At 50.1% G+C, this 70,636-nt stretch overlaps 1 protein-coding gene across 2 annotated transcripts; it reads right to left on the reverse strand.

Annotated features, from left to right (window-relative positions):
* Positions 1 to 17,246: 17,246 nt before the first annotated feature.
* On the reverse strand, positions 17,247 to 36,458 carry CSF1 (colony stimulating factor 1). Of its 2 annotated transcripts, none has more exons than XM_037826444.1 (9): positions 36,068 to 36,458; positions 32,737 to 32,859; positions 31,473 to 31,535; positions 29,750 to 29,926; positions 26,305 to 26,452; positions 24,082 to 24,212; positions 23,469 to 23,521; positions 23,124 to 23,182; positions 17,247 to 19,452 (listed from the first exon to the last, which is right to left on the reverse strand). In XM_037826444.1, exons 1-8 carry the CDS (start codon positions 36,104 to 36,106, stop codon positions 23,137 to 23,139), a joined length of 780 nt encoding a protein of 259 aa, XP_037682372.1. In that variant the 5' UTR covers positions 36,107 to 36,458; the 3' UTR covers positions 17,247 to 19,452; positions 23,124 to 23,136. The 2 variants fall into 2 exon arrangements, with proteins under 2 accessions (XP_037682372.1, XP_037682371.1); XM_037826443.1 differs by having other exon boundaries at positions 24,082 to 25,097; positions 36,068 to 36,450.
* Positions 36,459 to 70,636: the final 34,178 nt, after the last annotated feature.

The raw sequence follows: 70,636 nt of genomic DNA on the forward strand, positions 1-70,636 counted from the left end.
CTTTGGGATTAGAATTCGAATATATAGAACAATGTACTCTTCAGGATTCAGAGTGACGCAGAGTTATGTGAACTTAACAGATGGAAAAGTCTAAGAAGCTCCCTAGAGACGTTTGAGGCTGGAAGTTAGGATTTCACTTAGCCTCCAAGGGGCAGTTTACTCACGGGCACACTGGCCCTGAAAGAAGTAAAAACTTCCTGGAAAGAAAGAGGAGGGTTGGGCAGGCAGGAATGAAATGTCCAGGGTCTGAGCCCATCCCCACCAGAGCCTTGGGCCTGCTGAGCAGGAAGTGATAAAGAGGCCCCATGCTCCCGGAAACAAGAGCCGTGGGCCCAGGTGGTGCCCTCAGAGGTTACAGTGTGGTGGACCTTGGAGGTGGGCAAGGGTAAAGGTCCAACAACAGGGAATTACATGTGGCCCCAGAGCCCTCTGTGTTTGAGGCAGGCTTCCTGAAAGCCTGAGAAAGAACACTTCACAAAGTGGAGAGCAGCTGCAATTTATATTTAACTCGTAAGTTAGGAAAACAGAAGAATGAGATGTTTTTCCCTAGTATATGTCCAATTGTCTGGATTTTAGTTCTGACTCCACCACTTATTAACTGTGTGACCGCTGGCCACTCATTTATGCTCATTGTGACTCAGTTTCCTCTTGGGTAAAATGTGGTATAATAAAAGCACCTACTTCACAGGGTTTCTGTAAGAATTAGATGCAATAAAGCAGAAAAATCCCCTACATTGGAATGCTCATTAACATTTCACTCTTGTTATTATTATGCAGTTGGGGTCTCTTAACCCATGCAGCAAAGTACCAGAAAAGGATCAGGTCAGAGCATCAGGACTTTATAGCTGAACCAACTTAGATTTCACCCAGACACATCTGGCTGAGGTGCTAACTTGGGAGGAGAAAGAAGGAAGGCCTTCAAGACGGACCTCAGAGGAGTTCACACTGGAGATGGCTGGTGGGCCTGGGGGTATTGGTCAGCCCCGAGCCTCCAGACCAGGGGGCCACCAGGCAGGCTTCTCCCCTCACCAGAAGCCACCTCCGAGCCATCCCCGGTGGGGGAGGGGTGGAAGCTGGAGGCAATCCCCCTTGAGTTGCTTCTAGTGAGCCAGGGCTGGTCTCAAATGGAGTCATGGAACTGACTGTTGGGCACTAATCCATGGGTGCTTCACAGACCCCGGTGTGTGTGGGCACATCTAGCAACACACTCAAGAGTTTAAGAAGTAGATAGTGCTTTCTTCCCCCTTCCTGGGGAGGAGGATGGGGCTGGGAGTGGGAAAGGACCATGGACGCCATGAGTGTATGGTGCACCATTTTCTTTTTTTTGCAGTGGACCATAAAGATTTCATTCGATGGAAAATGTTGAGAACAGAACTTTTAAATTATGAGCATTTAACAACTCCTCTCTCCCTCTACTTTCTAAAAAAATAAAAAATTTAAAAAAAAGATGCTTTTGTTTGCTGCCTGGGGCAGTGGACAGGCAGGCAAGTGGAGAGACAGAGTGAAGAGACCTGGAGGAGAGGAAGGAAAGTCTCAGCACATTTTTGGGATGCTTTACTGTGTAATGCACTGTGTAATTGCTCCTCTATGTCCTCAGGAGAAGGCTTTTTGGAGTTAGATTTAGATTTCTTTTGGAATGAGACATTTGTCTACGATGGTCCTTAAGCCAGAAGAAATAGGAATCTATGTGCATGGAATTATTTATTCATATAATAAATATTTGTTAAGCACTTACTGTATGTGAGGCACTGTGGTAGCTTGGAGCTATGTACCCCAGGAAAACATGATCTTGATTAATCCATTTCTGTTGGTGCGAACCAGTTGTAAGTAGGACCTTTTGATGAGGTTACTTCAGTTAAGGTGTGACCCAACAGAATCAGGGTGGGTCTCAGTCCTATTACTGGAGTCCTTTATAAGCAGAACCAAATTCAGACACAGATAAAGAAAGCCACGGGGAGCAATAAGCTGAAATTCAGTGGAACCCTGAAGAAAGCAGAGAGGCCAGGAGAGGCCACCATGTGTATTGCTATGTGATAGCGGAGCCAAAGACCAGCGATTGCTGGCAGCCAGCCCCCAAATGCCACAGTCTTCTGGGAGAAAGCATTACCTTGAGGACGCCTTGATTTTGGACTTTTCCTAGCCTCAAAACTGTGAGCCAATAAATTCCCATTTTTACGCCTGTCCATTGTATGGTATTTGTTTTAGCAGCCAGGAAACTAAAACAGGCCATTAGGAGATGGGAATAGAGAGGTAAAAAAGATATCGTTCTTGCCTTCAGGTTGCTCATAGTCTACTAGAGTGACAGGAAATATGCAATAAAAAGTTGAATTGTAAGTGTGATGGTAATTGTGGTTGACTCAGTAATGCTCCCCAAAGATATCCAGATCCTGATCCCTGGAATCTGGGAATGCTACCTTAATGGCAAAAGGGATTTTGCAGATGTGATTAAGTGAAGGATCTTGACATGGGGAGATTATCTTGTATTATACAGATGTGCCCTAAATATACTCACATGTTTTTATGAAGGGTAAGAAGAGGGAGATTTGATGATAGAGGCAGAGAAAGAGATGTGATGGCAGAAGAAGAGCAGAATGATGTGCTTTTAAGATGGAGGAAGGGGCCACAAACCAAGGAATTTAGGCAGCCTGTAGATGCTGAAAAAGAAAAGGAAGTGGATTCCCTCTGCAGAGCCTCCAGAAGAAACCAGCCCTCCTAACACCTGGACTTTAACCCAGTGAAACTGATTTAGGACTTCTGACTTCCAGAACTGTGAGAGAATAAATTACTGTTGTTTTATGTTAATAAGTTTGTGGTAGTTACAGCATCAAGTCAACGAATCCAATAATGATAAGTGAGCTAAGGGGCACAGAATAGAATAGATGCCCTGTCACCCTTTTGACATGCAGTGCAGAGAGGTGTCAGAAGAGAATAAAAGAGGTGATGCCACTGACTTTTTCTATTTGAGAGGGACCCTTGATCATGCCTAGCACTTGAAGTGCAAGACGTGAAGGGACTTGTCCAAGGTCATGCATGCCCATTCATTGAGCAAACATTTAATGAGCCTCTGCTCTGAGCCAGGTCCTGTGCTGGATTTGATGGGGATATGAAGGTGAGTAAGGCAGAGTTCTTGCCTCTTGGAGCTTACAGCCCAGCAGGGGAGAATTTGGCATAAAAGCCCTAGGTTGTTATTACGTTGGACCAGTTATTTAACTTCTTTGGACTTCAGTTTCTTCCTATGTAACTCATAAAAAGAGCTACTTTGCCCAGATGCTGGGAAGGTCAAGTGCTAAGATATATGCAAAAGTTATTTGCAACCTATAAAGCATTTTAAAAGTAAAAGGTATTATTGGTAATAGGCATAAGAAAAATAAGACAAGCACCCAAATAGCTTCAAGGCATATGAGAAAGAGATAAATGGCATTAAAAAGACTCAGATGGAGTGGGGATCAGGAAAACTTCCTAGAAGGGTGGCATTTTAGCAGTCTGTGGTGGGACAGGAAGTAGACATCTTAAGTGGAGGAGAGAGCCTAAAGAAAGGCAAGGAGAAACAAGACGTGATACGGACATGAGTGGCTGGAGATGAGGTTAAATGGTAGAGTGGGTCCTACATGTGAAGGAATTATCTGCCTCCTTTGTAGGTGACCTTAAGCCTCTGGATGGTGGGGAATGAAAATGGTGCAGAGGATGGTATTTGCACAGGGCCAAATCCCAGACTTTCTGTAGACCCTTCTTAATTCTCAGATTATTCTTTTGGCTTCCCCACGACTCCCACCTTCACCTTTAGAGAGTCGGCCCAGCTCCTCATTCAGGTGCCCAGACTTGAACCCAGGTTTTGTGACTCGAATCAGTGCTCATTTCACCACCAGTGTTATTTCAACACTGGGCGAACAGGTAGAGGCTGATCTTTGTTATTCTTTTTTTTTTTTAATGAGAAACTTGCTTGTTGTAAAACCATGTGAAGATGAAGAGAATAGTGAGCCAATAAGGCAAATGCTGATTAAAGTATGTTCTATCTGGATCTCTGCTGACATCCCACATCAAATTACACTGTGTTGAAAAGTTGGTGGAGAATGTTTGCACTGGAACAAAAGTCCCGGTTAGAGTTTGTTTCCTCTTTTAAAAAAAATAAAGAGAGAAATAGTTGGTCTGGAAGTTTTATTTGTCTTCTCTTCCTGTTTTGCTTCTCTCAGCTTTGCAGAGGTGAGCTGAGGGTTTTCTCTGTGCCCAGTTCTGCTCCGGTTGGTGAGCAGGCCCTGTGGACAGAGTTCTCAGGATGGTGGGGGGTGGGGGGTCGGTATCAGGCACAGTTCCTCAACCTCAGTATTTCAACTTTTAAATCAAAGGGTTATGATATTTATGGAAGACTCTAAACTCTATTTGAAATCCCTCCTCCTCTGTATTTTTCCCTGATCCAGAAGGACTTTCTCATTCTCCCCCTACCCCAACCCATTCCTTCTCCCTCTCCCCATCTCCTTCCTCTAGGTGGGGATGGACTTTTATTCTGTATCTCCCAAGATAGTTCACATTTCACACATTTTGCCCCACCATCCCTACCTTAGAATGTGCTAGAAATGCAAACATTTTGAGAACTAAGCAACAGCTTCTGAAATACCTCTGTGTCCCCCAAATAATAGTAACAGTGAACACTTACATAGTGCTATTTCCCAGGACAGTTTAAAGGTAGGTATTATCACCTCCAATTTACAGATGAGGAAACTGAGGCACAGAGAGGTAAAATGACTTGTCCAAGGTCACCTTGAACAGGTCTTACAGTCTAATGTTTGTCTCAGAAAATGTGGTCCCCACAATCACCCATCCTTTCTCTTCCATTCTTCAATCACTCATGGTTTCTTTCCTACCTGGCCTTGTCTGAAAGCTTTATACCTGTATGTCTTTCATTTCCTCATAGCTAGACATGTTGTTATGTTCGTATACCTTTGAGTGCTCTACAGTATCTGTCTTGTACATAAGAGAAGCTCAACAAATATTTTTGGATTGGTTAATCAGCTCAGAAAAACATAGATGATAAAAGAATAAAAGGTTATCTACAAAAAATTGTAATGATATAGGGAAGTGGTCTTGATATGATGTTAAGTGAAAAATTAATATAAAAACTGCATGCACATTATGATAATAACTATGTAAAAATATATACCTATCAAAAATACTGGAAAGAAATACAACATAGCATTGGCAGTAGTTATCTCTGATTGGTGGGGTTAAGAGTGCTTTTTTATTTTATTTATGCTTTTCTTTATTTTCCCATTTACCTGTAATCAACTTGTTTTAACTTTATAAACAGAAAAGTCCTATAAAAGTTTTCAAATAAATCATCTACTTAAAAGAAAGCAAGAACAACATAGCAGAGACCTTTGATTGAAGGGTCACCTGAGTGATTTGTGGTCTTACCCTGGCGTTGAGGTACGTGAGTGGAATTTGGGTTGTGGCGCGGATCACACAGCATTTCTCTGAATAGGTAGCATCTGTGTTTCAATCCGATTGTGAATATGTGAGGACATGTGTTTGAATGGTTACTTATGAATGAGGAAACAAAACATCTCTCACTTTAATATAGTTCCAATAACCCGTGGACTTTGGAGAACAACTGGTTCCAGAAAAGACTCGAGTGTCAGAGCTGCAAAGGGGCCTCAGAGATCCTGAAATCTATTCTCCTTTACTTATCGATCAATATCTGATGCCTATTCTGTTCAGGGCACTGATCTAGGTTAACATAGACCCGGAAGGAGAAGAAGGTTGAAATCAGAAACAGAACTTTCACTTCTTCCTCTGTCCGGGGCAAACCTGCCATCTGGCCCTGTTGTCCTCCCAGGGTGGATGCTGCTTGTGTCTTCCCCTGCTAATTGCCCGAATCATCCTGGCCGCTGGAGGGATCGCAACCCCGGAGCTGCATGTGTGAGGTGTTGTGATGAATGTGTGGGGTGGAGCACAGGGCGGTGGGTGGGACTGGGCTTTCAGAAGACCCAAGCCCACCTCCAGGCCAGCTGAGCCTTTCTGATGAACTGCTCTCTGCTCCCTCTAGGCCCGTGTGACCTAGAATGGTCGTTGTGACCAAAACGACCAGTCAGAGGCATCAAACAACCAGCGACTTGCCAGCCCACTGACCAGAAATTTGTTCACATGGTCAAACTGCTTTGTAGGTTTAGATCTTGCCTCTGGAGGTAACATTTTATGGGTCCTGTGGATGACTTCAGAAAACTCACAATTTTCCATGTAGTAGGGGGAGTTTTTAACAAAATATTTTTTTAAATGCTTCTGATTATAAAAGTAGTATAAAACTTATTGTTAAAAATCAGAAAATACAGAAAGAAGAAAGAAAATAAATTGCCCACAATTCTAACCCTAGGTAATAACATCTAGTTACATAAATGCTCTTCTTTCTTATTAGTAGTTCCTTTCGATGTTTTTTCTATGTGCAGTTATGTGACGCACTATATATTTTTAATTCCTGCTTTTTTGACATCATAAAATAAGCATTTCCACACATCACTCAATAGTTTTCAAAAACTAGGGTTGGAAATGACAGCATAAAATTCCATTGTAGTGATGTGCCACCATCATTATATAATTATTCTCCTAACTTTAGACATTTAAGCTGTTTCCAAATTTTACAACTATAAATGTCATGAGGAATAAAAGACAAGTCCTCTGTACTGCTTCATCAAAATACACAACACCACCAATGAAGTATTCTTTTTAAAAAAATCGAATCTGAATCTGATCAAAACTTTAGATCCATCTTTCAATTTATAGAAAATAGGGGTGACAGAAGAACATGCTAATGACACTACAGGGCTGAAATCAGCAAAATCAAGATTGTGGGAAACTGTAGGATTAATGAATCCACTTTTTCAGCAGATAATTGCTGTGGAGAGAGTTGAGGGGAAGTTTATGGATGAAAAGATGCTGAAGAGACAACTATTTGCGATGTATGAATGATATTTGGGTCCATATTCAAATAATCTCTAAAAAACTAAAACAATTAGGGAAATTGAAGCACTGTCAGATATTTGATGATACTAAGGACTTATTTTTTTCAGAAGTAATAACAATATTATGGGTATGTTTTAAGAAAATGAATCCCTCTCTTTAAAAGATACATACAAAAATGTTTATGTTTGAAAGGTGATATTTGGGATTTGCTTCAAAATACTTGTGAAAAGAGAGGGGCTAGTGTATGAGGCTACAGACAGATTAAGAATGGCCAGGAGTTGATAACTGCTGATGCTGGGTGATGGGTATGTGGGGGGTCATTTTGCTATCTCTTTACTTTTGTACATGCTTGTCATTTTCCATAATTAAAAGTTAGGAAAAGGAACAAAAGAAAAGGAACAGCTCAATCAAGTTTCCTTGGAGATGGATGAATGGGAACCCTTCTTGGCTTTGGAAAAGTGAGACAGGAAAGCTCAGGCCAGCAAGAATGCCAGGGTCAAGGTCAAAAGTATGCAGTAAAAATTAAAGCTCCCCCCTCTTGAAGGCCATGTGAGTTCAGCCCTGCAGGTTCACAATGAGCAATTGCACATGTCAACCCTCAGACATCCTTGGTGGTCTTGGAGCATGCCCACCACTGCCCCTCTGTGTTTCCATGCCTCCGAGGGCTGGTGGGTGAGGGCTTTGGGCAAGGAGGCCTGCAGGTCCTGTGTGAGCAGTGGTGTGGCCAGAAGCAAACTTCAGGGTCCTCAGTATGGGAATGAGCGCCTAAAGCTCACTGGCTTCTTGGAAGTTTTCTTCCAGATATTGGGGCTGGGGCAATAGGATGGTGTGGGGTGGGTGGCATGGGGATGGGACGGAAGCAGAGGCAGGAGAAAACTGTGTCTAGAGAAATCCAGCTTTCACCACTGCCACCCTGACCCCAGAAGAAAATTACATCTCTAATGGTCTCCCTTCAAGAATCCAAACCCCAGAGAAGCTGGTGACAGCTAAAGGGCAGGGAACCTACTGCTCCTGCCTAGTTTTGTGGGGAAAACATGGCCCTTCATCATCCCCATTCACAGAAATCTAGAGGCCTTCCTCCTGCCAGCTATCTCATTGAACACTGTAAATACAAATTCCCTATTTTCCTGGAAGATGGATGACATGTGTTTTTGAGCCCTATTTAGCTCTAAAAGCTAGGATTCTATAATCCATGCATTTCAAGAACTGGGCAGATGTTGGACTTGTTTCTCCTCTTGAGGGGCACCATGAACAAGGAACCACTGGAATGAACCCCAGGAAGGAAGAGCCGCTCCCAATTTCTTCTCAGGGTCAGGCTTAAAGTAGCTCAGCAAGGGGGTGAGAATGTGAGTTTTACATATTGACAGACCAGGGTTGCCATCCCAGGTCCACCACTTATTAGCTGTGTGACTTTGGGTAAGTCACGAAACTTCACTGAGTTTCCCTCGGTCTTATCTGTAAAATGGGAATAAGAGTAGGAGCTACTTGCTAGGATTTTTGTGAAGAATAAATGAGATGATGTATGCAAAACACTAAACCAGGTGCTACCCAAGAGCAGTCATTAAATGCTACCTATTAAGTGTGTTCAATTCCTTCCTGTCTTACTCTCCTTGTGTTTACCTGCCACTGTCAAGGTGGGAGGACGTCATGCTCTGAAGGAGTGTAAGCTGAGCAGGGGGTAAGCGAATCCCTGTTCCAGCCCAAACACTAGCTAAACCTTGCCCCTTCCCTGGACCATACCTCAGACCACTCTATTCCCAGACGTGGGAAGTTTGAGATAAACACCAGCATCTCCGACGGACAGGTGTTTAACTGAGCTCTGGAGGAAAGAGCCCTGTACCTGAGCAAAGCAGCCCTCATTTTAGCCCCAGCTCTCATACTTACTAGCTGTGTGTCTTTGGGCTGCTCACCTAACCTCTCTGGGCCTCAGAGTCCTCACTTATAAAAGTGATATTATAAAGCCTATCTCATAGAGTTATTGAGAGGAGGAAATGTGTTCCTATCTGGAAAAGTGCCTGGTAAGCTAAGGAGTAAGTAGGGCATGGAGTCCTGGTGAAGGCTCCCCATTTTCCACTGGAGCTTCCGAGTGAGGCTTTCATAGAGAAATACTCTGGTGTTTCGGTTCAATTCCCTTGTCATTTCTTTTACTATATATTTTGTAGTTATTTTCTTAGTGGTTGCCCTGGAGATTATCGTTAATATCTTAATTTATGACAATATAGTTTGGATCAGTGCCAACCTAATTTCAATATTGCTCTGTTCCTCCAACTGTTTTATGCTGTTATCATCACAAATTACATCTTTGTATTTTTTGTGCTCATCAACATATATTTATAATTATTGCTTCATGCAGTTGTCTGTTATAGCAGATAGAAAAACGTAACTAAAAACACACACAAAAAATACATTTTTACTGTCTTTTTTTTATTTATCCATGTAGCTACCTTTACTGGTATTCTTTATTTCTTCATGTAGATTTGAGTTTCTATCTTGCATCCTTTCATTTCTGCCTGAAGAATTCCCTTTAGTATCTCTTGTAGGCCAGGTCTACTAGCAGCAAACTCTCTCAGTTTTTGTTAACTGGGGACATCTTAATTTGTCCTTCATTTAAAAAATAAATTTTAGTTTAGAACAGTTTTAGGTTTACAGAGAAATTAACCAAAAGAACAGAGTTCTCATATGCCTCTGCCCCTGCAAGTTTCCCCTATTATTAATATTTCACATTAGTGTGGTATATTTGTTACAATTGATGAAACAATATTAATATATTATTATTAGCTAAACCCATAGTTTACATTAGGGGGTCACTCTTTGTGTTGTACAGTTCTACAGGTTTTGACAAATGCATAATGTCAGGTATCTACTATTACAGCATCATACAGGATAGTTTCACGTTCCTAAAAATGCCCTGTTCCACCTATTAGTCCCTTACTCCCTCCCCGCTGAACCCTTAGTAGCCACTGATCTTTCTTTATAGTTTTTCCTTTTCCAGAATGTCATGGAGTTGGAATCATACAAGGATGCAACCATTTTAGAGTGAATTCTTTCACTTAGCAATTTGCATTTAAGGTTCTTCCATGACTTTGTATGGCTTGAGAACTCATTTATTTTTATCACTGAATAATACTCCACTGAGTATACCACAGGGTTTCTTTTTTCTCTTCCCCATTCACCTACTGAGGGACATCTTGGTTGTTTCAAATTTTTGGCAATTATGAATAAAACTGCTGTGAATATGTGTGTGCAGGTTTGGGTGTGTGTGTGTGTGTTTTACTTTTGATTAAACTTATATTTATTAACAGCATGCCTTACTCTGCAAAGCTAATATGAAGTCAGATTATCCTAACTCTCAAGGGAAGCGTGCTCGGAGAACCGTTGCCTGCAGTCTTTCTGAACTCCATCTGTGCGTGTATCTTGGTGATGTCTTTGCACCTGCCTTCAAGGGGCTGGTAATTAGGGACGGGTGGTGTGTAATCTGGCCCTTCCTTTGCAAGGCGGAACAGGCTGGGATCCTGCTTGATGGCCTCTGCGTGGAGGCAAAGGTTTTCAACACATTTGGGTAAACACCTAGGAGAGTAATTGCTGGATCATATGGTGTGCCGGTTTGGATGTATTATGTCCCCCAAAATGCCATGTTTGTAATACAATCTTGTGGGGGCAGACGTATTACTGTTTATTAGGATGGAATCCTTTGATTGTTTTCATGTAGATATGACTCAATCAACTTTGGGTGAAATGTTTGATTAAATTATTTCCATGAAGATATGGACCCCACCCATTCAGGGTGGGTCTTGATTAAATCACTGGAGTCCTATAAAAGAGTTCACAAACAGAAGGACCTCAGAGCAGCTGAGAATGACATTTTGGAGAACAGCTGAGAGAGACATTTTGGAGATGGCTGCTGAAAGCAGACTTTTGCTGACACTTAGGAGACGCTAGCCCAGTGTTTGCTCTGGAGAAGCTAAGACAGGACAAAACACCCCAAGAGCAACATTTTGAAGAATGCACAGGAGCTGAGAGAGGAGCTGGAACACAACCCAGGATCAGCGGACGCCAGCCAGATGCCTTCCCGGCTAACAGAGATTTTCTGGACGTCATTGGCTTTCCTTTGGTGAAGATACACTCATGGTGATACCTTAATATGGACATTTTCATGGCCTTCAGACTGTAAATTTGTAACCAAATATACCACCTTTATAAAAGCCAATCCATTTCTGGTATTTTGCATAATGGCAGCATTAGCAAACTGGAACATATGGTAAGCCCATGTTTAGCTTTGTAAGAAACTGCCAGACTGTGTTCCAAAGTGGCCAGACCATTTTGCATTCCCGCCAGCAATGAATGAGAGTTCCCATTGCTTCATATCCCAGAGCATTTGGTGTTGTCAGTATTTTGGATTTTAACCATTCTAATAGGTGTGTAGTGGTATCTCATTGTTTAAATTCACAATTCCCTATGATATATATATATGATGTGGAGCTTCTTTCTATGCTTATTCACTCTCTGTATGTCTTCTTTGATGAAGTGTCTGTTTTGAAGGATAGTTTTGCTGAGGATAGATTCTTAGCTAATAGTTCTTTCTTTCAGCACTTTGAATATGTCATCTTACTGTCTTCTGACCTCCATGTTTTCTGATGAGAAATCAGCCACTAGTCTTATTGAGGATCACTTGTACTTGATGAGTCTCACTGCTTTCAAGAGTCTCTATCTCTTGAGAGTTTGATTATGATATATTGAGGTGTGGTTCTTTTTGAGTGTGTCCTACTCAGAGTTTGTTGAGCTTCTTGGATGTGTAGATTAATGTTTTTCATCAAATTTGGGAAATTTTCAGGCATTCTTTCTTCAAATATTTTTTCTGTTCCTTTATCTCTCTCTGTGCCTTCTTGGACTCTTTGTGCATATGTTGGCATGCTTGGTGATGTCCTGCAGGTATCTGAGGCTCTGTTTATTTTTCTTTGTCTTCTTCATTCTTTTGATTCCTCAGACTGGATAATCTCGTTGACTTATTTTCAAGTTCACTGATTCTTCCTTCTTCCTGTTCAAATATACTGTTGAGACACTTTACTGAAATTCTAATTTCAGTTACTGTACTTTTCAACTCCAGAATTTCTATTTGGTTCCTTTTTGTAATTTCTATCTCTTTATTGGTATTCTGTATTTGGTGACAAAATGTTCTCATGCTTTCCTTTAGTTCTTTAGACATGGTTTCTTTTAGTCTTTGAATATATTTAAAATACCTGATTTAAAGTCTTATCTTATAAGTCCAATGTCTTGGTTTCCTCAGGAACATTTCTAATGACTGATTTCCTTTCCTTATGTATGGGAAAAGTTTCTTGTTTCTTAATATGCCTTGCAATTTTTTTGTTGAAAACTGGATATTTTATATAGCATAATACAGTAACTCTGGAAATCAGATTCTTTCCCTCTCCAGGGTTTTTTGTTGTTGCTGCCAATGCCTGTTACCAGCTGGAATGGCCAGTGCCCAGATGTTACCTGGGCCAAGGAGGTGCCTGAAGGGAGGGCAGGGAGAGAACCCATGGATCACAAGGAATCCAGGAAAAAGGAAACCAGAGGGAGGGGCAGTCAAAACAAGTCTTTCCCAGTTGCCCCTACAGTGAGTACACTGCTCAAGAGTCTTCCTTCCTACTTTCCTGGTGGGTTTAGGGTTAGCAGCAGGGATGAGAGAACACAGGTCTGTCATAGGCAACCCTTTCCCTGTGTCAGATAGCACATTCTCCTAAGGGAAGAAGGAGGAGAATGCTAAGGCCTTGGGGAACTTCAAAACCCACTGGGGCTCTCACAAGCCCTTCATCTGTACAATAAGCATCTGTTAAAAACATGCTAGAGTGTGCTACTGAGGTAAGACTGTGGCCTTTGAAAACTGTCAGGCCTGGATTCAAATCCAGATTCTGCTATTCACCACCTGCTGTGAATTTGGCCAAGTAATTAAGTTTCTGTTAACCTTAGTTTCTGTATCTAGGAGAGGATATTAGCACCTACCTCACAGGGCTGTTGTAGAGTGGAATGAGATTGTGTATTCATAAAGTGTCTCACATATACTGGGTAATTAGTAAATGAAAGCTATTAAATGTTCTTGGTGGCATTGGATAAAGGGAGGAAAAGACCATGCCTCACTGCTTTGAGCCCTTCCTAAGACTTCCTGATGCCTTTAATCCTCTGGCAAGGCTCTGTATCTCTTATCCAAGTCCCCTATTACAAGCTCTCACAGCACCTGTATCTTCCTACCTCTATTCACATTTTGTGATCACATATTTATTTGTGTGGTAGTTTGACTAACATCTGTCTCCCCCACTGACTGCTCTGCTGTTCATGTTATACTCAGTGTCTAGCGATAAATGGGGAGATCATTTATCACTAGACACTGAGCGGCAAATGAAGATGAGGCTCCTGCCTTCACAGATCTCACTAGGTGTACACACTCAGAAAGAGACTAAACAGCAGAGCTGCTGGAGGCAGGTGTGCAGGACCTCAGAGCAGGGGTGGGGCCTGTGGGCTGGAGCAGCTAGGCAAAGCTTCTTGGGGGAGGATGAGAAAGTGATTCAATAATAGGTGCAAGCAGCTTAGGAGTCAAACTTGGGGTTCTCACCCAACCCTCTTCCAGTAATTTATCCAAGTTCCCTGAGCCAGCCTCCTCCAACCACCCCTGAACCCATAATCTCTTTTATCTCACAGAAATCCAGTCCTTGTGCTGAGTCAGTGTGGACTCTAGACAGAGAGCCATGGGGATCAACCTGTGGGTTTGCCTGTGATCCCAGAGCAGGGATGGGGCCACCGCAGCCATACCCCCTGCAGGGCCTCAGGAGCGAAACTTTTTGTGGTTTGGCCACTTTGCCATGGGGCTTTCCGGGATGGCACAGTCCACCTTGCTCCCTCAGCAGTCCCAGCAGTCAGGGTAACAGAGCCTGGTCATTTCCCCTTCCCAGAAGAAGGAGAGGGGGCAAAAGTGCTGTTCTGGCAGTGTGGGGGCCTTTGCCGGTGTGGGGGTGAGTGGGGGGCGGGGGGAGGTTCTGGCCAGAAAGTTGGACCTCCAGAAGCTCTGCTGTTCTGGGCCTTGGACTGCATGGTAACTGCCCACCCCCTAAGGACTTTAGCAACTTCCTCAAGGGGTCTTTGGGCGCCCACCCAGGCCCTACCCAGACCCTAGGTCCCCACCAATTCCCTCCCTGCCATGGCCCACAGTCTGCCGGAGGTTAACCTCAGGCTTCTTCCTGGTTGATTCTGATTCACTTTCCTGCCTCATCCTGGATAGTGGTTTGAGGTTTGGCCGGTCCTTTCTGGTTGCAGACTGGAAGCCAGAGTTCCCAACCCTGCCTACCAAATAGCATCTCCTGCTCCCCAGAGCCACTTTCCCCTCCAGTCTCCTATCTGCCCCCTCCCTCCAGCCAGAAGTCTTTGAGTTATAAGGTACCTGAGTCCCCAGCCCTGCAGGGAGCAGCCAGCTCTGCCAGCTTCTGCTGAGAACAGCCCAGGCCCTGGCGATATCCTAGCTCTCCAGTGCCCACCCAGAGAGGAGACATTTGGGTTGGGCACTATGGGATTGCCTGGCAGGGGCAGCACCAGGACATGCTTTGTTTGGCAGCAGCCCTTTGGAGTCCAAAGGTGCTTTTGAATTTGTCACCTCACTTGAACGTCAGACCAGGTATAATTGGCTTGTACTCTTAAACTAGTTCTACAAATGAGGAGAAACCTGCACTCAGAGAGTTTAAATACCTGCCCAAGGTCACAGAGCTAGGCAGTAAAAGATCCAAGCCAAGGACCTACGTCCTCTTACTCTAAATCCAAAGTGAATATTGCTCCATAGGTATGATGCTTCTCAGCACCCCACCCCAGCCCCACCTGACCCCAGAGGCTCTTGAAGCTCAGAGGAAGGCCTGCTGAGGCTCTCTGGCCTTTCTGGATACTCGTGGGGCTTCTGAGAGACCCTCAGGGTTTTGTTTGTTCGTTTGGTTTGGTTTTGGCTAATCCTTGCTTAAAGGCCTTGAAATAGACTTTCCATCCACAGCCTAGTGAGCAGGTGGTATTCTAACCTGGCTCCAACTCCATCAAAAGCCAGGGATACGTCTCTGCTGAAAATACCTCCCCTGCTTGGCTGTTGAATTGTAGTTATTACTTATTACCAGTAAAACCCTCAGAAAAGGCCACTGTGCCAGTTTGAGCGTATTATGTCCCCCAAAACGCCATTATCTTTGATGCAATCTTGTGTGGGCAGGTGTATTAGTATTGATTAGATTGTAATTCTTTGAGTGTTTCCATGGAGATGTGACCCACCCAACTGTAGGTGATAACTCTGGATGATTTCCATGGAGGTGTGGCCCCACCTTCAGCATGGGCCTTGATTAGTTTCCTAGAGCACTATACAAGCTCAGACAGAAGGAGCGAGCTTGCTACAGCCAAGAGGGACACTTTGAAGAATGCACAGGAGCTAAGAGAGTTGCTGCAGATGAGAGACAGTTTGAAGATGGCCGTTGAAAGCAGTCTTGCTCTGGAGAAGCTAAGAGAAGACAAATGTCCCAGGAGCAACTGAGAGTGACATTTTGAAGAGGAGCTGTGGCCTAGAGAGGAACGTCCTGGGAGAAAGCCAGTTTGAAACCAGAAGTTGGAGCAGACGCCAGCCACCTACCTTCCCAGCTAACAGAGGTTTTCTGGATGCCATTGGCCATGTTCCAGTGAAGTTACCCAATTGTTGATGTATTATCTTGGACGCTTTGTGGCCTTAAGACTGTAACTGTGTATCCAAATAAACCCCCTTTATAAAAGCCAATCCATTTCTGGTGTTTTGCATTCTGGCAGCATTAGCAAACCAGAACAGCCACCCATTAAATCTGGTGAGTATTTGCATTACCATGACTTTTTTCATGCATTAATTATCTTTTTGGCACACATTTATTGAGTACCTACTGTGTGCCAGATATTCTTAGATACTGGGATTCAAGGAGGGATATGGCACAGCTCCTACCACAGTTTATGGCCTGGTGAGACAGACAAACAAATAAATATGCTCTCAGCCTGTGGGGTCGTGGAGAAGGGAGGAGCTAATGAAGTCTGTGTCAGGCTGGGAAGGCTTCTTAGAGGAGGTGACTTTTGAGTTGGGTCTCAAAGAAGAAGTAAGTTTATTCAAAAATCTTTTCTGAAGAGCTTTTGACAGAAAAGAAGAGCTACCTCAAGGGAAATGATGAAGGTCAGGGTGGGGGTTAAGGGCACAGAAAGGGGTGCATGGGTTACCAAGTTTGCCAGTCCTAGCCCTATAAGTTTGGCCCCCTAAGTCTAACACCCAAGTTTTTGTATAGCACTGGCCAATAAAAGTTCTGCAGTGATACAGATTTTGTATTTCTGGGCTGTCCAATTTGGCTATTGAGCACTTAAAATATGGCTAGTGTGATTGAGGAACTGAATATTTACCTTAATTTTAATATCCACCATATCAGACAGTGCAGCTTATATGCATCTTGTCCCTGATCACTTTTGAAACCCTTGAGATGTCTTTTAAAATCTCTGAGGCCTGGTACATGAGCCTCGGCCCAGAGATTTTGATTTTGTTGCTCTAGGGTGGGGCTTGGGAACCAGTATCTGTTTTAAATTCCCCAGGTGATCCCTAAGGTGCGCCAGGGTTGGGAAGAACTGATTCAGAACTTTGTCACCCACTCTCTCAGGGGTGGGGAAGCCCCTTTTGTCACAGTTCTGTCCAAGGTGTGTGTTTGGGCTATGCTGGACCTTCAGTTGCTCTGGCCCTTCCCCAACCCCCCTCCCCTTGGAAGCCCCATCCTTGGTCAGTCTCCTCTCCGTTCCCTTCCCTACGGCCCCTCATGCAGGCTGCTGGTTCTTTCCCCCTGCAGGCTCCCCTACTTCCCAGGCCCAGAGACTGCACTCATTCACCCCGGAGCCCTGCTTGGAGCCGACCAGCTCCCTCTGTCCTGGACAGCAGGGCTCAGTGGGCAAGCAGCCTTGTCCTTGCAGGCCCCTCGGGCCCTTGGACAGAGCCCAACCAGCCATTTTCCCAGGCTGGGCTAGGCTGGGCTGGAGCAGGGACCGAAGCCAGGTCTGTGGTTTGCTGATTCCTGCCTGCTTGCCTATTAAACAGATATGCAGATGAATGTGTTTAGAGCAGCAATAACGCAGGAAGTTTTGGTAACAAGACTGAAACCTGGAGAGAACCTTCCTTCTCTGCGGATCCTGGAAAAAGTTTTCTGAGCTGGGGCTTGCCCAATAGCGGCTGCCCGCCTGCCCCCAATTTTTGCCCCCACACCCCAAGAACAACTTTTCCCGTGACTCACACGTGGCAGCTTGTGTGCTCCTTTTATTATTAAATATATAAGCAGCTTCCTATTTTTTAAATAGATATTTAAATGACTTTATATAAAATAATTCACCACTTCCAAGTATAAAAACGAAATCTCACAGTGCGTGAGCCAATGTTCCTTCTCGGCTTTCTCAGAGAAAAGGAGGGGTTATGTGAGGCAGCGGGAGGCGGGAGACACCCAGAAAGACGCTCTGGGGCCCCTCCTGCTCCTCCTGTGTCACCAATTGCTTGCTGCAATGGGTTGGATTTGCTTTGCTGACTTTTAAAATACTGTATGCATAAGGGGGTAAATACCTTTTTTTCTGTCTTTTTTTTGTCCCCCTTCCAAGCTTCCATTTTTAAATACATATTTTCTAGCATCAAATATAGAGTCTATGACTAGAAGAATGAGTCCCCAGTGAAAGTTCTCCGCTGCCCTGTCCTTAGCCGTCACCATCGGGGCAGGGAGGCGGGTGCCAGCGGACCATCACTTTCTGGGGTGGCAAGGGAAGGCCCTGGGCCCCAGTTCAGTAGTGGGGCAAAACAGGGTCTCTCAGTAGGGGGCAGCAGCAGAGCAGGGACACAGCAGCACAAAAGGACCAAGGGGCAGTCAACAGCCCTGTCACCTGGGGCCCCCGGTCTCAGAGCCTCAGCCATGGGCTGGGTCCAGGGGGCTGAGGCCTTCAGAGGCAGTGATGGAAGTAGGTGCTTACCCTGATGTCATGCATGCCCCAATGCTGTGCTGGTCAGAGAGGAGGTGGTAGTGGGAGGGGTGTGTGAAAGCTGGAGGGTGTCCACTGCCTACTGGGGTCAGGAAGAAAGGTGAGAAGAGGATGGGAGCAGCTGCCAAGGCAGCTGGGGGACAGCCCTGCCCCAGGGTTACTGACAGAGACCACTTGCTCAGCCCCAGGTGCTTGCCAGCAGCAGCTTTAGGGCTGTGATTGGGGCAGAAGCCGGGTGCAGGGGCAGGAGATTGGCCTGGGGGTCGGGGGCACAGACACCTCCCCCTAACCTTAGGGGTGAGTCCATATTTTCAAAGACCCATTTTGAGTCAGTGCTCCACCCTGCAGCCCCTCTCTCCATCTCTCTGCCCCTCCCTCCCTTTCCCGCTCCCACTAGTCACTTCCCTCTTGGGAATGTCAAAGTGCAAGATGCAGAAACCTGGGCGAACAAACGCAGCCTAAAGACCAGCTCTGGCTGGTGGCCTGGGCAAGTTCTCCCACCCAGCTCCACCCTAGGGCGTCATCGGCCGGGCCAGGGGAAGGTCAGGGCTCCAGGGACTCCCTCAGTCGACAGGCAAGGCCGGCTCAGGCACTCAGTGCAGGAAACTGGGGAGAGGCTGGAGGGGAGGGAGGACGGACAGACGTTTGCACACGGGGACAGATGGGGCAGGCTGTACAGCAGGCAGGTTCAGTGTTCACAGTGCAATGGTTTCCTTCATGAGGGCAGCCTCTGCACAGCCTCCCGGAGAAGCTCTGGCCGGTGCTGGGGGTGGGGTGGGGGACAAGGGGGCTGGGGCCAGAGCTTGGTCCTCCCCTCGGCCTCAGAGCCAGGCCGGGTAGTTCCTGAGGGCAGGGTTGGCCTCCCCTCCCCGCCTGGCCTGGGGCGAGTGGAGGGTGTAACTGCTCCGTGCACACGGTGCACACGAGGCCTCCTCTTCCAGTCTCTGGGCTACGTGCCTTTACGGGAAATGCAGCCGACGCTGTCCTGCCCTGCCAATATCGTAATCCTCGCTCCGGGGACAAGTCCCTGCTTGTCAATGTTGGGATCCCTCAGCACCAGGCAGGTCCTCTGTGCACCAGGGCTCTTCCATTCCTCGGCACCCCCGCCCTGCTCTTCCACATCCCACAGGCCTCTGGGTTCTTGGCCCAGGAGTCAGCTTGGAGGGGAGTGTGGGGAGGGTACAGCCCTGAGGGGTAGAAGGTCCTGAGCCGGGCTTGCCAACCTTCCTCCAGTGGATGGGAGCCTCCAGGGCCTACAATAAATATCGGTAGCTTGGGAAGCATCCTCTGGCCCTCTCTCGGTTGGTCAAAGGCTAGAGGGTGGCAGGCAAAGGGACCCAGCCTGGCTGCCCTGTTCCAGTCCCGGCAGGCAGGTGCTGTCGTGGTGGGCCGGCCACCGTCCCAGGAGAATGGCCAGGGAGGGGTGGTGGTGGACGCCCCGATAACTTCTCCTCCCGTGGAGGGACTGTCCTGTGCGCCCAGCTGTAGGGGAGAGAAAGGAAAGCTGGTCAGCTGAGTGGGCGTGGAGGGAGGGGTCACTGAGGACACGGGTGGGGGAGGCGCGGCGTTCCTGTGGGCTGTTGGTGATGCTACAGGCAAGACTTCCTCCTGTCTTTCCCCCACTGCCTCGCCACCCCAGACACCACAGAGGGACCAGGCGGACTTCCCTGGCAATAGCCCAAGCCTCTGGCCAGACTGGCTTCACCTCCTCCATCCTTCGGGGAACCAGGAATCACAGGGGGGCAGTAACGGAGCCTGGTAGAGGTTTGAGCCAGGGCCAGGGAAGGAGGGGTCAGTGCTCAAGCAGAAGGGTCCGACAGGGAGGGAAGGGGATACCCAGAGGTCCTTTGAGCCCTCCTCAGGCAAGACCATTTCACTGCCCTGGGTCCAGTGAACCCAAGGGTGATTCCTGCTAACTCTAGTAAAGAAGAGGAACTTGATCATTTCTTCCTCCAAGCTGTTCATTAGAGATGGTCATCACAGATGATAATTGAGACAATAGGGCAGAGGTAACCAAAGAGGAAGAACTTGGGCCAGAGCGGAGAAGTTTAGAGGCAGGACAGGGACAAAGAAACTCCCACCATGCCACTTGGCACGCTAACCCCTAAGCACCCCAGCCTCCTCCAGGATGGGCCTCCCCCATCATCCCTGGGAGTCAGGGCCCTGGCCTCCCCTGACCCTACCCCCATCTTGTCCCCTTGCCCAGCTTCCTCAGAACGCTTTGTTCCCAGAGTAGAAATCCCCTGGACTCCAGCCAACAGCTTGACTTTTGACCCCGTGTGGAGCCGCCCTCCCTGACCATCCATAGGCCTTACTGGCCAAGCCCATGATGGTTAAGGAGGAAAGACGGGACCAGAGCCTGTGGCCTCCAGCCCATTCCCATGCTCTGGAGAGGGGAGGAGGAGAACCATAATCTGGACATGAGCCAGGCAGGGGACCCGCAGGCCACAGGCCCTGCTGGGGGCCCAGGAGGAAAGCAAGACCAGTGGGGCAAGCTCAGGCCTGCTTCCCCATCTCCCGGTTCCCTGTGGTTGTGGTGCTTGTGTTGGCGTTTTCTTGCTGTGGTTCAGGGTCCCTCTGTCTTTCTGCCTCTGTGTGTCTCTCTCTCATCTCTCTCATTATAGCTGTCAGTCTGGGGCTGGCATTGAATCTCCCTGAGGCTCCTGGGAGCAGTCAGTTTGGAGACTGTCTGGAGACAGGACCTACTGGTCTAGACAGGGGTCTGGAGGTGGCCCCTGCCCTGGGGTCCCTCTCTAACTGAAATTTTGAGGACAGAAAAGGGAAAGCTTGTGAAAGGCCTGAGAATAGGCGGTGGTGGGGAGTAAGGAGAGTGGGGATGTAGGGGGGATGGGGCAGAGGGCCAAGTCCAAGGGGGATGCTGGTGGCCAGTGGACACGGTGGCATAGTTCTGAACCATGACATCCCAGGGATCTTTGTCCACCCTCTGCTCACCAGGCCTGAGGGGGCCTGAGTCGTTCTCACAGCCTTGCCAGTGACCCAGCTGACTCCCTTAGCCCACCCTACTGACAAGGTGCATCCCAGGATTCCAAATGTGTTATTTCTTGTTCTTTTCTAAATAGGCTCCCCTGGTTTTAAGCATTTGCCAGATCCCCTGTCTCTCCAGGAGTGGCCCAGGCCTGTTGCTGTACAGACGGGAAGGCTTGCATTTGGCACAGAGTGTGATTGGAAACTTGAATGGGTCACCCCAGCTAGTCAGCCAGCCAGCCACTCAGCTGATCAGCTCACCCACCAACAAGCTAGTCAAGTAGGCAGTTACCAGCTGGTCAGTTGGTTAGTCAGAGTCATCTAGCCAGTAGTCAATTAGTCAGAATCAGTTAGCTGATTAGTTGGTCAGCCAGAAGGCTGCTCAGTTGGAGTTGGAAAGGGTAGGTCAGTCAGCCAGTCAGTTCTGAAGCTACCCAGTCCACATTTATCGAGTTCTTGGCAAGTGTGGAGAAGCCCTCTCTGTACTAGAATCTGGCTTAGAAGAACAAATACAAAAAATGTTGAAGACACAGTCCCTGCCCTCAAGGAGCTTACAACCTTCTTAAGGGTGCAGAATGTACATTTACACATAAGATAGTATTTTAAAACTTGGAAAAACAACATCCAAATAAGTGCAAATTGATATACTATTAACCAAATTCAAAAGAGCAGAAAGGGTATGAATTAAAGGAGTCACTGTGAGGTAGTGGGGCAGTCAGAAAGGCTTCCTGAAGGGCTGCTGGTGGGCCTAAGGGAAGGAAGGGAAGAGGGCACAGGACATGAGGGTTGGGGGGTAACGTGGAGAAAAGAAGAAGGGTCACATCTTTATGAAGTGCCAGGACAACAGAAGGCAGTCTGCAATGTGCAGGAGACACAGTTGGCAGGGCTATGAAGATGACAGAATTGAATTTAAAACAATTTCAGTAGGCTCAGGCGATGGGCAGAAACCAACAAGGTGGTTGTAACAAAGGTGAATATAAACTCCTGCACTTTGTCTTAAAAAAAATTAAATTGTCCAAGTATAGGGCACAGAAGGCCCATCCAGCTTAACAGGATGATGGGACATGGAAAGAGGGGTTTTAATAGACTACAAGTGCAACATATGACAACAGTGTGATGTGGTTAGGAAAACTAATGCAAGCTTGTATTTGTAGGAATAGAAGAACCCCGTCCAGATCAAGGTAGGTAACAGTCCCACTGTACTCGAGCTGGTCAGATAACATCCGGAGTACTGGGTCCAGTGCTGGGCACCACATTTTCAGAGGGACATTGACAAACAAGTGTGTCCAAAGGAGGGCAACCAGGACGGTGAGGGGTCTGAAAACCATATCACATAAGGAATGTTTGAGGGACTTGGCCATGCTCAGCTTAGAGAATTCTTACAGGGGGCAGGGTTAACTGACTTTAAATGTTCACAGGCCCTCATGAGGATGGGAAGGAGGATCAGCTGGAGGGAGGGGGCAGGCAAGCCTGTTTTGCCAAGCATGAGGAAGGACTTTCTCACGGTGCTATTAGGAGATGGCAAGAGGGCTGTGGCTAGGCAGGGAGCACGTCTGGAACTGGGAGTGTGTGAGATGGAATCTGGCTGATTCCCTGTTGGATAGTATTTTAAGGGAGGCCCATGTGGGGTGTGATGCCAGGCCAAATGAGCCCTTCCAAGACTTAAGGTTCTATGGCTCCATGATTCGAAGGGCAGGGAGATAGAAATGACAGTGCCTGGGGAGGAGGACCAAATAGGGGAGCAAGGAGAGGGGAAGCTGGTGAGAGGGGCTTGGAAGCCAAGCTGAGAATGTAGGGTTTGAAGTGGCTGGCAAGGTGGAGCTACTGAAAATGCCCCAGCAGGCTAAAGACCTTACAAATGTCACATTTCAGGAAGAGGATTTGGGTTGTTCTGGTATTGAAGGTGGCAGCAAAACTAGAAGGCTGGTGCAGAAATGCATTAAGAGGTAATAGTGCCGACCCCAGATGAGGTGGAGGGAAGGGGGAGACCAGAGGGCCTGGCAAGGAGAGGGCTGACCTGATGTAGGATGGGAAAGGGAGCAGGAGAGAGGGAGGGAGTCACGTGTATGGGCCTTGGGGAAGCTGGCGGTGTCAGCGACAGGTTAGAGTGACTGGAAAGGGTGTAGCTCGTTTTAAGGGGTGGAGGGAGATCAAAATCAGAATCTTACCTTAGAATTCCCTCTACACTGGCAGTTCCACTTGTGTATCCTCCTCCTGGGTCAGGGGGCTGCAGGCAGAGCACAGGGCTGGCATAAAACTTCGGCAGGGGCTGGGGAGTGAGGGGACCCCCTAAATTTACCCTCCAAGTCTCCTGCACATGTTCTCTAACCTTCTCAGAAGACCCAAGACTGCCTAATACTGGGAAGAAACCAAGAAAAAGCCCAGACATTTAGGAAAGAAGAGAGGCCGGGCTCTTTCTCCTGTCCCTCCAACCTCTTCTGCACCTCTAATTCCTCAGTGCAATTGGGAGAAGGATCACGCCTCCCAGAGCCCCACCCCAGGGTGCACCTCACCTGCCCTCAGGCTGTTCCATGGGAGAATCCACTGTCTGGTGCTCTCGATGGCTCTGGGGACAGGAAAGAGCAGGTTCACTGAGAAGCTGGGGGAAGGGGCCCCATTCCCGAGCAGTTGATGAGGGAGTGGCAAGAGTCCCCCACCCCAATCCCAGCTACCCAGAGTGGGGTTCAGCCAGAGGGCCAGGAAGATTCGTGGGGCCTCTGCTGACAAGCCTCAGACACCCCCTTCCCTTCTCCCCATGCAGCTGTCTCCTACAGGTCCTTATGCTTCAGGACTCTGCGGAGCTCCGCAGGAAAGGCCTCTGCCCTGTCATGCTCTTGCACAGCCTCTCTTTTCTCCTTCATCGGCCCTCCTGTCTGGATTCTCACCCTGCTCTTGTCCCAAGAACATTCTCTCCCATTTCTTTTACTCCAGCCCGTTCCCATTGACATTAGAGCCAGCCTGAGCCTTCTCCATTCTTGAAGGACCCTCCACTTCAAGCTGTCTCTCTCTCTCAGTGTTGGAAGAACCAGGCGCTCCCCGAGGCTGGGCTCTGACCCTGCGCGTCCACCCAGGCCCAGCCCCTGCCCCCAAGAGCTGCCCTCCTCTCCCTCGCTGGATTCTTCTTACCCGCCACCTCCGCCTGTAGAATAGGAGGCCGCCAACCGCCAGCAAGACCAGGATGATGCTGGGCACCAGCAGGCGGAAGACAAATCCGGGGAGCTGGGGCTCAGAGGGTCCCACGTGCTGCCTCTCATGGCCTGTGTCAGTCAAAGGAACGGAGTTAAAACGGGCCTGCGGCCTGTCCGCCCCCTCACTTGCTCGTCCTCCTTTCGGCTCTGTCGGGCTCCTGCGATCCCTGGTGCTCCTCTTGGTCTCCAGCTCCCCGAGGGGCAGCACGTTGCCCCAGGAGTGCCTTCTGGGAAGCCTTCGCTGAGTGGAGCGGGTGGGGGCACTGCTGGGGCCTTGCCAGTGCACGGATGGGGACCTGAGAGAGGCTGGGTCCTGAGGGTCTCCGGGCAGGGCAGAGAAACCGGTGGTGTGACTCCGGGCCAGGCCAGTGGGCCTGTTGGGGCCTTCACCAGGTGAGGAGGAACCAGTTCCACGTGCTGGCGGCTGGCCTTTTGCTGATCCAGATTGTGGAGAAGGTGCCAAGAGTAGCGCACTGCTGGGTCCGGCGGTCTGTGCCTGGATGCTGCCGTCTCCCAGCCCGGAGGGGGACACCTCTGTCCCTTGGGGCACAGGACTCTCACTAGCCTCTCCAGAGGCCTCTTCTAGGGCCCAGTTAGTACCCAACACGGAATCAAGAACATCCTCCACGTCAGGGGTGGGCACCCTGACCGAGAGGTGGGGCCGAGGTGGAGCGGCGGCGGGGCTGGCCTCTGTGCCCGGCTTCTCCGGCGGCTCAAAGCTCTGGCAGGTGCTCCTGGGCGGTCGCTGCTTGGCACTGCGTGGGTCCACTGTGCGAAGGGGCTGCTCCCTGGTCAAGAGGGGGCCGCCCTCTGTCCCTGCGGAGTCAGCCTGGGTCAAGCCAGCCATAGGGGCTGTGGAGGGGGCGAGGGGCTGGTGAGGGGATACAGAAGCCAGCTCACTGCTAGGGGTGGTTTTGGGGTACAGGCAGTTGCAATCAGGCTTGGTCACCACATCTGAAAGAACCATAGAGAGAGGAAAAGAGAAAGATGGGGAGGAGATAGAGTCACCAGCCTCCAGCACAGCTTTCCCAGAGGGGGTCAAGAGGGGGAAATGGGTCTGGGGTTCCCCTCCTCCCCTAACCCAGCCCTGGGGCTGAGGAGAGGATGGGACTGGGCGTGGGTGGGATGAGGAATGCTCATGGCACAGGCTTTGGGCAAGGGGGGTGCAAACGGCAGTCTCGGGGCAGAGAGCAGAGTGGGGCTTGGATGCACAGGATGGAGGTCAGGGCCAGGGAAGACAACAGAGAACAGCTGTACAAGGATCCCAGCCAGCCAGATGCCAAACCAGGGGTGAGCAGCAGCCAGGCCAGGAGGTTGAGAAGTGGCTTCCATGTCACCAACACGAGACACCCTCAAGCCCCAAAGGCACTGTGTCAGTCGGAAAGCAGGGAGATAGGATCATGCACAGCCAGGGGTCACACAGCCAGAGACCACACAAGCCACAGCCATAGGTGGGAAGAGGCTGAGGCACGGAACATGGCCACAGCCTGAGGCCTTGGCATGGAAGCAACGAGAATGGACTTGGCCACTGGCAGGTTGCAGGGCCTCAGCTCCTGCCACAGGGAGCAAGGATGTAGGAGGGCACATGTGGCACAGGATGCAGAGACAGGAACACGCAGGGCACACATGTATGCAGCTGGGCCAGCACTGGGCGAGTTTGAATGATGCTCAGACTTCAAATCCAGCCTTGTCCCTTGAGGGGACACTCAAGGCATCCTGGGGACTTCTGAAGCCAGGGTGTCCTGGTGATTCACAGCAGGGTTCCTGGAGCAAGGGCCCTGACTCCTAGATGGGGTCTCTGCTCTCTCCATGGAAGCCCCAGAGGTCCAGCTGGCCTGCAGAGCCCGTGGGGAAAGCCTCCATGCCTACAGGCCCCTTTTCCATTCCCTGATCTCACGGCCACCAGCGTGATCCTTCTTGATGCCTTGACATGCAGACATACATGGGTGTGCATGCAGACATGTCAGAAAAGACATGTGCCTAGGGATGCCCAGAGGAACCTGAAGCCACATGAAAGGAGCACATCTGCACACACAGGAGCACGAGCAGCAGCCGAGCTGCATCCCTGGGGGTCCCTCAAGCCCCACATCTCACCTCTGGGCCCCTCCTGTCCCTAACATCCTTCCTTCCCCACCCACTTGCTGGCCCCTCTGGCACTTACCTTGGCTGGAGCATTTAGCAAAGCTGTCATTGCAGTTCTTGCTGAAAAGTTTCCAGTCCTTTTTTAGGAGATTCCTTGTCTCATTAAAGACATTCTTGACCTTCTCCAGCAACTGGAGGGGTGTCTCATAGAAGATGCGGACACAGGACTGGAAGGAGAACAGGGGCCCCCTTTGGTGAGCATGACCCTTGTCATCAGGTCCCCACCTCTTTTGTTAAACTCCCTCAGCCTTTCTCCCACCTGTCTTCTTTTTCCCTTCATTTCCTCCTTCCTCTCTCCCCTGTTGTGCAGCAGAATCATTGGATGTGTCATTTATTTATAGATCTGTGCAATACATATTCATGTGTCAGGCATATGTAATTACCCAGGAATTGTGCAATGGACAAGAGAGCCAATTGAGTCCAGCAAGGACACTGGCATTAAACAAGTCATTACAAGTGTGAGGACTCCTATGAAGAGGTACTGAGTGCTCTGAGGGTGTTTAGCAAGGGGAACTAAATGAGACTGAGGGTTCAAGGAGAATTTCCCCAAGGAACTGACTAAAAGATGAGCAGGAGCTAACCCAAAAGGGGACGGGCATGGAGAGAGCTGTCCAGGCAGCGGGAACAGACTGTGCAAAGGTCCTGAGGCAGGAAAGGCTAGAGTGGTTGCAATGCCATCATCTAGGGTGCAAGTGGTAAGAGACGTACCTGGAGAGAAGTCAGCCAGGGCCTCACTGGCCATATCAAGAATCTTTAACCTTATCCCAGTAAAGGACAAACATCTGAAAAGTTTTTAGGGAGGTGAGTGGTGGGATGATAGGGTTTGGGTTTTAGAAAGATCATGCTGCTGTGGTGTGGAGAATGGAATGGAGAAGGCCACAGGGGATGTGGGTCCTTCTCTGGCATTGATGTGCCTTGGAGGGAGGGCTGAGGGCGTTCAGCCCCAGGTGGCTTCTGTGTCTGCTGAGCTGCTCTCTTCTCTTCTGCCTGTGGGACCCGGGCTCCCCCACACTCGGAGCCCTGAGAAGCCTTGCACACCCCTGGTTTTCCTCCCACCTCTTAGGCTGCTCCTTCTTGGTCTCCTTACCAGGCTCTCCCTCTGCCACCTGACTTTTAAAGGCTGGGGTGCCTCAGGGTTGATCCTGAGGCTTCATTGACAGCCTACTTGCTCAAAGCTCCTAAATGCCCAGCTTTTCCTTAAACTGAAGTGCACAGGGAAGAGCTCTGGGCTAGGCAGTGAAGGCATCTCTGTATCCCCATGGCCTGTGTACTTTGGGCCTTTATTAAGAGTTCCTAGATTAATGAATGAATAAATGTATGAGTGAGAAGACTGGGGCTCAGCTCCATCACTCACCCGCTGTGTGACACTGGCCCGAGGAATTATCCATTACCTCATCTGTAAAGCCAAGACAACATCCCTGCCAGCCTCTCCCCCAGGCTGGCCTAAGAAAGGTAAGCTGGCTGGCTTTCTCCTCTCTACAGAAACCTCTCTCTCCCTCACACTTCACCTCTGCACTGCACAGAGAAAATGGGAATCATCAGCAAGTCCCCTCTGGCAAAACAGCTGATCCGCCTTCCCTCCCCAGGAGCTCTGAGTCCCTCCCGTGCTATCTTTTTAGGAAACTCTCACTGTGGGCTCCTGGCTCCTCTAGCTCCAATGCTCCGTCCCTTCTGGAATCTGCTCCTCTGCATTCAAATCCATTCTAGCCCAGTGCATACCCCAGTGGGGTCTGAAGACCTCTTAGAATCATGGACAGGGTGGCCTATTAAAATGCAGAGTCCTGGGCCCACTCTCAGACCCAGTGAATCAAAATTTCTGGGTGTGGGTCCTGGGAACCTGCATTTTAAACAAGCTCCCCAAATGATTTTATGAACCTTAAAGTTGGAAAACCACAAATTTAAAATTTTAATGCAATACCCCCTTATTAAAAAAAAAAAAAAATCATAGGTAGGAAACTCAACCGCATATGCTCTCCAACTGTTTCTCTTTTTCTGTCCCATTTTGGAGCAAGTCCCTCCATGGTGTTGCGTCCACTTCCCCCCTCTCTCTCTATTCATGGTGTCTCCAACAGTGACCTCTACGTTGCCAAATCCAACGGACACTTTGTGGCCATTATCTTGCTTGACTTCTCAATGCCATTTGACAACGCTGGCTACTGTGTCCTTTCTGAAGCACTCTCTTTCTTGGGTCCAGGGACACCACCCTCTCCTGGTTCTCCTCCCACCCCTCAGGCTGCTCCTTCTCGGTCTGCTTGCCAGGACTCCCCTCCTCTGCCCATCTCCTAAAGCCTGGAGTTCCTCTGAGTTCAGGCTGAGCCTGTCTCCCTTCTCACAGCGGGCAGTGCTCTACAGCCCCAGGACTTCAGTGGAGACCCACATGCTGATACCTCTTCTATCTTCACCAGCCAGACTCAAGACCTGTACCTCCAGCTGCCTGCTAGGCATCTTCCACTCAGCCATTTCATAAACATCTGAAGTTTAATGTGCCAAAACTGAACTCCACCTCTTTCCCCAAACCTGCTCTACCCTCTGCTCCTCCCCGTTTCAGCATCATTGAAACATCCAGTGCTGAAGGCAAAAACCTGGGACTCATCGTTGATCCTCCCCTCCCCTCTGCTTCTTATGTCCCCTGCATTTTCCAAGTCCTGTTGACTTTATTCTGCCTCCAAAATCTGTCAGAACACAGCTGCTTGCCCCCACTTTCACCATAGCACCCTAGTCAAAGCCACCAATATCTCTGTCCTGAATGCCCCCAGTAACCTCCTGCTGGTCTCCCTGCCTCCACTCCTGTTCCCTCCAGTCCACAGTCCACATGGCAAGCATGATGGTCTTACCATCAGGTCTCTGATGGTTTCCCTCGTACTTAGGACAAAATTCCATTTTTAAGACCCCAGATGATTCCACTCCTGCCTCCTCTGCAGCCTCCCTCTTACCTCCCATGCCCCGGCCTTGCTTCCTACTCTTGGGGTTCCTGAATGTGCAAGTTCCTGTTCTCCTTAGGGCTTTGAGCTTAGATAGCAACCCCTGTTCTGGAATGCTCTTATGATGCTCATTGCTTTCTGAGTCTTACTCATCTTTGGATCTCAAATTAAAATGTTCTTGGAAGCGTTCCCTGGCTCTTCTTCCCCACTCCATTTAAATTAGAGGCCCCTGTTTTCTCTCTTTCAGACCCCATGGATGTTCTTGTTCATGGCAAGAACCATGTATTTCTTGCTCACGATGACACTGACAAGGCCTAGCTCTGTGCCTCCTGCACAGGAAGTCCCCAGTAAAGGTTTGTGGAATGAATGAATGAATGAATGAATGAGTGATGACATGAGATGAGGCAAGTGAATGTACTCTGCATTGGGGGAAGGGCTGGTAAAGGCAAAAGCCAGTGGCCAGAGGCCTTGGGCAGCTTATGGTGCCACCACTGCTTGCAGCCCCCACAGCCTCCCACTGCCGCTCCTCTAGGACCCTCCTACCTTGTTCTTATCCTGGTCTTCATGAGCCTTGGTGACACAGCCCTTCAGCTGCCAAGAGAGTTCTTGCAGCTTCACGATGGCCATGGCATTGGGAGTGTTGTCTTTGAAACGCAAGGTGTACTCCATTAAGTCTTGCATCAGGAGAAATGCCTTCTTTAGGTAGCACACAGGATCGCTCTGAAAAATGGGAACCTGGGGCTTATGGCCTGACTGGTGCTGGCTGGGGACCTAGGCTCTGTGCCAGATGCGCCCCATGCCAGGCAGATGGAGGACTGCAGCCTGCCCTGTCCCTACCCCTCGGCAGAAGGATCATGCCACTCCACTACTAAGGGAAATACTGCACTCAGGGGGTCTTCCAACCTCTCTTTGCGATCTGCCACTCTTGGGGGTTAGGTAGAAGAAAGGAAATGGGGATTCTGATCAGACAGACCTTTGGATTTCTGGAAGATGGGGCTTTAATCAGGGAGTATAGGGAGGGTGGGATCTGGTGAACCTCTCTCCCTCTCTCTCCCTCTCAGCTTGGTTTCACAGGTCTTTTACCAGCTTTAATCCTCCAGCCCATAGGGGTACTGGGAGCCACGTCATGGTCCAAAGAATAACCTCAGTATTTCATTCATTCATTCACTCACTCACTCACTCATGCCTTTAATAAGCATTTACTAGGAACCTATTGGACCAGGTGCTAGGGTTAAAGAGCTAACACAGATGGGAGTCTCTGTCTTTAAGGAAACCACCATGTCTTCAGGAAGACAAACAAAATCACAAATAATGGCAAAGCAAAGGTCTCGGTTCTATTAGAGGTGTGTGTGGGCCAGGTGCGTGAGAGCTCAGAGATCAGAGCGACTTCCCAGCATCATGTTAGAGGTTACTGATGAGGCACAAAGATGGGTAGACGTGGAATGAGGACTGAGGTGGGGGCGTTACAGGTATCACGAGCACTTGTGCAAAGATTTGGAGGCAGGAGGGAGCAGGGGATGGAGGACAGTGAGCAGACTGGAGTTTGTAAGTGCCAGGCTAAGCAACCTGGGCTTTCTCCTGGGGTGATGGGGGTCCCTGACAGGTTTTGGGGAGGAAAGTGGAGGCAACAGGTTGGGGTTTCAGAAAGCTCCCCCTAGCAGAGGTATGAAGGGTGCATTGGAAGCAGGGAAGCCAGTTAGAAGGCTCCTGAAATGGATCAGGAGGGCCAGAACTCAGAACTGCTAGGGAGGCAGAACCAGCTGCACTTTGTGGCTGGTTGGGTGTGGGGTGGGATGAAGGGCTTGACTGACTTCCTGGCTGCTGATCTACCCGGTGGATGCAGGTGACACCCTTAAGCAAAGCACATGACCTGGAAGAAGTATTGGTTTGCCTTAGGCCATACAGCCAGCCTGCCAGGGCTCAACTTAGGTCTCTACCATTTACTAGCCATACTCCCTTAACCTCCCTGAGGATAATAAGCAGCATTAGTGTCCTACATAGTGGTACTGGCTGGATTAAATCTGAAGAGTCCCTGGCACATAGTAAGTAGTTGATATGTGTCAGGCCAGAAGAGAGCAGGAAGAGTCTTGAACCCTGAATCCTGCCCAGCCCTGGACTCTGACACCCCAGACTTGAGCACCCAGGGATCCTCACACCCCTACCCTGCCCAGGTCTAGGGTTTCTGCCACCTTCTTGCCTCCTCATCTCCCCTACCTAGAGGCCTATATAGCCTGGCACGTGGACCTTATAAACAGCCATCACTCACCAACTGCTCCCGGTCTACAAACTGAATGGCAATTTGGCACGAAGTCTCCATCTGACTGTCAATCTGTAAGAGAGAGCAGACCAGTGGTGGCCGGGTGTCTGCGGCTCGACTAAGCCTGCCTCAGAAAGGGGACTGTGGTTTCCCGGTGGATCAGGGTTTGAACCTCATCCATTTCTCCCCAACCACACCTGGAAAGATAGAGCCAAGGCTAGAATAAGATCCGTGCATGCCTTCCACTTGCCCGGGGGAGGGCTGTGGAAGAAAAGAAGTCTCTTCTTTCTGCCTCCCACCCCATGAAACCTGACAAGTGCCTGTTCATTGTAAGGAAGAACTACCTAATGGAGGATATAGACATAATCTCCACCAGTAGGTGGTGAGCTCCCTGTCATGGCAGAAATTCGAGCAGAGGCTGGTCAAGCTCTGAGGATTCAGCGGCTAGATGCCCTAAAGTTCCTGTTAGCTCTCCAGAGCAACGGTTCTGTGATTCTAAGCCTCAGTAGCTCTTGGTCCGGCTTGGGTTGCTGCAGCTGCTACATGCAGGAGGAGTGGTGGAGGGGCCAGAGGGATGGCAGGCCCAGCACATAATCCCCAAGTGAGGGCCCTGGAGCTGGCCTTAGCTAGTGGTGCCCCATCCTGCCCGGTTGGCCAGAGGGATGTAAGTTCCCATCTGATCAGGAGCAGCCACAAATAGCAACATGATTCTGGACCTGGCTGGACCATGTTTGGAATGATTCTGTAGGCCCCAGTAGAATGGGGCACAGACTCCTTCATGGCCTGGATGAGCAGGCCATCCCAGCTCCAGAGCTCAGGCAAGAGCCAGGGAAGTGAGAGCGGAGGGCTAGGAGTCAGGTGGGAGCCTCCTTTCCAAATCTGATTGGGGCCAGGCTGATGCCACAATTGGGAACCCAGGAGCCAGAGGCAACATCTGGCCACAGCAGGCATTGGGCAGGTTCCCTGGAGAAGGCTCTCCACAGAGTGAAAGCAAGTCTCAGAAGCCCTTTCCACACCCATGGTTGACATTCCTGAGCAGTCATTAACCCAGGCAACCAGTGGAAAGCCCACCCTGTCCTCCGCCTGCAGGGGAGTTAGAGAGGGCTTCAAGATTCAAGGCTCTGACCTTGAGAAGATCAGTGAGAGGAGCATCAGTGGAGCTGGGTGGGAGCTACTTGCCTGCACAGTCCTATTTCCCTGCCTGCAACTCCTCTCTTTGATCCTGCTCTCTGGCTCCTGGAAGAAGGTGGGGTAGGCATGGATGCACACTCACCAGCTTCTGCAGGAGCGCCAGGTGGCCGTCCCCAATCAGGTGGCTACAGTGGTCTGACGTATCCTTGGTAACACTCCTGCTCACCAGGAGACAGACCAGCAGCATCCGGGGGCCCAGCCATATCTGTGACAGAGAGGGTGTCATTTTCCCCCAGCTCTCACCTGCCCTCCCCCAGGATTCCTGGTGCCCTGCTGAGGGTGGAAAAACAAGGGCTTCATACCTCTGATGCTACAGGCTCTTCCCTTCACCCTGGGATGCAATGTTTCCCAAATCCAGCATTCCTAGGATTTCCTAACCACCGTGGCACAACCTTGTTCTCCCTTGGTAACAACCCCAATGCCACCTCCTCCGAGAAGCCTTCCCGGATTAATCCAGGTCAAGCCTAACTACACATTGAATGTATGGTGACATGGGTCATGTTTCTACACAGGAAACCCCTTGAAGATAGGACTTGTGCCTGCCCATTATTCTGTCCTTGCGCCTGCCCGTTATTCTGTCCTTGCAGCATCAAACACTGCGCAGCACTTTGTGAGCTGCCCTGCTCCCTTCAAGTTCACATTTCCCCTGGGCCTAGCCCTTCTTCCTACCTGATTCACACCCAGGCTTGGCTCTGCCTGGAAAAACGGGGGACCCAAACTCAGTTTCACTGACCATCCATCCCTTGCCAGAAACCTCCTGGAGACCTGGGTGTGTGTTTCAAAGGAGTCCAACCATTAATCACAGGCAGCAGTGCCAGCTCTGGGTCACTCCTGTCTGGCACCTGCCTATTGGAGCCCCATCAGGCTCTGCATCCAGCTGGCAGAGCTTTTATCATGGCAGGGAAGTTCTCTTGAGCTCTCTCCCCTATTTCAACACTCACCTGGCCCTGTAGGTGCTCACCCCCAGCATGAAGGGACTGGTTCCTGACACTCTGTCACTCCCCCTTCCTTCTTCCATCTCTTCACCAAGGTCCCCTCAGCCCTCTCCCTGACGCCAGGTCTCCCCTTCTCCAGCCAGAGGCAGAAACAGCCTTGAGCTTTCTTCCTCCAAAGCTGGCTTTCCTCCTGGGTGCTTCTGAGCCTCCTGGCGGCAAATACCCCCAGATTCAGGGAAATGTTGGCTGGATGGGGCAAGGGCTGGCACCTTCCTGGGATCTGGGTGCTGGATTCTGCCCTAGTAATCCAGATGTTGAGTCAAATACTGCAAATAATAGCGCACTGGAAAAACACAGGGAGGCTACAAAATGGCCCAAAACAACATGTTGCTTTACATATAACCAAGAGCCCAAATGCTTGCCAGCTCTTACTGGGAGGAGTTGCAGCTCTGCACGGGCTATCAGGGAGGTTGCCGGGAGGAGAGGCCTCAGTGAGGCTTTGAAGGATGGGGACAATTTGGACGGCAGAAGAGGGAGGAGGCGGCCTGGAGAGAAGAGGCATAGGATGGCCAATGTCATTCAGCACAGGGACTCTGAGGGTCCTGGCCTGACCTGAGTCAGGGGGAGTGTGGGACAGGGGATGGGCAGTCATGGTGGAGGCTTTGAATTCTATTGGGCAGTTGGCTAGGTGGACCTGGGTGGGAATGCCTGCCCAGGCCCCCAGGAACCTCAGATTCAGGACCCACTGGAGGAAACTAGCTGTGCAGAAGGTGTGACTCTGCTCCAAGCTGGATGCCACCCTGGCTTTGAGCCTCTGGTGTAAATGGTATGGAGAAAAGGGCCTCCGGGGAAGGGGATGCTCAAGAAGACAGCCTTGCCACAGAATTTCAAGATATTGATGCTTGAGGATGGCAAGGTAAGGACAAGGCTTTATAAACCTAAGAGCTGCCTGGTTTTGAACATACTTCAGGCATCTGTGTGAGCAGCATGCAGCAACCACATGGGAGGCTGACACTGAAAGTGGCCAAAGGGGTCCACCCCTGGATCTGGGGCCCCAGTTCTGTCTCTGAGGAGGATCTGAATAGGCACCCAAGGGTTAATGCTCTAGGTTGCTTCTGGCTGGGTTGGCGCTTCTCTCCCCTCCCTTCTTCCTCCCACCCACCAGCCTCTGCCTTAGCTCTGGCTGTCTCAGAAGGAATCTTTGCTGCAGGTTCTGAGAGATGCTGGGACAACTAAGCCCAGCCATCCATCCTCACCTGCCTCTCATCCTGTTCCATCATCCCCATCAGATAGGTCTCTCAAGAGACCCTGGATGACTGGGCCCTTGGCCTGCCCCTGCCTGAAACCAGCCCCTTTGTCTTTTCCCCCTTTACCTTCCTCCTTTTAGTGTCAGCTCAGCTTTCCTCCTGGTCTCACCTCCAGCCCCTTATCTTTGTGTTGTTGTCCATTGCGTTGCCCTTCCTCCTTAACAACCCTTAACTCCTCTCTCTCAGTTGAGCTCTTCTTCTCCCTCTCAAATCCACCCCCTCCCCGCAACCCTTTTGCCCCCCACCCCGCAAACATTCTTTTGCTCCTCTCCCCTTCAGGTTCCTCTTCCCATCTCCTCCAGTGCTCCTTGGAGGCAATCCCACTGGGAGACCACTTATTGTTTATTAACAATGCCACTCTGCACTTTCTAGGACTGCAGCCAGCTACTGCCCACCGTTGGGGCAGGCTGTCCCCCACACAGTCCTGAGCTGCCCCTGCCCTTCTGCAGCTCTGCAACACCAAACCCTCCTTCCACCTTCTTTAACCACCGCCAAGCCCAAAAGGAGATTTTGCAAGAAAAAGAGATTCGGTTAAGCATCAAGGCCACTCAGACTTGACCCAGCCACGCCAGTCCCGCCATCAGCTCCCGTCTATGGGCTGGAACAAGAACAGGCTTGCCTATCTCCTTTCCTCTGCCTGCAGGTTGCTCGACACAGGCCCTTACTCCAAATGGCCCCTGAACTTCCCCACCCAGAAGCCCAGCTCCGGACCGGTCCTGGAAGCATCTGTGCGGCTAAAGAGGGAGGTGCCCGGGGAGAAGTCTCCATACCCACACTGGGCGCATAGTCCCTTAAGCGGTGGCCAGTCAAAAGGAAGGGAGGCCGGTAGAGGCAGGGGCGTCCTAGCTGACACCGAGCCTGAGCTCGGGGCTTTGAACCCGTCTTTCCTGCCTGTGGGTGGCTCAGTGTTCCACTCCGTGCAATGGGGTGAGCAGCCTTCCCCTTGTCCGGGAAACGCTGCAGCCCCGGGAGCAGCTGCGGGACGGCCGCCGGCCTCCGCCCGAGCGCCCCGGGCCTCGATGCAGCTCGGCACGCAAAGGCGGGAAGGACGCCGGAGCCCGCGGCCGCGGCGGGGAAGCCTCGGCAGTCGGCGCGCCCGAGTCGTCGGTTCCGAGGGGCCGCGCTGACCTCCCGCCCGGCAGGGGCCCCGCGCCGCGGCCGCGCCGCTTACCTCCGGAGGGCAGCGCCCGGCGGCGCCCCGCGCGGTCATACGGGCAGCTGGGTCCCGGCCCGGCGCGTCGACCGCCCGCGCTCGCTCGCCGCCGCTGCAGAGTCCGCGCCCGGGCCGAGGGGCCGAGCCGCGCCGCTGTGCTGGGGGTGCTTAGAGACCTGCGGCGGCGCGGAGAACCCAGGCAAACTTTCACTTTCCCCGAGCCGAGCTTCACTGGCCAGCTCCTCGGCACAGCCTTTTAAGCTTGTGGAGCATGTGGTTTATGGGAAATCACCCTGGACATGCGCCAGACACACTCACACTCACACACACGCTCACACACACACACACACACTGACAAGCACACACACTCTCCGGAGGCCCACTGAACCGCCTCTCCACCTCCTCCCCTCCCCCAGTCCTCCGTCGTGTCTTCCCCGCTTGTCTTCCAGTCGCCCTCTGTTTTGTGTGCTCCACTCCAAAGCCTTCACGAAAATAACGCGGGCTGGCTCCACCGCCTCCCCGCCCTTCTTCCGTGCCGGCCTCTGACAGGGCCTCTCCTTCTGCGCTCTCCAGGCGGATCCGGTGCTATCACCCTTTCTAATATTTGTCCCAAGGGACTTTCCCTCTAGGTCTGAAAATTCCCAAATCTGAACAGGAAACGGGCCGCGAGCAGGGGCAGGCGCCAGATAGGAGGGCAAACGCTCTGAAGCCTGGGGGCCTCTTGGCTGCGCGCGCTGCAGCCTGAGTCAGCGGGTTTGCAGGCAGCCCCTTCCCTCCGATGCAGCCCCCAGCAGCCGGCCTAGCCTCTTATCTCCTGCTTTGGGGGCAGGGTGCAGGCTGGAAAGGCCGGGAGGGGAAACAGTGATCCTGTGACCGACTGCTGTTGGTGGCAAGAGACATTCAGGGCATTTGGCCTGCAGGTGATGTAAATGCTGGCTGGTTCCCACGCCATCCCTCCTGGCCGCCCAACGCAGGGCAGACTGCAGGCTGGGTACCTGGGCCCTAGATTTCCCTTGATGCTTCTGGAAATACTCTCACTGAGATGATTAATCACATTTTATGAGAATGAATCTAAATGAGTATCTAATAGGATGCACCTATTAATTATAATGCCAACTTCAGGAGATTTTCCTTTCTTCAGTTCATTATGATTCTATATGTTTCAATCCCTCCGTGAGGTGGCCCACCCCCTGGGAAATATCTGGTGTGTGGCCTGACCTCAAAAAGGCGTCTCTTGTCACTTGCCCCACACACACATCCTTTGCTCCAGCCCCAAACAGTAATTTTAACTCCTGCTTGCCTTTGCTCAGAATGGTCCTTCTGCTTGGAATGCTTCCTTTCCCCACTTGTCCATATGGCAAACTCCTCACCCTTCAAGGCTGAAATCACACTACATCCTCCACCAGCCAAGCTCTCCGCGATTCCTCAGGCAGATCAATGGTCGCTTTTCCTGTGTTCTCGCTGGACTGGGCTCATTCCTCCATAGGGCCCTGATAAGTTGTTTGCTAGTCATTCACTCATCATATTATTTTAAAAAGTTTTTAAGATGGTACTAATGTATATATTCTGCCCCCACCCTGGACTGAGACTTCCTCCCGAGTGACGCCTGTGTTCACTTACCTCTGAATCTACAGTGCCCAGCACCTAACAGGAACCCAGATAATGGTGGTTGAATTGAATGAAGTCATTAGAGAGTACTTCATTCATTCAACAAGTGTGCTAGTAGGCTCTGTGCTGGACACTGGGAATATAATGTTGACTGTGTGACATGGTCCCTGCTTTTATGGGTTTGTAGAAGCTAAGATGTGTACGGCAGTGACTGGGTGCTTAAAACCTTCAGGAAGGAAGGCGAGAGACTGAAGCCCGGCCAGAGGAAGTAGGTTGAGGGCTTGCTTCCCCTGGGGAATGTTCTTTCCAGGGCCCCTGTATAATAATAATTGAAGGTAACATGGCAATACCACAACAGCTCTTAAGACTGATAAGACATTAACAGAAGTAGTAATGCCAGAAAGACAAAACTCTAAACTTATAGAGAAGGGAGTCAAACTTTATCCGCTCTGCTCCCTCTTTCACTAATCCAACCTGCCCCAGGCTCCCTGAGGCTAGAAATAGCTCTGCCCCTGGAAAGGAGCAGTCATCCTCCATGTCAGCTCAAGGCTTGGGTCCTCGTTCCCTCTCAGCTGAAATCCTTTGTATAGCTGGGTTTGAACCCTGATTCCGTCACTTACTAGCTATTTGACCTTGACAGCTCTGCCCTGTCATTCGCTATGTGATTTTTTAGCAAACCTCTCTCCGTTTCTGCGTCCTCATCTGTAAAATGGAGATGTTATCTTTTCTTTCTCACAAAGGTGTTATGAGGAGTGAATGTGATAATACCCATGAAGTGTTTCATGCAGCACCTGAATTATTATTATTATTACCATCATTATTGTTATTACCTGTCCACCTGCAGGGGCCTTAAGCAATGATGCAACAGGGGTGCAGTGGACTTGGGAATTTCACTGTCAGAGTTTGTCTCGGCTTTGCCCCTCACTCGCTGTATGACTCTGGACAAACTCCTTAATCCTTCGGAGCCTCTATTTTCCCATCTGCACAATGGCAATGATAAGACCTTCCTCAAGGGTGGTCAGGAGATCGAATGGACTGACATAGGGGAAGTTTCTAGGGCAACATCCAGCACAGAAGAGCTGTTTGGAAGCTTAGGCTGTGGGACACTGGAAGGCAGAGCTGGAGGCTGGGACGCTCTGCCTGTGTGAAGCCACAGAGGGAAGTGCAAAGCCACCAGTAACCGGGACTCCACAATAGGGCTTCCAGCTCTCTCGTATTTATCACTTTAAAAGGAGAAATAGTGCATCTGCTTGGCCCACACAAGCTTCACCACCAGACATGGGGAAATTGAGGCTGGAAGAGCTTATGGCGTGCTGGAGTGGCTTCTGCAAGCAGCAGCTCCTGTGCTTGCTCCTGCACCAGGTCTGAGATTATTACTCCTGGCTGGCTGGGATACCTGGGGATGCAGCTCCTGGTCAGAGCTCAGGGCCAAGCCAGCAGGATGGTGTCTATCAGCATGTGCCTCCTGAGATGTTTCCTCCCAGGCAGTCCTGTGTGCACCCACCCGTGGGCTGGGAGGGTTGGAACCCCCCACCCCTACCCCATTGCCTCGGATAAGGAAATGGAGGTCCAGATAGGTAAGCCACCTCCTCCAAAGTCACACGTGAATTCATAGTGTCTGGGGTGGAGGCCTCAGGAGAGCTGCCCAGGGTAAGTGGATGCTTTAGGGTCTTCTCTGGGCCCCATGTGCTCACTCTGGTCAAATTAACCACAGACCCCTGCTGACTACTGATGGAATCATGTCCGGAGCTGAGTCTTGTGGGAGGCACAGAGGAATTTGGAACAATCCATGATTTGGGGTTTCAATGATTTCATAATGCAGCATCATCAAGAAGGCAGTGCTCAGCTGACCCCGGAGGAAGGCAGAAGGGAGTATCAGAGAGATCCTGCTTGCCAGAGGAAGGAACCAAGGGTGGGAGGAGAGAGATTGAAAAGAGAGAAATGGAGATGGATGGCAGGAAGTGGGAGGAAAACCTCATTTGCTGGTTATCAAAATGTCATTTCCTCGGAATTATTTGACAGGCAATTTCCCTTTCAAGAGGTCTTCTCTAGGGAATTGACTTCTATCACAAACGGATTTCTTTCTTTCTTCTTTTCTCTCTTCCTTTCTCTTCCTTCTTTCCTTTCCCTCTTCACTCTTTCTTTTTTTCTTTCTTCCTTTCTCCCTTCCTTCCCTTCTTTCTTTCCCTTTCTATTTCCCTCTTTCTTTCTTCCTTTCTCCCTTTCTCCCTTTCTTCCTTTCCCTTTCCCTCTCCCTTTCTTTCTTTCTTTCTTTCTTTCTTTCTTTCTTTCTCTTTTTTTCATTCTTTCTTTCTCACCTCCCTCTCTTTTTCCCCTCCCCCCCTTTTTTTTATTCCACTGAGGTGGCCTAGTGGTCTTTAGGGGATGGGTAGCAGCAGCTTAGGAAGCTTGGGACTGCAAAGAAATGCAGCTCTCTTGCCCCAGTGCTCCTGGCAAAGTGCTGCTGAGAGGGCCAGCGTTGTAAAGACCCTTGACTAAGCCACTTAGGGATGGAGGAGTCAGATCCTAGACTGTCTCACCCCCCATCCTGTCCCATCCTGGACTGCAGCTTTCAGTTGTGGGAGGGGCAAGGAGCAGTACGAAGGGTGGTAATGGAGGGATCCTTGGGCTAGGAGTGAGAAGATCTGAGTTTCCCATCAGCTAAAAAAAAAAAAAAAAATTATCTCCCAGCCTGTTGGCTTCCCAGTACTGCTGGGAAGGATTCCCATTTGGCAGACCACCAAGTGCCAATGTAGAAACTGAGACATCCCACCCCCTGGCTGGAGGAAGGCCAGCCCCTCCCATTTTCCTTGCAGCTGCAGAGAGACCTGTGCTGGCTTCCTGGCTCACACCTGCCAGAAGCCTTGCCCCAGGAGGACAGGCTCTGCTGGAGGCTGGTAGCAGCAGCCCAGTGGCTTTCCCCAGCCCTGAGCTTCCTTCCCCTGCCAGGCTGGGTGCTGTCTCTGGGCCTTGGCAGGACAGGCTCTCACACACTCCCCAGAACTGAGAAATCTAACCCAGAAATTAAGAAACAAACTATCCCCAGTGACTTTTGGCTTCCTAGGTGCCTTCCTGGATTCACCACCCCCTCAGCTGAGGACCCTTCTAAAGGAAAGTATGTTCCAATCTTCAATGAAAAGAAAGAATCACAAAAAGGGTGACGCACCTGCTGGTGCCCAAACAGCCATCTGTGTATGGGCAATTAACATTTCTGAGTGCCTGCCGTGTGCTGGATTGGTTACATTACATGCCCTCCCTGCTCACAGACTTCCAGAGAGACAGACACACAGCAGAGAGTGTGATGAGGGAGAAATGTCCAAAGTGTTCCAAGGGCTCCGAGTGGCTTGGCTTCCAGAAGCTACCTGAAGGGAACCAGAAGCCTGGGGCCCAGAAGAGACTTGAAGGCAAAAGACTTTGTGTCCCATATGTGACTGGGGAGACAGAGCCCTCTGTTCTACCTTGTATGATTTAAGGCTGTTCCTTGCCTTGGTTCTCTGTATTGGTTTGCTTGGTGCCATCTGGGAGATCCAAAAGGGGGCTGCCTCATGTGGTGGCCAGGCAAGGTGGAAGGGATGGGGAAGGCCCAGAGCAGAGGCGAGCAGGGAGGAGAGCCTTCCCAGGGTTGCCCCATGTCGGGGGAGGTAGGGTGTGGGTGACTTCCCACTCTAGTCTGCAACTCTCATCTTTATGGGCTGCCCTACGCTGCAGGTCCTCAGAGTGGCAAATCTCCTTCCCGTTGGCTGGTGCTGAGTATTTCTCCCTGGGAATTAGGAAGAGTCACAGCCCCCCTCACAGGGGGAGTATGGTAAGTAAGAGCATTAGCCCTGGGGCCAAACTGCTTGAGTTGAAATCCCAGTTCAGCCTCCTGCTAGCTCCATGACCCTGGGCCAGCTACTTCGTCTTTCTATGCCTCAGTTTCGTCATCTGTAAAAGGGGGGTAAAAATGGCACCTTTCTCAGAGGGTTGTTGTAAGGATCAGTTGAGTTATCACATGTAAAATGCCTAAATACTGCCTGGACTGTTGGTGGTGTCCCATAAGGGGTAGAGATTTCATTATTTGGGGGCTGGTGAGGCTGAGTGGGCACTGCATCTACTGTCCTGTCAGTGCCACTCCAACCTCAGTCAAAGGAGGACTCCAGAGCAGCTGTGCTAATGCCTCTCGTCAGTGCTTTGACCAAGGAACCATGGGGGTGGGGGCAGGGGAGCACACAGCTGAGCCAAGGCTGGTTCCACTTCAGGAAAGCCCCTTTCCTGCTAAGAATGTTCATCTGGATCCTGCTGTGGGGAGATCCCCTGCTCGGGAGGAGGATGTGTGGGCAGGCTTAACCCTGGAACGGAGAGGGACGGACAGGGCCTGTGCTCCCAGTTGTTGGTTCCGAGCACTGATAGTCGCTGACAGGAGCAGGAACGCAAGGTTTCTCAGGAGCCTCCTCCCTTCCCTAACCACTTAACTGGCAACCACCAATGTGTCCATGCATTAGAAAGCCTCCCGATTGTCCGGAGCCCAGGGCCAACTCCCCGGCCCTCTTTCTCATGCGCCAGCTCCCGGAAGCTGTGCTGCTGGCCCCCAGAGCAGCCACCAGACCCGGAGCTCTTCCCTCCACTCCCCTCCCAGGAACAAATGTCTGGAGCAGAGTCTAGGCAGGGCCTTGGCCTGGTGGGAGGGCTCCTTGGGGCTGTTAGGTGAGACTTCTATTCCTGAAATGAAATTCCTTCCACGAGACTGCAGTGCTCAGCTCTCTGCTGGAAACTGTGAGGAAGCCAAAACCAGATGACCCAGTCCTTGCCATGAAATTGCAGATGGAATGCAGAATTTGGCATCAGATCAAATCCTGGGTGTACCGTTTACTCTCTGAGCCTCAGTTTCCTGAGGATTATAACTTTGAACTTGCAAAGTTAGTGATAAGATCAAATGAGGAATTTACTGAAAGATGCTCAGTGACGTTAGAAAGCTCATGCATAGTGATGCTGGCTATCATTATTAAAGGACTTTGGGTTTGAAATTTAGGAATCTGCAGTCAGATCCCAGCTCTGCTACTTTCTAGCTGTGAGGCCTGGGGCAAGGTCTGAACATCTGAGCCTCTGTTTCCTCATCTATTACGTGGAAATAATATTATTTGCCTCCAAGTGTTCTTGTGGAATCAAAACAGTATAGAACCAGGCCCTTGTCCCAGCATGTATGCCCAATGGATGTCTACTATTATTCATAGAAGCAATAGTCATGATATGGCCAGAAGGAGCTCACCACAGAGAGCAAACCAGGCTTTTTATGTTCCACTCAGCTGCAGCTGCATGCTGTAATTACTCAGCAAATATTTGCTGGTTGATTGAAGATGATTGATCCTGGATTCTGGTGCTAACATCCCTTGAGAAGCTGAAGACTCCTGCAGATCCCCAAGCCCCCTCCACAGGTCCTGGGCCTTCTCTAGCAAAGATGTAACTGCCCCATCTGAAAACCCTCTCCCCTTGCTTCACCCTTGCCTTAGGTCAGATTATTTGCTTCCCTTAAAACTGATAAGACACTATTTTTCTAAATTGCATTTTTCCTTATGCAAGAAGACTGCCACATCAAAGCTATTTTATTATGAAGTAGGCAGAGAACCATAAGGAAATACGTTTTTATAATACTATAGAAATCGAATGACTGTTCTTTCCTGAACTAAAAAATAAAACCAGGGACTTTATGACTAATTTGTTGCTGCTGTTGTTGCAAAGCCTCATTTATTAATGATGACATTTCTACATAGATTGGAATGTAAATCCTCATAATTTGTGCCAAGCAATAATTAGCATCACGCCAATGACAAATGACAATGGTAAAGGAGATTTTGAAAGGTTACCATAAATGCATATGTTTATTTTTTTTTTTTAGTCAACTTAAAAGAGAGGTCTTCCCAGAGCAGAGATTTTGGGGACACTGAACTGTGGGCTCATATCAACGTGGACTCTCTGTACCCCTAGGGAATTTCACTGCACTTTGCATGTGGGAGCCGGGACTCAAGAGGAAGACTGGGCCGGCACCCCTGGAATCATTACCACTTCTCCATTTGTTAATTTGTTCAGGTAATGATCATTTATTGAACACTTACCAATTGCCAGGCCCAAGGCACTAAAGCCAATCATTGAACATGACCCATCCTGTCTCCAGGGAGCCCACAGTCTCATAACCCCACTGTTCTCACACTGGGCAATGGTATTGGATGGGAGTCAGGAAGAGGTGCTGGGGTGAGAAGGCTTCCTGGAGGAGGAGGCCCTCAAGCTGAGTTTGAAAAAGAGAACAGGAGTACACCAGGTGCAGATGTGGGGAAGCACGGACAAGGGACAGGAGAGGCAAGTGGCTCTGAGTAGTACAAGTGTTCTAGAATGATTGGAGCTGGGGAGGAAGAAAAGAACACATGGGAGAGAGCCGAGTTCAGTAGCATCCCTCAGGTATCTCATATGTCATATGCAGAACATTCTGACTTTACCTTCAGGAGCCACTGAGGAAGGGAGTGATAGGATCAGATCCATCCATTCAATTAATATTCTCTGAGCTTAAGACACTGTCCTTAGGTTCTGAGGGGCCCATGAAGAGGCACATATTGTATTGTGTGGATTCTTGTCTCCAAGAAATGCAGCATCTAATCTGCAATGAGGAGTTTGGGGACACCAGAGACTTACGCAGGTTTATTAACTAAAGAATAAACTTCTCCTGCAGGGGAAGAGGCTAAACAAATGGAAAGATGGAGGCCCTTGAAGGAGCAGGGTCTAGGGTTGGGAAAAGGCTCTCTAGGACAGAAGGAGGGATGTTTTGTCGTTGAGGTCAGAGATTTCTTGAGGCTACAGATGGCCAGTGGGGAGGGGGCGGGTAGGAGAGGAAGTGTACAGTCCCTGGCGCCATTTTCCTCAGTGAAGTGGTTGGTTGACAAGAGGTCTTGCTGAGGCAGGAACGAGGAGAGTTTAAGGAGGGTGAGGAAGGTTTGTAGGATTTCTGAGGAGGACGCCATGGAGGCTGCCTAGGAACAAGTCAAGGCCTTGTGTTGGCCCAAGTCAAGGCCTTGTGTTGGCCCAGGCATCACGGGCTTGGGAAAGAATTAATCTGTGATGTGAGAGGTTGGGGTATGGGGCTGTGGTTGGGGTTGTCCTCTGTAGATTGGGCAGAAGGAAACGAGCTCAGGAGACTTTAGGAAACTGCCAGGGAGAAGTTAGGGTGGTCAGCAAGGGTCCAGGTGGCGAGGGAAGGATGGGGGGCTGGGAGAAGTGGGTTCCCTCCTTCCACAAAAGATTAGTGAGCACCTATTAGGGACCAGGGACAACTGGAAACCAAAGCACCACGGTCTCCTCCCCTACCGCTGCCCCCATGAGCTCAAACCCTCTTCCTGCCTGGCCTGAATTCCCCTCCTTCCCCCTCCCGTGTCTTCCTGTTAAAATCATGCTCATCTTTTAAGGCCTGCAGGAGGAAAGGAGAGGCTAGGCCTCCCTATAATTGTACCTAAGAGCCTCCTCCCGAATGCCTCTTTGTTGCTCAGATGTGGCCCTCTCTCTCTGGCTAAGCCAACTTGAAAGGTGAAATCACTGCCCTCCCCCCTACGTGGGATCAGACACCCAGGGGAGTGAATCTCCCTGGCAATGTGGAAGATGACTCCCGAGGAGGAATGTTGACCCGGCATCGTGGGATGGAGAACATCTTCTTGACCAAAAGGCTGATGTGAATAGAAATGAAATAAACTTCAGTGGCAGAGAGATTCCAAAAGGAGCCGAGAGGTCACTCTGGTGGGCACTTTTATGTACAATACAGGCAACCCTTTTTAGGTTCTAATGAATTGGGGTAGCTGGTGGTGGATACCTGAAACTATCAAACTACAACCCAGAACCCATGAATCTTGAAGACAATTGTATAAAAATGTAGCTTATGAGGGGTGACAGTGGGATTGGGAAAGCCATAAGGACCACACTCCCCTTTGTCTAGTTTACGGATGGATGAGTAGAAAAATAGGGGAAGGAAACAAACAAACAAACAAACAGACAAAGGCACCCAGTGTTCTTTTTACTTTAATTGCTGTTTTGCACTTTGATTAAGTTAAGGATCTTGAGGTGAGGAGAGTATCCTGGATTATCCTACTGGGCCATAAATCTGATGGCACGTGTCCTTGTAAGAAAAAGGTAGGGGAGATTTGTGACAGACAGAAGGGGAGAGGACACGGATAAGCAGAGGAGAAGGTGGTAGGAACAGAGAGAGGTGCAGCCATGAACCAAGGAATGCCTGGAGCCTCACAAAGCTGGAAAAGGCAAGGAAGGATGCACCCCTAGAGCCCCCAGGGGGGAGGGTAGCCACATCCACTCCTTGATTTTGGACTTCTGGCCTCAATAGCTGAGAGAGAATAAATTTCTGTTGTTTTAAAGCCACCAAGTGTGTGGTCATTTGTTACAGCAGCCTGAGGAAACTAAAATACCACATCACTTAGTGAATCACCTTCTCCTATACTTTTTATAGCTCTGTATTTCTTCACTTGAAAATGGCTTCACGATTAGCTGTCCTTTCTGATTTCCTGCATTTCAGATTTATTCCTTTGTTGGAAGCCTTCGGAGGGAGCACGATCCTTCTGATCCCTTCATTTCTGACTTCTGGCCCCGGGGAACTATGAGAGAATCAATTTCTCTTGTTTTAAGCAGTTGGTGGTCATCGGAAATGAATCTGAAACTGAGCTAAGCCCATCTGAGTGTCCCTTCCTTGGGAAGCCATCTCCGCTGCTTTCACCGGGAATACTTGCTACCTCTACTGAACCCCAGAGGGCTTTGGTCTCTGTGTCTCTCTTGTGTTTGTGTCTCCGTTTGGTGTGAGCATTTCTTACCCTTCCTCCAACTAGACCATGAGCTTCTTGAGGAGCGAAACAGCATTTTATCTCCCCCAGGACCCTTATGTGTATATGTGCTCAGTAAAGGTTTATTGAATGGATGAATTAATGGATGAGTGAATGAATGATTTTCAAGAGCCCAGACCACTGCCCTGGCTGGAAACACCCTCCCTTTCCCAGTTTCTAAGCTGAGCTCCTCCCTTCCATCCCCCTATGGCCTGTGCAAGGGCAGGCTGTGGTGCCCCATGGGTGTCACGGGTCCTCTGCACTTGGGTGAGATCATGGGCTCTGGCGGGGTGCCACCACTGCAGTGTCAGCACTCTCTCTGTCAGTGGGCCCAGGTGTGAGAGGGATCTGGGGGGCTTGTCCAGGCTCACAAATCGTTGCATGCGTACCAGAATGGTGGGGCAAGCCTCTTTCCTTGCCCTGCTGTAGCCACCTGTCCCTGCAGAGCCATCCTGTGACTGGGCAGCTCAGCCACCCCCATGGCCTTGCATAGCATCTCCAGGGCTCCCACCTCCACTGCATAAATGCCAGCATCTTGGTCTGACAGCCAGGGCCTCTTCTGGTCGCTCCCAACCGTCTGCTTCAGCCTTGGTGCCCGTTAGACACTCCTTTATGCCACATAAATTGAATACCTATCCACTCAGTAAATCTTTATTGAAAGTTTCAATGCACCTGGCTCAAAGTCAATTGCTGGGGCTTCCAAAATAAATGTCTGCTCTCAAGGAGCTCACAGTCCAGTGGGATAGAGGGGGGTAGGCTTAGAGGGTGGGGGTCAGGATGACATCCAGGAGAAGTGATGGGTGAGCCAAGGAAAGAAAAGGTGGGAGGGGAAGGGTGTGCCAGGCAAACGGGCAAGGGGCGAATGTTTTAGTGTGGCCAAGCGAGGGGCAATGAGGAGGGGTTGATGGGGGAGGAGGCTGGAAAGGCAAGAAAAGGCTGGGCCATGGAAGTGTTCAGGAAGTGTCACCTCACCTCCATCATCACCTGTGGAAGTAAACCCCTTCTTAAAGCCCATCTCAGTTGCCACCTCCTCCAAGAAGAATTCCTATTTCCCCAGACATCGTGGTCTTCTAACCTCACAACCCTGGTAGCATTTTAAAATCCCTCTTGTGGTCCCTTTTCATGTTCCAGCTTAGTTTTAAATTAAATGCCTACCTGCCCTATCACTTCCACCAGATTGGAAACTCCTCTAGAGCAGGGATGTGTCATTTCAATACTCACAACAAATGTTTATAGAGGATCTACTCTGTGCCAGTTTTGGGTACTATATTGCTGAGAACCAGATAGACAGATTGAACTGAAGTGCCTATGTCCACCACCCAGATAATCCCTGTGCATTTATCAAGCTCCCCAGTGAGTCATTAGGAGGTTGCTCAATAAGCAAGGAATCTGTCCAAAGCAAGGGCAGTCACCTCGTGCCACTTTACTGTGTGACTTTTGACAAACTTGTAACCTCTCTGATCTGTAAAGTGGAGATAAAAATAACTCCTCAGGGACTTGTCATAAGAAAATGTGAAAGTGCTTGGTCAACTTTAAAACAGTGCATAAAAGCCACAAGTTTGGGAGCGGGGGTGCTGTTTTAACACTTCCCACCAGAGTGCACCTTCCAGGAGATCCCTAGCCCCACGGGATCTGTCCTTTATACTCTGTACAGGACTGACCTGCATAGTTCTGGTCACTGCTGCTTTCCAGCTTGTCCCATCCTCCTCCTTTTCCCCACCCCCCCATTTCTTATCAGCAAGTAAAAGCATGTGTTGGCTGTGATTTCTAAGATTTCACAGAGCATCTACTTGGTTTCCTTAACCTCCAGGTTGAACTGCATCCAAATGTCAACATCAGAAGAATGGATGGTTCTCAAGCATGTTCAAATGGTGGAGCCCCTGGAAGCCAGAGAATTTCTTTGTGGAACTCCATAAAGAAAAAGAAAACAAAAGTAGCAGATGAACTTCAGATTACTTGGGCTAAATCAGAGACTGCCAGGTCTTTGATTCTTGTGTAGTCAAGCAGTAGCAGGGCTTCAAAGGTTTAAGAAAAATGTAGGGACCTCAAATCCTAAATGGAGACTATTCTACACTTAGTCTTCAGATTGAGGAAAAAGGGTCTTTAATTATGCTTAGGGGTGGGATTTGTGCTCCAGAGAACAGAATCTGAGAACTCCAGGTCTCAGTGTCCAGCTATAACAAACAAATTTTTCTATGAAAGGCCAAAGGCTCAATATTTTAAACGTGGCCAGCCATTCTCTCTCTGTCACAAATTTTCAGTGCTGCTATTATAGTGTGAAGGCAGCCATAGACAATTTATACACGAATGACATGTGTTCCAATAAAACTTTACAAAAATAGTAAGGGAGCTGGATTTGCCACATAGCCTGTGGTTTACTGACCCCTAAATTAACACAGGAAAAAAGTGTTTGGCCCAGAATTCTGGTAGGAAGCACTCAATAAATGTAGACAGTTATCATTCATTCATGAAGAAACTTAATATTTGGGCACCTAATCTGTGCCAGGCACTGTTCTAAGTGCTGAGGCTACAGCTCTGAGCAAGACAAAGTCCCTGCTTCCATGGCGTTTACATTCTAGACCAGGGAAACAGAAATACAGAAGAAAACAAGTGAATAACCAGGAGAGTACCAGTGATAAGTGCAATCATGAAAGTAAAATAGGGGGCTGTGATCTAGCTGTCAGGGTGGGCTGCCCTACAGGAGTGATCAGGAAAGGCCTCTTAAAGGATGTGACATTTAAGCCAAGACCAGCATGAAAAGAAGGAGCCAGCTCTGGGGTGACTGGGAGAAGCGGATTCCAGGCAGGACAAACCTGTTCTGGCTCCTACTTCTGCCCTTAGCCCAGTTCCAAACAAGCTGCAGGGTCTGCAGTGCCAGCAGAGGAGAGAGGGAAAAGGAGGAGGAAGGGGAAGAGAGAAGGGAAACTACCTCTTCTTGCTAATCTTGCAACTCAGGGTGCTGCAGCGGCAGCTGTGGGAGGGAGGGGCTTCTGTTCTGGGATCTCTCTCTTCTCTCAACTTCCCAGCCCTCAGCCCTGCTTCCCCCTCACTTTCCTCTTCTTCAGCCCCAGGTATGGCCCCCTTTTCCACTCTTCACTTTGAACTTGAGTCCCAGGCTAGCTAAAGCCAGTCACCCACTACCTTTCCACCATCCCAACAGGTGAGTAGGAGGGTCTGGATTCTGCTTCCTCCTGTCCGGGGGAGGTTGGAACTCCATATCCATGTTTGCATCACCCCCAGAAACACAGGGAGTGGAGGGATTGGGGTGTGTGGGGGCTTCACTGGACCACCATCCCCCAATTCCTACCTCAACACAGGCCCTGGAGCTGGAAAAGAACTTGAAGTTCTGTCCTCAGTTAAAGGTTCCCAAACTCCTTGTTGATTGAGAAAATACCTGTATGCATATGAATTCTGGACCCTGCAGATGCTCCAAGTATCCCCCTCCCCCCACCCCCAAATCTGCAGCCTCCTCTTCTTGGCCGAACATTCTGGCTCACACAGAATCCTGTGAGACGGCCTAGATGAGGAACTAGACCACCCCAGGTGACATTGGTCTCCTGTAGAAAACAAATTCTAAACTCCAACAGCTTCTGGAGTCGACCTTCTGCGGTAGTGGGTTAACTCTTGCCAGTTTCTGTGTCAGAGGGACAGGTTTCCTGACCTGGTCTCAGGTTCTAGGTTATAACTTCTGGGGTCCTGTAGCCTTCTGTCTCCCCTTCGATTGTTACTTCCTTAAGAAGCTTTGACAAGTTGTGGAACTGTGACCCAAGACTTTCTTTGAAATTTGCTCTCTAACAGCTTGTGAAACTGTACTTTGAAAGTTATCACTGTTAGGTATATATGTTAAAGTTCACAATAAAAAGAATACTAACAATTTTAAAAAAAAGAAGCTTGACAGACTCTGTCCCCAACTCCATTCCCCTCAGAGCACGTGCCCCTGAGCCAGCTCCGGTTGCTGTAAAGTGTCTGTGGGCCACGCGGGCTGGCCTGGTGATTTCTGTTAGTTGTGCTCTGTCTGCCTCCCCCACCTGCTGGAATGGTGTCTCCTCTCTCCTTCATGTCCCCCACAACCCCTCAGTTGGCTGTGAGCATTCCCAGGACTGCCTGACTCACCGACAAGTGCTGCTGTTAGGCTGGCTGTCATGTGGCCCCATGGGTCCTGAGTGGGTAGGCGGCTGGCATGGGTGGGGGCGGGCATGTTCCCTGGCCCACTCTTTGTTGGCCTGTGTGTTGCCTTGGTGTCCAGGAAGCTGACTGGGGAAGGGAATGTCTGACCCCTCTTCCTGTCAACAATGACTTTCTGCTTGGAGCTGACCCCTCTGGGATGAGTCACCAGGAAGGGCAATCAGCTTCTGCTAAGTGGCGGAGGAAGCACAAAGCGTTTCTTCCACAACCAAGACTGCCAGAGGCTTCCGACTAGATCGTGGGGTCTTCAGTCAAAAGGGGGGGGGGGGGCAGCCTACTGGACCCCCAGAGAGGTGGTCTCCAATTTCCTCCCACCTCTCCTTTACCGCTGCAGTCCAGCCTGCCGGCCACACCAGACTGATGTTCTTAAGCATGGCTTTGGCCATGTCATATCTTTCTCACAATCTTTGGAGGCTCCTTGCTGCATCTTGGATAAAGTTCAAGTGTCTTAGCTTGGCTCCAACCTCCCCCCCCCCCTTTTTTTTTTTTTGTACCTCACTGCCCTTTATTCCCCCTCATGCCCTCAGCAGCAATGAAGCTAGCCTCCGTCTCCCCCGAACATGACATAGAGCCCATGGCCATCTCCTCACCTTTGATTTGACATGCCCCTTCTCCATCATTCCCTGTGATGGAATGCCTTTCCCTCTCCACATGCCACCCATATTTTAAACCTATTTCCACTATCACCTAAGCCATCCACCCATCCATCCATCCATCCATCTACTCATCCATCCATCCATTCAAAAAGCATTTACTGAGCACCTTCTATGTGCCAAGCCCTGTTGCCTGAGCTGAGGTTTCCACCTCCAACAAGTCATACAAGGTAATTGCTCCTGGACCTGCCAGGCTCCTGAAGGTACAAGACTTAAATGGGCACGAGCCATGCAGCAAGTTGTGCTCACAGCATCTTGAGAATATCAGAGAAGGCTTGCTGGAGGCAGTGATACCTCTGCTGATTCCCTGAGGAGTAAGTAGGGGTTAGATTGGCAAGGGAACCAACGAGGAAAGGGGGCAGCAAGGGTGTTTATACAGGAGAAAACAGAAAGTAGGAAGGCCTGAGGCAAAAGAGGGTGCATTCTAGGAACTGAAAGTTGGTGAGAAAGTCTTGAGTACAGGATGTGAGGGAGAGCGGTCAGAGAAGAAGCTGGGGATTAACCCAGTGACCCTGCACAGTTTGGATTTATCCTAAGAGCCATGAGAAGCCAATGAAAGGTTTATGGCAGAAGTTCTAAATGAACAGATTTGTATCTCAGAAAGACCAGAGTAGCTAGAGTGTAGACAACGGACTGGAAAAGGGTAAAGTGCAGGCTGGGTGATCCATTAGAGGCAGTTAGCATGAACTAGGTAGGAGGCAGCTGTGGCTTTAACTGAATGGTGATGGGGAGCCGAGGCAAAGAAGAAGGGTCCAGGGTGTAAATCTTCCTGGCAACGCAGGATATGACTCCCAGGGATGAATCTGGACCCTGCATCGCGGGATTGAGAACATCTTCTTGACCAAAAGGGAGATGCGAAATGAAACGAAATAAAGTTTCAGTGGCTGAGAGATTTCAAATGGAGTCAAGAGGTCACTCTGGTGGACATTCTTATGCACTGTTTAGATAATACCTCTTAGGTTTTAATGTATTGGAATAGCTAGAAGTAAATACCTGAAACTATCAAACTCCAACCAAGTAGCCTTGACTCCTAAAGATGATTGTTTACCAATGTAGATTACAAGTGGTGACTATGTGATTGTGAAAACCATGTGGATCACACTCCCTTTATCTAGCGTATGGATGGATGAGCAGAAAAATGGGGACAGAAACTAAATGAAAAATAGGGTGGGATGGAATGATTTGGGTGTTCTTTTTTATTTTTATTTCATATTCTGATTCTTTCTGATGTAAGGAAAATGTTCAAAAATGGATTGGGGTGATGAATGCACAACTGTGTGATGGTACTATGAACAGTTGATTGTACACCATGGATGACTGTATGGTATGTGAACATATTTCAATAAAATTGAATTTAATTTAAAAAAAAAAAGAAGAAGGGTCCAGAGCTCTTTCCAGCTTCATTGTCACTTGGTGATTGCTTAGGCATGGGGTGCAGGAGAGAGGAGTCAAGGGTGGCTCCCAGGTTTCTGATTAGGTGGGTGGGTGGGGCCATCCTACTGAGAAGAGCAGGCCCTACAGGCAGGGGCATAATGAGCACAAGCTGGGGCATGTTCGGTCCAAACTCCCCGAGGGGCAGTCAAGGGCAAGTGTCCAGATGGGTGGACCAGGCTAGATCTCCAGAGAAAGATCTGTGTGGGAGGCATACTGCTTGGGACCCCCCAACTGTATGTGGTCATTGAACTGGGAGAAGATGAGATTTCCCTCTTCCACGAAGCCTTCCCTGATGCCCCCAGTTTACTGCATCCAGCCTCCCTTGACATATGACAGCTGCCTGGTGTTATTTGGCTTTTCTTTGTGTGTGGATCAACTCTCAAATCAGAAAATTACAGAAAGAAGCCAGTTAGGATACTGTGGCAATGATCATGACAGGGGTGAGAGTCTGACCCAGGAAGAGTGGAGACAGGTCAGTGGAATATTTTATAAGAGGATTGGTGGGACTTGGTGATTGCTGGATATGTGGGGTGAGGGAGAAGAGTTGAGGCTACTCCCAGCTTTCAGGCTTGAGGGAGAATTTAGGCTAGAGAACAGGACGAGGAGCAAGTTCAGGAGGAAGAAAACAGGTTAAGTTTTGGACCCACTGATCTTGTGGTAAGGTCTGTGGAACATCTAGCTGGAGAAGTCCACTAGGCCACAGGAGTTTGAGGCTAAGAGAATAGTTTGGAGTTACAAACAAGGCAACTTCATCTCCTACCACCCACTCCTCCTGCTCTAGCCACATTAGCCTTTTGCAAGCTCATTTCCCACCCCAGGGCCTTTGCACTTGCCCTTTGCTTGGCCTGGGACATTCTATCCTCAGGCATTCACATGGCTGTGCACTCAAATAATTTGGGTTTCTATGTAGAGTAGCTTCTTACCTCCCTCGCTCTCTATCCCCTTACTGTGCTTTAATAGTCATCATAGCATTCAACACCCCCCAATATTATGTCATAACATTGCTTATGTATTTTTCTGCTTCCACTACTAGAATGTACCCTCCCTGGGGAGCAGGGGCTTGGAAGACGTCCGCGGAGTGCTTGGAGGGGCACTTGGTGAATCCGGTGAAGGAGCGCAATGGGGAGTGTGTGACTCGCAGCGAGTGCAGCAGCTGTGCCTGCAGCAGTGGGTGGGAGGGAGGGTCGTGGCAGAACCACGAAGTCAGAGTAGGAGCAAAAAGACCCAGGACACAACCCTGAAGAGGGTAGAAGGGACCCAAAGAGAGTGGACCTTGTACACCTACCTTGTACGGGTACTTGTCCTCTGTCGTCTGTACCTTGAACAGGAGCCCCGGGAAATGCAGTGTCAAGGAGCCAAGGGAGTGGAGGTTCCCAACAGAAAGTGGGGTCGAGAACATCTAATGCCTCAGAGAGATCTAGTCTGAAAAAGCCCTTGGAGTAGGCCACTGGTGGCAGGAAAGAGAGTAGCTTCAGTGGAGGGTGAAGACGAAGACTTCCGGCCACAGTGGAGTCAACAGGGAGTTTGGATGAGACACGGAGAGACAGGAGAGGAGCTAGATCCTGTGTGCCAGACGCCGTGATGATGACAGGGCATGGGGATGCAAGTGCAGGGAACGGTAGCCGGGAATAGGGCTCACAGTCTCCTAACTGCTCTCTCAGCCCCACTTTTGCTCTCCAGCAGTGAATATGCCATACAGACGAGTCTTCTAAAAGCATAAATCAGATCACGTCACTCCCCTGCTCAAAACCACTACTTAGAATCAAACCCCAAACTCCCTAACATGATAAACTAAGGCCCTAGAAGACCCAGTCCTGCCTTCTCTGACCTCATCTGTGCCTCGCTCCCTCTGCTTGAGCCCAGCAAAGTCTCAGAGGATTTGCATCTGCCCTTCCCTCTGCCTGGAATGCCTCCCCCCCAGGTTATCACTGGGCCCTCCCCTTCACTATATCCAGTTCACGGTTCAAATACCACCTCCTAGGAGAAGCCATTCCTGACCATCCTAAGATAGGACTACTCATTCTCTGTTGACTTACCCTGCTTTATTTTTCTGTATGGTAGAAAATTATATTTGTTATATAATAAATAAATAAATATTTATTTCTTTATTTGTCTCTTGTCCATCTTTCCCACTAGAAGGTAAATTCCATGAGGACAGAGATTTTCATCTGTTTTGTTCACTCTTACATCCCTTGCATCTACAAGTGCCTGGCACATAGGATGCACTCAATAAATGTTTTGCTGAACAAACGGTGGTTTGAATAAATGAATAACTGACTCTCTATAAATCAGGTTTGCAAAGGGCCCTTACGTACAATGGCTCTTCAGGACAGCTTTGCAAAAGAGGTGTCTTCATTTTACAGAGGAATCAGCCTTTGAGCCAGAGCTACTTGAAGGTGGGGAGCAGGCCCCCAGCTCTTCTCACCAAACCTGCCCTGCCGCCCCTCTACAAAGAGGTGGGAATTCAGGTCCTTCCACTTGCATTCTCCTAGTCTAGGTGGGAAGATGAGAGGAAGATTGTTGGGAATAAATAAAGGAGTCCCAGAGGGAGCAAGCATGGGAAGGGAAAGAGGGTCTGGGGAGAGGCGGGGAGGGTTCTGGAAGGGACAGAGAGGGGTTGGGGAGGGCCAGGGAGAGACTGAGGAGGGCAGAGAGGGGCCTTCCTTGGCTCCCCTTGGAGGCTGGGGCGGTGGCAGTGGCGGTGCCATGTGTGGGACCCGGGCCTCCTGCATGCCAACCCGTGAAAGGACACCTTGAAGTGGATAAGCAGGGACTTGCCTCAGAAGGGTAGGGTCCTGGCTAATGAAGCTATGACCAACTGACACTTTTTCCCCTTCCACCTCCGCTCCCCCAAGCTGCTGGGAATTCCCCACTTCCTGGTAGGAACAACAGAGCCATGGGTTTTTTCCTCAGCCCAGGAATTCAAGACACTAACCAGCTTCTAACATAACCTTTCACCCTCTGCATACCAAGTCCCGATACCCCCAAACTGGGGTGGGGGTGTAAGTGGAGGGTGAGGATGCAGGTCCTCTGGAGCAGACACTTTCTTCCTGTATCTCCCCGGAAGTGGCCTGTGGAGTCCCTTCAGGGCCACACTTAGGGAACAGGTCCCTTCTCTGTCCTCTCCTGAAGGTGGGCGACTCAATGGCTAATGGCAGAGCTGCTGACTCCACAGTCTCCAAAACCAAGATGGGGGCGAATCCCCAGCTGGGGGAGGATGCCTTCTTTCTGCATCTCAGTGGTCCTCTGTTCTTTTCCAATGAGTCACTCCAGTCCAGTCCCTGTAGTCCCTGACCACGCCTCTGCTTGCTGGAAGCGTCCCTTCCCTGCTCCTGGCTGCCGTCAGGAGAGAGTGGGGGTGGGCTGAGAGGTCTCCGTCAGTCAGCTGCCCGGTGGGGGCAGGGGGCCCAGTCAGGATGACCAGTGACCGGCTGGTGTCTGGGGCCCTGACAGCAATCACATGAATTGTGAGCTCTCCTCTGGTCTAGGACATGCTCCAGGCCAACTGTTACTCACGGGTCCCCAGAGCACCTGCTACTTCCAAGCAACTCATTTCAGCAAATATTCACTCCAGCCAGGCCTTAGTACAAGGCATTGGAAGGGAGAAGAACAAACGGATGAATGAGACACAGCTCCCGCCTCCAAGCAGCCTACACACTCATCCTTACAACAATCACACGTGCTTTTATGACATGCCAGGCTCTGGACCGAGACGTGGAATCCAGAAATAAACCAAACGTTTCCCTGAATTTAGGGAACAGGACTCACATTCCAGCTGGGGAGGCAGACATATAAACTGCTGATTCTATCCATGTAGTGCCCCGCAGCAACTCCTTCCCATTCTAGCTTAGAGGTCATCTTCCTCCAGGAAGTCTTCCCTGACTCCCGTCTCGATGGACGCCCTTCCCCCATCACAGCGCACACCACAGAGCTTTGTCATTGCCTGTCAGCCCTCCAACACCCTCCATGGGAACGAGAATGGGAGCACCTTGAAGGCAAGGACCAGTCTTCTATCTTTGTATCTTCAGTGTCTCACACAACTAAAATACCTGCAGAATAACTGTTCCATGAATGGCTTCTAAACAGCTAACAACAATACAATGCTAGAGATGCTAGCAACATGCTGCCTTTGCAGTGGAGGAAGGGCTGATTAATTCTGAATGGTGAGGATGAGAAAAGGCCCCAGGGATTTCAGCTGATTCAGGGGTGATTGCAGCTAATCCCGACAGGATGCATAGGTTTTGGATAAGTGGAGAACAGGAAGAACGGCCTCCCAGACTGAGGGGACAGTAGGTGTAAGGGAGGGTGCAGCGTCAGGAAGGTGCATGGTTTATCGTAGTTAATGTAAAAGAGCCCAGAGGGACAGGCACATGGTGCCTGGAGGGATGGAGGAGAAGATGTGGGAGGCAATATCATGCTAAGGGGCTTGGTTGGTCTTTGTTCTGTTGGCACAGAGATCCTCTGAGAAATTAAAATGTTGAAGACGGGGGTCATGTAAACTGTTTTAGAAAGACTCTGCCGATGGCTGTGTGAAGGAGGTGTTTGGAGAATGCATTGCTGGGAGTGTCCTCTCCCTGGCGTCTGACCCTTGGGAAGAGAGAGAATGCTGAGAAGGGGGCTCTAGGGAAAGTCACAAGGGCAGAGTTAAGAAGTCTTGTATGTTAGGAGACAGATGACAGTGATCTGAATCAGAACAGCGGCAGTGGGAATGGAAAGAAAGATGAATAATTGGTGCCCAAATGGACATAGGTGAGACTCTGAGTTCTTTAGCCAGAGTGGCTGAAAGATCACAAGAGAAGGAGCAGGCTCCGGGTGGGAAGGCAAGGAGATGACGCATAACATTCAGTGTTGTCACCAGTGCAAGAGTTCTGTGGGCTCCTGGAGTAACATTAAGAAGAGAGAGAAACTTTGAAGATCTCCTCCTAGTCATAACAGACTATGGATGCCTCCAGCCTAGCTCAAAGGAGTCCATTTTGTTCAAAGCTTAGGAAAGTGACAAAATCCCTTTCTACTATGGGAACATTTCACAGTTCCCTCCCAGTTTTAGCTACCACCATCTCCCCTCTCTCCGCCTACCACCATAGCAACCCATGTAGCCTAACAAACAGGGAGGTGTTGCCCAAAGAGGTAAGATGTGCAGCAGACACAGTGAGGCCCCATGTCCCTGAGAATGACCCAGCCCACACTCCAGCCTCTTGGTTGCTTGGTCTCCTCATCTCTGACGCCCTTCTGTTCCACTGTGTCTTGGCCACCCACTCCATGGCCACTCCCTAGACTTAGTCACCACCCAGAGCTCCCCCACCACTGAAATCACTAATTGTGACACCCTTATATCCTTTCAGCTTGTCCACTCAATCATTTCTCCCACACCTGTCCTCTGACCTCATCGGGAGCACCTGTGCCCTGTCTCCTCTACTTTCCACCCAGCAGCCTCTTCTTTCTTCACCCTCCTTTCCCACAGCATCCATTACATAGCTCCAAATTTTATTCATTGCCTTGCCTATCACATAATCTCCTCTTTCTTGCACCACTGGCAAAACCCCATGTGTGGGTAAATGAGCTATCTTTTTTCTCTGAACTGCACCTATGTGGTAGGTGATTTCTGCAGGAGGATCCACCATCACTGATGGTCACCCAACTTGACTGGGTCCTCGGCATTGCCCTGCTATGCTTTCCCCACTCAACATCTATCCAACTTCTCATACAGCCTCCTTTTAAAACCTTGTCCTCTGTCCTCAACCTTCAACGTCTTTACTTAATTATTTTCATACATCTTGACTCTCAGCAGGTGATGTCACAGCTCCCTTCAAAGACAAAATAGGAGGCTTCAGACAGGAAATCTGTCAAAATCCTGCCACCCTTTCTACTAAACTGCATGTACCCTTCCTGTCCTCTTTGCTTCATGGTTTAATGGAAGAAATGTATCCTTCTGTCTAATCTTGTCGCTTATCTCTTTACATGTTCCTTTTTTCCCTTCATCTTCACTTCCTCTCTCTGTACTTACTTCTTCTCATCAACATTTAAACAAGTTCAGGTTGCTAATATAAAATGAAACCCTCCCTTGATCCCAGCTCTACTTCCAACTACTACTCTCTCCTTCATAGAAAAATATCTCAAACACCTTCCATTTTACTCCTCAACTCCATGCAATATGTTTCCCGCATTTTAAACATAAATAAACAACTGTCACCAAGACCACCAATGACCTTATCCATACATTCAGTGAACACTTTTAGCCTTTGCGTGTTTGATTTTTCCACTGTGGGCTACTTCCTCTTTCTACTACCCTTTACTTCTGTGACACTCTCCAGTGTTTCCTCCTACGTCCTTCTCTATCTAAATCCTATATGTTAGTGTTAATCAGGCTCTGTTCCAAGCCTTGTCCCCTGTATACATTGACCCTAAGCCACCCACTACACTTCCGATGTTTAAAGTGCTCCTTTTGCCAATTGTCAAACATATACTTCTGTCCCAGATCTCTCTTCTGAGCTTCAGAACTATGCGTCCAATTGCCTGTAGGGTTTCCAGACTTAGTAAATAAAAATACAGTATGCCCAGTTAAATTTGAACTTCAGATAAACATGAATAGTTTTTGTATAAATATGTCCTATGCCATATTTAGGATATACACTAAAAAAATTATTTTGTTTATTTGAAACTCAACCGGACATCCTCATTTTATCTGGCAATGCTGCCTGACTTTACATCTTTATCTGATGTCAGGCACATCAACTTAATATATCCACAACCAAATTTCTCATGGGACAAAATGTCATCCACTGGGTTATGCAACTGAAAAAACACAAGATTGTCCTTGATGCCTCTATTCTTCCTTAGCTCCCGAGTCCTCCTAAATATCTCTAAGATCTGACCACAACCGCCTCCCGAGACCAGGCCACTATCATCTTCTAAATACCACAATGTCCTGCCTGATCTCCAGTAGGTGACTGCCGCATAGCAGCCCAAATGATCTTATTTTAATGCACATTTGATCATGGCTTTCAGCGGTTTAAATTCTAAAGTCTGAAATCCTTACCACGGCCCCCAACACCCCGTGTGATGAGGACTTTGCCTGCCCCTCCCCCCTCTTTACATGTCACTCTTCCCCTTTCTCAACACTCTACAGTCATGCTGAGTTTCCTTCAGTTCCTCGAAAGTGTGGGGGCCTCTCTTGCTTGGGCCTTCCCACATGCTATCCCTTCTGTCTGGCACAATCTACTCTCTCTCTTTTCCGCTTAGTTCTTGATAATCCTTTAGGGCTCAGCCCCTGTTTTTCACTCCCCCTCAATCCTGTACTTCCCTTTCAGAGCATTTATCATGCTGGTAATTTCTTGTTCAATGTCTAGTCTCTGTTATACTGTGAGCTTCTCAAGAGCAGGACCTTGCCTGCATTCTCCATTGTATACTGGGCACCAACACAGCCCATGGCACAGAGAAGGATCTCAATTAATATTTCAGGAATGAATGAGAGAGTAATCTTCCTCCTCATTCCACACTAGAGGTCTCCTCTTAGCTTCTTGTGACCTCTCAGCACAGACCACAAAGTAGAACTGGAATGGTTTCCATTAGATTTAGAATTTGCCCATCACTATGTCCCCAAGTGGGGTGTCTCAGTCCTCCTCCAGGTACAACATCAGCAATTCAGCACCCTGCCATGATTATCTGAATCCTGCATGTCAACAGGAGAACACAGAAAGCAGAGTGGCCAGAGGCAAGAGGGTGAACAGTCAACTTCCTGCAGGATGATGGCGGGCCTGATACTGGGGAGCTGAGGCAAAGACACAGCAACCAGGGAAGCTTGGTCTCCAGACCCAGCTACTGACGCGTAGTCTCCAGAAAGACTACCCCAAGTCCCAACAATGGATGTGTTGAGCTTGGGGATTGTGGAGGACTTCCAGGTGCACATGTCTAGCAAGCTGTTTCAAATGAGGGCCTAGGATTGAAGGACTGATCAGAGCTGAAGACATAAATTTGGGCATCAACAACAAGCAAGTTACAACCAAATCTGTATGAATGGTAAGAGTCCTCCAGGAAGACCATGGGGCTGTCCAAGGAGAAGTGACCAAGGACAGAACCTTGGGGAGACTTGGGTTGAAGGGCTTCTGGAGGAAGGGTAAATTAAACAAGAAGTAAAGAAAGAAGAACTACACTTGTAGTGGGAAAACCATAAAGGTGCAAAGGCCGGAAGCCAACGGGTAGCGTTTAAAGAAGCAAAGGTTGAGCAACAGAGAGGGAGAGCTTGGGGTTTGGAAAATGAGACGTCAGTGGTGAACTTTGAAGAGACAAATAAGCTCATCTCTCTGTTCCAGGCCCTTCCACTTTCACTCTGATGACCCCTCCATGGGCATGGAGAATTCTGTTCCCTCCTTGCCCAAGTGGGAGAATTATTTCTGATTTGAGGAATGGTCAGGAAGAGGGGAGAAAGTCAATTGCATTCAAACAAAGTCCAGACTTAGACACCTGCAGTCTCCAGAGCCTGCAACTAGGGTCTGAGGATGGCAGGCTCTGCTCCCCACCTTTGGGAGGCTTACGGTGCAATGGTGGTGTCCAGGCACTGCTGCCTGACCCCCTTTACTGTGAGAAGGCCCCTGCAGGCTGCATCTTTCTCCTCCAGCTCCCTCCTGGCCACCACCCACTCAACTTCCTGGAGTTTGCTTCTCACCCACCCCTGCCTGGATCCCCAGAACCTGGCTGTAGAGAGGACCACAACCTCCCCAGTTCTCCACTTCATTTCGTCCCTCAGGACAAGCCCATAACATACATATTACTGAGAACTTCAGGAAAACAAACAGCAAAACAGGTAACAAATCCCCCCCAGGTGGGGCGTTACCAGGTTGGACAATCTTATAAAGCCCTTGGAGCTCTGTGTGGTTCCTAGTCTATGTTCCTCACCCCCCACCCTGGGAGCCTCACTAGGCTTCCATCCCATGTTCTGTTCCTGAGGGCAAGTTCTCCTCCCCTCCACCCCAACTCAGACCTGCTCCAGGAGGCCCCCTTATCTCCAGCAGTACTCTGTCCATTGGAGCCCTCAGGTTTGGGGGCCCCCATTACACAGAGCTTCAGACTGATTCAGGAATGTCCACTGGGAGATGCTTTCTCCAGGGGAACAAGAGAGGTTAATCTTTTATAATAATATTTTACCCATACCACTTTTATCATAACACTTCCATGCTCCATGCTTCTCCTGGTTGGAAAATCCTTCTCTGGCCTTTCCCTCCCTCAGGGCCAGCTCTGGGGCAGAAGAGGTGCCTTCCTCTGGGAGGAGAGAGGTGAGAAGGTGTCCTGTGGTCTCTCTGTTCCAGAGGCCCCACTGAAACTGGGCATGGCCCCCTCCCCAATACTGCCCCACCGTGGGCTTCTAGCACAGAAGGAAGAGGAGTTGAGGCAAGGTGGAGAGAGCATGGCCTGGAGTAACGAATGAGCTCAGAAAACTCTCGTTTGCCACCTTTTGCTCCTGTGTGGCCGTCTCCAGGTTGCACAGGATCAGGTAGAAGCTCAGCAGCTGAGCATTCAAAGTCCTCTGAACATTTCACCCCAACTGTTGACCAGGGGTCAGGAGGCTGGCATTTCAGCACCTCGGTCACTGATTTCCACAGACCTGGGGCAAGTACTTTTTTCTCAGGCCTTAGACTCCTTAAGTTAAAATGAAGGAATGAGATCCTATGGTCCATTTCAGGTCTGCCATCCCACAAGTCAATGAGTTTGCCTTCTCCTCTCTTCTGCACAAATCCTGTGCTCCAACCAATTCCATTTTCTTAGACCTCCTGAGTACTCTAGGTCAGAAAGGGCAAATACATTTATTTCCACTTGCCGGCTTTAATCCATTGGTGATGGCTGCATTGAGAAGGAATCTGCTTTCAGCGTCAGGCGGAAGCAGTGCTACAATCTATTAGCAATGTCTGCCATGGACAAGGGATAGAAGAGTAGTGTCACATGTGCTATATGTTGGCCAAACCTGGTCTATATTTTTTCAGCCCTCAACAGTTTTACTCCAGAATTTTCCCTTTCCTGGAATTCCCTCCCTTCTTCTTTTCTACTTGCTGAATTCTTTCAAGACCCAGACCCTTCAAGAAGCTGGGATATCTTCCAGCCCTCAGAAGCCTCTTCCTCTTCTGAACTTCTTACAGTATAATGACTTTTTGCTCATCGACATCGAATCTGGGCTGCCTTGTGAGGTTATGTTCGTTCTGTTGGGTTTAAGTGTTATCTCCCTAACAAGACTGTGAGCTTCTGGAGGGCGAGGCCTAGCACTGATGTAGCCCAGAGCCAGGCAGGGAGCAGGTGCTTGGGAGTGTTTTCTGAGTGGGAGACTCGTTTATTCACAAGAAAGACCAGACAGTCAGATCCTGGCCTAAATAGATGGACAGACAGCTGGGCTGCCTGAGCTAGATACACAGAGAGGGGGCAAAACCTATGTCAGACAGGAGACCTCGAGACTATTTCCCTAGAAGTCAATTTCAAAATAGGGGTGGGGCTTGTTGGGGAGCAAGTTGGTGGGGAAGTTCCAAATGTGAGGAAAGCGTGAACATTCAGAAGTGGGAACCAAAGAATCTGCTCTGGGAAACCTCACCAAAGAGTAATTCTAATCCTTTCACTTCCCCTACATGAGCTCATTTGCGCTTCGCCAGGTTGCTTGACGGTTTTTTCCTACCTGTGTGCCATCTTCCCCAAACCATATGTGCTGGTAATCAGTCCCTCAGTCACTAAATTTAAGATGCTGCTTGTGCCTGGGTTGCTAGTGTGAGTGCCCTGGGTGCTCATAAAGTCAGGGTTGGGGTTGGGATGTGCTGAGGCCTCACGGGGTTCACGGAGTCGGTGATTTACTGGGAGGTTATTCACTCACCTCTACTATCCAGTGGTATAACGGACTCTCTGTGGGTGGAGGTGGATGGTAGAAGGAAGGAAAGGAAATCAAAGACCAGAGGCATGGTGTTTTGGTGCCATGGATAAGATCTCCCTGGCTTCCTATTGTGTTTAGTCACCCATGGCTTGGTTTTTAGCCGTTCTTATTCATGGTCTGACTTGTGTGTGCTTGTTTTCTCGTCTCTACTATTGTGTAGGCCCCTTGAAAGCTCACAGTGGCTTACATTTCTTGGTGTCTACACCCTGTCTCACAGGAAGCCTAGATATGCGCCAATTAATGTTTTGACTGACAGGCTGAATGGCCAGTAGGAGGGGTTAATTGATCCTAGAAGGAAAGCCTTCCAGAAAACTCCCAGTCACCTGCTTCCCTGCAAATCTCTCTGTGGCATCCTCTGCCAGTTCAGAGCTGCCTGTGTCAGATCCCACTGCTGCCAGCTCCGGGCTGGGCCTTCCTCCTTCCTCCTCTCTGGGAAGACATCACTGGCCTTCAGTTCTGGGTCTTTCAGTTGCTCCTGTGTGCACAGTGTCTGCCCAGAGCCAATGTGAATGAATCTGGCCACCTCCCTGTTTTACAAGTCCTGTTCCTTAGTTTGAGCCAAGGAACATCTCTCCGCCTTCCTACGCCACTCATGGCTTGGTTCCCTTGGAAGGGAAAGAGTCTGAAGAGTCCTGAGCTTGTTTCTTCTCAAGGCCTTCACACGTCCAGTCTTTCCTTGAGCGAGGATTTGCTGGACCCTGACTCTGGGATATGGGTGGGGCAGTGACCTGGGCAGAGGTTAGAGAAAAAGCCAGGCAGACCCCTGTCCTTCTGTAGCTCTAAGGCCACAGGGGTGACCAGAACACCAGGCTCATTGCAAAACCTCGCCAGGCAGCGCTTGCTTGATAAGCACCACATGTGTGGAGAGACAGCCTGTCCCAGCCCAGCCTGGGCTCTCCAGGGTGGGCCGGGGTCTGGGAGGGACCCACACAAAAATGGGAAGAAGATTCTTCCAAAAGCATAGACAGCCAGTTCAGCCACTCACCAGCTGTGTGACTTTGGCACATTGCTTAACCTCTCTGGATTCAGATTCCTCGTCCACACTTCGAGATTCCCTGGTGTTCTAGGATTCTGGCAAACGCGTGGCACAGAGCTGCAGCCCAGCTGCTAGGCAGGGAGAAGGAATGCTTTGAGAACTCGTGAAGGAGGGGGCAGAGCTTGGGGCCTGGGATTCTAAGCACTGCTTTCTATGACCAACAGGTGGGAGGGGGGAACCTGACAGGCTGTCAGAGCAGGATTGCACCTTCAAATCTGGGGGCCGGGAGCCTCAGGCCAGGGGCTTCACTTCACCTTGACCCCTCCATCCCCGTCTCAAGGCTGCAGCAGGCAAGGAAAAAGTACCCCTGAGGGTTCGGGGTAGGGGGTGGGGGCTGCAGTTGCTGGGGAGCTGCATCAGCATCAACCCAGGCAAACAAAGATGAGCTGTTTTCCCTCAGCTTGAGTTTGTTTATTTGCAAACAACAGTATTTGCCTTGGCCCTCTGTTCTCCTGCCTCCCAGGCCAACAGAGGCTGTCTGTGTGCCTGCCCCACCCCCCCCCTCAGGCTCTGTCTCTGGCCTCCACCAGGCCCTCCGGTGGGTGCAAATCCCCGGGCTCTCTGCAGCAGCTCCCCGCAGGCACGAGGAATCTGAGTAGACTCAGCATCCAGACCAGGGGAGTGGTCAGTGGTGCTGGTGGGGTGGGGGTGGGGGGGGTTAGAAGGACAAACATTCCAACTTTGGGGAGAGCTAGAGGCATGTTAAGAAGGGACGGTTATGTGCTGGGGCATCTGCTGGAACCCATCTCCTTTTTCCCTGTCACTCTGCAGATAGCTGACCCTGACCACAGCCCGGCATCCCCCCTGCCAGCCCAAGCCTCAGAGCCAAGACACAGAGATGGCCCTGGCCAGCCCCCATCAGCACTAGGAATTTGGGGTTCCAAATTCTGAAGTCCTGAAGCCTTGAGCCCGGGATATCAAACTTCCCTGAAGTTTTGGTAATTCTGGGGCAAAGCATCCCTCAGAGAAGTCAGATAACTCCTTTCTAGTAATTCCTTCCTTTGGGACAAGTGTGTTCTGTATAGGACCCCATTAGGCAGGCATCTACCCTTGGGAGGGGTAGTAGTGCAAGCCCAACAACCAAACGAGAAAGTTCTTTCCTCCTCTCTGACCAGAGAACGAGGCCTTAGATGCAGGGTGGGAGCTGGGGATGGTGGCTACAGGGTTTTGAGCAGAGGGCAGACAGTGAAACGGGAAAAGGAGGCAGAAGGGGTGGGTGCACCAAAGTGGAGCCAGAATAGAGACATTTAGCCCCCTTTGTCTGTATGTGAGCCTGTGGAGACAGGCTCCCCTGCTTTGGAGCAGAGGCTTGAGGGTGGGATGGGGAGAGAAGGGGGACAGAGGTCACCCCCAGTCAGGCCCATGACTACCTCCTAAGGAGAGGGATGCCCTTGCCTTGCCCACATGCCCAGTCCTTGTCTGCTTTCTGCCCAAAAGGACAGGGAAGTCAGAAAAATTCCGAAGGTGTGTCAGCACAACTTCCCTTCCCATTCCTAACACATGGGCTGTCCTTGGAGCCTTCTCCCATCCCAGGACTGGCCAGGAGACTCCAGGGAGGGAAAGGCCTCTGGTGAGAAAGCCAGACTGACTCAGAATAGCTCCTCAGCAGACTTGTGGGCCCAGATGGAAAGGGGCTGAGTTATGGGTGCTGGAGAGATCAAAGGCCTGGCCCTCTGGAGCCTCAAAGTTAGGCAGCCGTAGGTACATGCAGGGCTCCCCAGCCATGTGGCCCCTGACAAGTCACTTAGCCTCTCCAAATTTCAGTTGCTTTAAAGTGGAGATGATTCCTTCCACACAGTCAGGAAAATTGAAGCAGGTAGTGAGTAGGAAAAGGTCAGAGCCGCCCTTGTGACTCAGGCAGGTGGCAGGGCTGCATCCCCAGGCCTTTAAGCCGGAACCCAGAAACCCATCAGGAACCCCCAACCTGGACTCAGCAGCTGACACTGAAACTTGGGCACAGGGTCAGGCCCTGAGCAGGCAGGACTCTTCATTGACAGGTCGGAGAACATTCCTGTGCCTTTCTTGAAGTCACTCTTAAAAGGAGGCGCAGGGCTCCCATGGACTGACGTAATGGTGTTTAGACCCCTGAAGACATGCTGTGTGCTTGCAGATTTCCACCCTTCCAATACCCCTGACACACACGCGCACGCACACTTCCTCTACCCTGAGTGAGATCCGGATAAAATCTCGGATCCCGTGTTTTTGTTTTGCCTGCAAACTGGGACTACAGCAGTCCAGAAGGGCAAAAGAAGTCCTGAAGGGTGGGAGAGCAGCCCCCCCAGACCGTGATGGTGCAGGGGAGTTTCAGAGCTGACTGCATTTACAAGAATCCCAGATTTTTATTGCAACAGCTGCCGAGCTTCCACTCGCCCTCTCCCACCTGTTCCTCCCTGACTCACAGCCCACCCGTCTGCCCAAGGCCTCTGAGGAAGCCCCCAAACATCCTAGTCCTGGCCACTCTCCTGCTAATTTCAGACAGCCAAATAAGGAGTTTTGAAGTGTGTCCCAAAGAAGTCTCCAGCATCTATAAAACATCAGGCCTTGGGAGCTGCTGTACCTTTGAGGCAGGTTTATGTAGGGAAAGAGGGAGTGAAGTCTAGGCCAGACAAGGTCAGGCAAGGTGAGGGGACTGGGGTACAGAGTCCTACAGACAAGATGCAGGAGCAGGACACGTTCGTCCATCTGGTGGGGTCCGACCAGGCCATGGCACCAGGCTGTGCCACTCCCATGCCAGTGGCCGTTGCTACTTAGTTACCCTCTCTGGGCTGAAGGGACAATTTCCTACCTTCTGGGGTAGTGAGGATTAAACAGGATCAGGGTGCAAAGTGGCTGGCCCAGGACCTGACCCCGAGTAAGGGCAGGATCTATAAGGACGTGCATGATCTCGATTAATGGCAGCTCCATCCTTCCAGCAGCTCAGGCCCCAAACAGTAGAGTCATCCTTGACTTCATTCTCTCAGTGTCCACCTCACAACTATCACGGATCCTGTTGAGCCCCCCACCTCATCGCACCATCTCCCGTCGCTCCACCCAGGCCCAAGCCCCCACCACCTCTCACCTGCATTTATCGCAGCAGCTTCTTATCCTGTATCCTGTAGCCCCTCTGAGTCTTTTCTTGACACAGTAGCCTGAGGCATCAAACCCTCCCTCTCAGGGCTCACTGTGGCAGCCTGAGTCTTTAAGGCCCCACATGATCTGACCCCTCACCCCTCTGACCTCTGCTCCCCGGCTCCCTCACTAACCTCCTCCTGGTCTCCAGGTTCCCTGATACCCACTTGGTCCAACCTCCCCTTCCCTATGAAGCCCGCCTTGACCACTGCAGGAGATGCAGCTCCCCACTCCCATCCCAGAGCCCCTGCACCCCTTCCCCTGCTCTGCTGTTTCTTTATTCTAGAGTAAGTATCCCCATCTAGGATACTACATAATTTACTTCTTTATTCTGTTTGATGTCTGTGGTCTGTCTTCTCTCTCTAGAATGTAAGCTCCACTAGGGCAGGGATCTAGAACTCAAATATTGTTGAATGAATGATGAAACTCTCAAACCTACTCTGTGAGGTAGTTATGGCAACCTACTTCTTTTAGTGACAGAAATAGCCAGGATTTGCACCGTTGAGTCTCAATCCTCTCCAAGCATCTGGGCTCAGGGTAGGGGGTGGCAATAAAAACGTGGCTCCCCCATTCCCTCAGCCCCCTCTCCTTTCTGATACTCCTACCCTGAGGTTCTGCCTCCCTGCAAACACTCTGGCACAAACACAGATGCAAACCCATTCCTCTGACTCCCCTTTGCATAGCTGAGGCAGACCGTTCTTGCTTCTTCTCACTAAGAGAGGATATTAGGGAAATAAACACAGAAAACACAAGAAGTACCCAAAGTGTCTGGCTTACAAAGTACAGGTTTCTGGTCCAGGGCTCAGAGCATGCAGGCTCTGTCTTGTTTCCGGGGCCTTCTGAGATTGCTGCCTTCTTGCTTCAGTGAGCTGTCACAGCTCTCCAGGTGCCTGGCCTGGATCCCCTCCTTCCCAGCTCCCAGCCTTCCTCCTGCTTGTACAGAAACCCCTATACCTGCCTTCCGCCTTCTCCCCACTGAGTCCCAGGAGCTAGAACCCCAGCGCTGCTGTTTACTGGCCATGACCTAGAGATGGTCACTTCTCTGGGGCTGTTTTCTCTTCGACAAATTGGGAAGAGTAACAACTGGTCCTTGAAGTGCTTTGGGGAGGCACAGACAACACAATGGTATGACAGGCTTTGGGAACTTTCAAACCCTATACAAACCTAAGATAAATGGGAGACATGAAGATGGAGTCAGGGCCTGCCCTGGGACCACAGTGATGAAAGAACCTGAGAGAGGGGGTAGCAGGTGCTGCTGACAGAGCTGCTATCTGCAAAGGTCACCCTTGCCGGGCCAGGCCTGGGACTCAGAATCTGGTTCCAGACAAAGGAGCTTTGCTTTCTGTTTAAACAGCGACCCTGTGGCCTCCCACTCACCTGGTTGGAGATGAGGGTGGGAGTGAGGGAGCTGGAGCACAGAGGGAAACCCAGGCCCAGAGATGGAACACGCTTTGACATGCCACTGCATCTGGTCACACGATCTCATGGGTGTCCATGCCATGGCAGGGGTGCTTTGAAGGCAGAATCCTATGCCTCCCTGGGAAACTTAGCTTGACATACTGAAATCCGTAAAGTACCCACTATGTGCCAGGCACTGGGCTCTGTTTTCGGGATACAGCAGTAAACAAGATAGTCAGGACTCTTGCCTCCAGCAGTACGCCATCTATGGGCGATGCAGACGTTAAACAAATACACGAATAATGATCATTAACCACAGAGATAAGAGCTGCGGAGAGACACAGGGTGCCTATGTGTATACTGGGGTGGGGTCAGGAAGGCTTCCCCGAGGAGGTGCCGTTTGAGCTGTGAGCTAGTTGCAAGACACTGTTCAGTTATATCTAGCAAGTCGCAACTGGACTCCCACGGGACCTTGCAGCCCCCAGGAAACGGGACAGAGAGAGTGGCCCTGAGACAGTTGGCCCAGGCCAGGCTCCAGGGCAGGGACCTGGCAGCAATGGGGTGGGAAGGTCCTGAGGGTCCTCAGGCTCAAGCACACTGAGGGCCGCCCCACCGTCCTTCCGGCCCCGCCTGTCCCCCAGCACCATGGCGTGCACACCCCAGCCAGCGTGGACAGAGAGATCCTGGCGGCTCAGCCACCCACGGACGCAGTGGGGCAGGGCTGCATGACCTCACTGTAATGGTGTCCTGCAGCCCCGCCAGCCAGAGGAGAAAACAAACACTGAAAAGTCCCCCAGCCGTCCCAGATGCCTGCTCAGGAAGGCTCAGGCACTGCAGGCCCTGGGTTCCGGGCTTCCAGCAGCTTGCCCGGCTCAGGAGGCCTTGAATGGAATTTGAAAGTGCTTGTTTCTCGCTGAAAAATTCCAAAGATTGCTCAACATTCCCCAGGAGCTGGGGTTTGGCAGGAGGTCTGAGAGCTGGGGACTGGGAATCTGGGGGCCTGCCATAGGACTCAGTACTGTCAGGACTAGCCCCTCCGCCCTGCTCCCTGGGGGCAGAGGGAGGGGGCTGTAGAGATCTGCCCCTCACTCTTATCCCCCCACTAACTCCCCCCACCTCCACCCCCACTCCTGGTTAACATCAGGGGCACTGATGGTGGGGTGGACTTTGGTGGGGTGGAAGGCGTTTGGGGAAAGCTCCAGGCTTCTGTAGAGGGGAGAGAATGTTCTCTCCTCCTGACCAGAGTTGCCATGTTCCCAAGAGGACCTGAGATTGGGGCCCAGATTCTTAGACTCTGGTGCAAAGGTCTGTTGCTCCAGTTCTCCAGAAGCCACGGGAAATTAACTTTCTGTGGCCACAGTTCTCTGCCTGAGGAACCTGGCTCAAATGCTCCCTCTTCCAGGCAGCCGGCTCCCTGTCTGGATT

This window comes from Choloepus didactylus, chromosome 2, assembly GCF_015220235.1.
Source record: "Choloepus didactylus isolate mChoDid1 chromosome 2, mChoDid1.pri, whole genome shotgun sequence".
NCBI lineage: Eukaryota > Metazoa > Chordata > Mammalia > Pilosa > Megalonychidae > Choloepus > Choloepus didactylus.

Bases quoted from the DNA above. Each gene is read 5' to 3' on its own strand.
- CSF1 (XM_037826443.1), bottom strand. From the start codon at position 36,106: ATGACCGCGCGGGGCGCCGCCGGGCGCTGCCCTCCGGAG. The intron at 32,860-36,067 runs GTAAGCGGCGCG...TCTCTGTCACAG, and splicing joins CCGGGCGCTGCCCTCCGGAG to ATATGGCTGGGCCCCCGGAT. The intron at 25,098-26,304 runs GTAAGTGCCAGA...TGGTTCTTTCAG, and splicing joins TGCTAAATGCTCCAGCCAAG to ATGTGGTGACCAAGCCTGAT.